Source organism: Aquila chrysaetos, chromosome 23, assembly GCF_900496995.4.
Source record: "Aquila chrysaetos chrysaetos chromosome 23, bAquChr1.4, whole genome shotgun sequence".
Lineage (NCBI taxonomy): Eukaryota > Metazoa > Chordata > Aves > Accipitriformes > Accipitridae > Aquila > Aquila chrysaetos.
The window spans coordinates 12,087,276-12,158,092 of NC_044026.1; the positions used below are offsets into that span (position 1 = coordinate 12,087,276).

The 70,817-nt window shown below is 44.0% G+C and overlaps 2 protein-coding genes across 14 annotated transcripts; both read left to right on the forward strand.

Annotated features, from left to right (window-relative positions):
- Nucleotides 1-4,732: 4,732 nt before the first annotated feature.
- Nucleotides 4,733-24,800, forward strand: AKAP17A (A-kinase anchoring protein 17A). Of its 13 annotated transcripts, none has more exons than XR_005931189.1 (7): nt 4,733-4,844; nt 5,165-6,380; nt 8,534-8,682; nt 9,828-10,068; nt 11,502-12,405; nt 14,831-16,773; nt 17,011-18,785. XR_005931189.1 is itself a non-coding variant. In XM_041119475.1 (6 exons), the coding sequence occupies exons 2-6, from the start codon at nt 5,619-5,621 to the stop codon at nt 24,774-24,776; spliced, it is 2,073 nt and encodes a 690-aa protein (XP_040975409.1). In that variant the 5' UTR covers nt 4,733-4,844; nt 5,165-5,618; the 3' UTR covers nt 24,777-24,800. The 13 variants fall into 13 exon arrangements, 6 of the variants coding, with proteins under 6 accessions (XP_040975409.1, XP_029854695.1, XP_029854697.1 ...); XR_005931188.1 differs by having other exon boundaries at nt 14,831-16,423; nt 16,657-18,785; XR_003921147.2 differs by having other exon boundaries at nt 14,831-16,403; nt 16,657-18,785.
- Nucleotides 24,801-24,954: 154 nt separating this feature from the next.
- On the forward strand, nt 24,955-33,564 carry ASMT (acetylserotonin O-methyltransferase). The gene is made up of 8 exons (XM_029998839.2): nt 24,955-25,126; nt 26,948-27,122; nt 28,334-28,463; nt 29,305-29,373; nt 29,907-30,025; nt 30,797-30,937; nt 32,214-32,336; nt 32,978-33,564. Exons 1-8 carry the CDS (start codon nt 24,965-24,967, stop codon nt 33,187-33,189), a joined length of 1,131 nt encoding a protein of 376 aa, XP_029854699.1. The 5' UTR covers nt 24,955-24,964; the 3' UTR covers nt 33,190-33,564.
- Nucleotides 33,565-70,817: the final 37,253 nt, after the last annotated feature.

Here is a 70,817-nt window from a genome sequence, read left to right on the forward strand (position 1 = left end):
ATTGCTGCTGAAACACGGAATTGATGCCATCATCACTTATACTTATGCCAGATCTACCAAAATATCTCTGGTCTTTCTGGATTAGGTGAAACATAAGTGGGGAGGGCAGGCTGAACCTACAGAGGGGATCTTGTCTGTTTAAAAGCTCTTCAGAAATTCATAGTTCTACAATTGTAATAATGCAGTTTCACTTATTTTAAAAAAAGTCTTTGGGGTGTCAACACTTGCGCTAGTACTGAATCTTGTGGAATTCTTCCCTTTGTCAAAAGAGAAATATATTACTGAGGAAGTTTACCAGTATTAACCTGTTGCTCTTCTCTGCTTCAGAAATAGATGAAGAGATAGGCCAACAGTTCTTGCATTTCACTTCATAAATTGCTAAGAGTAATTTTGGATTTAAAAAGCGTACATAAAAACATTAGATGCTTTTATGATTGGTATCAATCTGTAACATGTAATATTGTGGAGGGAATACTTAATTTTCAAGTGTTAATTTGAATCACATTCAAATACTTCCCCCTAAATGGTTAATGGAAAAAAAGTAGAAAAAACTCCTGATCTTTTAGATTCGGATTTATTTTAAGTGATAGCTATTGAAATCTGTCAGTATGTGAAAGCATCTCATGGATGCCTGTATAAAAACTGAAATAATCAGTAATGCATCTGACAGCATGGTACTACAACTATTTAAAACATACATCTTGCTAGCCAGCATAGTACGATGTGTCTTTGCAACTTAAATCTAATTTTTATTTTTTATAGGTCACAGCACACTATCGTTTGACCAGACAGTTCAGAAACCAGTACCACCAGACGTGCTAAATGCTCCTTGCTGAAAGCAAAAAGCAGAAATTTTGCGACATGTTTAGTGTAAAATAGATGGCAGTGGGCACAGGGCAACGAGATAAGTTAGTAGAAAGGGCCTGCTCTGCGCTGCGTGCTCCTAATCTGTGCTAACGAGACCAGTTCTCTGCCATAAGGATGAGTTAGGGAGATTGAAACTGTCTCTGTATATTGTCATATTGCATTGCTTTAAACAATACAACAATTAGGCCCGTGGAGAACCAGCCAAAGAAGTGATGATTAATTCCAGTTAATTGAAATTGCCCCACATTAGCACATCTATTACATCTAATGTTATGTATTCTTTCCAAGGTAGACAATTCGTCACACTCACACACTTCACTGACACACAGCATTCAGTCAGATTAAAAAAACACTTCAGGGATTAATTTTGCTTTGTGGGGAGAGGCTATTTAGAGTCTGAAAACAACATTGTAATGGCTCTTCAACAGTTATGCAATCTCTTCATCCAAGAGATTCTTCTGTGCTGCTGCCTCCACCTCCAAATACCATTCATAAACTGTTCAACTGCACAGTGAATCATTTTGTTTTCCCTCAGTGTGAGAGACAATAAAGAGATGTCCCCTGTTCAGTGACAAGAGAAAACAGAAATCACATTGAAAGTAACCACAAGGTGCCACATACACTAACTGTTTCTTAAAAGATATGTATTAGGAGTATTTCTGGATATTATAGAGTAGAAAGGATTTAGATGAGCATGGGAGATAAATCATTCTCCAACAGATACAGCTAAGTTTTAAACTAAAAAGAGGTTTTCTTCTTCTTTGATATGTTTTGGAGAGGAAGGAAAGGAAATGCAATTATACTGGGTTGTTTTATTTTATGTAAACACCCATGTGACATCTTGCATGCATTACCACAAATGACCATTAAGGTCAAGAAAATGGTGCATTTCAGGAAGACCAGAAGTACACAGATAAGACCATGCGTAGTTGGGAGAATTATATCCTCTTTCAAGAAAGGAAGAATGATCCGTATTCTGGCATGAATACAAAACCTATTATCTGCTGTTTATAGCCCATTTTAATTGTGTTTATGAATAGATCTATCATATATATGTAAATAACAAGCGCTCCCTCTAGTGAATTTTTGTGGGATTCAGTGTTGTAGCTACTGAAGGTACAGATGAGAAAGTATAGGCAGAAGTGGTATCTTCTACTAGACTATCTGTTGAAGTCAGAAAACAGGTACAAGCTTTTTGACATGCTAGATGTTTTTTAAGGTCAGTAGCGCAATGTATTTGTCAGAGTTGGGGAGAGACAATGTCTTACAGTAAAAACCAGATTTACATACACTGTGGCACTTGGATACTGTCCCTTACTGATGTTTACTATGACTGTTCATCCTTCCTCTTCCTGGTAGGTGTGATACCCTTGCTTTACTGACCTTGATGTCAGACTCTGAAACCCAAAGGGAGACATTTCATTTACTCATTTAGTTATCTCATGACAGTGAAAAAATAGTAATAAAAATGACACATCTGACCAACACAGAGGACTGCATTTGAGCAGAGGCACTGTTTACCCTTGCCACACTGCAGTACTGAAGCTTGATGACAGCTTTTAAAAGTTATGTACGTTATCACTACTTCTTGCCTGTATGTTTTACAATATTATTAAATGTAATGCTTGTAACAGTTCTTTTATCAGAAAAATAGTTTATGAAAGTTGTCACGATAGTGGCTGATGTCATGGCACGGGTAACCTCAATTCTGGCATTTTGTAACTTTTCAGAGCATTGATTTACTCTTTTAGTTCAAAAAACAGAATATTTATTTCTGGCGCAGTCTCAGGGGGTGGGGCTGTCATTATGCACAGGATTCAAAATTTTTGCCATACGCAGTGCCTCACTGCACTGCTACTGAAACTCTCTGGAACATAACTAGATCTGCTTTGTGTGCTCCCAAGTGCAAGTTTGCAGGAGAAGGTGTGGCATTCTATGCAGGGGCTCTCAGACTATCAAGCATGAACTATTTCAAACTGTTGTATGGTAGCAGTAGTTCCCAATTCTGCCTTTACACTAGTACTTAACTAAACCCTAAAAGAAACAGAGTAGGACCAGCAGTTACCAGCATCTGTGATGTGAAATAGCACCTCTGCACAACAGCTATGGTCTCGCTGCAGCTGCTGGATTGATGGTGACCTCCTGCACTGGGTGTTTTCATTGATGCTTCAAAGTCATCGTTTCCACAGGGTGGTTAGCATCAGCCTGCCGCTGAAGGTTACTGCAGTCCCAGTTTCTCAAGTGGTGGGAGTTTATCCAAGGTGGGACCTGGTGCCTGTTTTTAAATGCTGGAGCAGGGGCAGGAAGATGCTGTAGTGGGTGAGTCACTGGATAAGGGCAGGAGGTTGGCAGCAGCAGCAGGAACAGCTCGTGGGCTAGGGATGAGCAGCAGGAAATTGAGAGAGGTAGGTGAGGGCATGCAACTACAGTCCCAGTGCTGAAACTGGGGATCTCTGAGGATGTGGGAGCACATGTCTGGAGGATGGTGGTGCAGGGAACAGAGACAGGCCTTCTGTGCATATGTGGCAGCTTCTGCATCCTTCACTTGCAGTGAACCCATGAGGAATCTGCCGATGGTAAAGCTACAGTGAGAAGCTCTGATGTGTTATCTGCAAAACAGTATAAGATCATTTAAGACCTGTACTTGAAGATCTGCTGGCCTATTAAATAGTTTTCCTCATTTGTACAGTGACTAAAGCAGACATAAAAAGCGAACAAGCGAACAAAATGGACAACTGCCTCCTGTGCCCACCACTGCAACTTAAACATGTTTTTTTCACTGCTGTAAACTGAGGACCACTGCAGGACAAGAGCATATTCAAGAGATGTGCTTATGTATGCCTTAAATATTTATTGGTGAACAATTATGTAAAGACGCATCAATACTTTCCATATTTCCATTTCTTTTCCCCATGCAGATGGGGAGAAGAAAGGGAAATCTTTTCCCATTCAGATGCCAGTTGATTAAACAATTCCTGGATATTGAGAACACCAAGAATATCATCCAGTTAAAGACTCAGACCTCTGAATTCATGTGTCTGCATGCAGATAGTTACTTGTAAACTAGAAACGGGATTCAGCTTCCTGGCATAGGGACTTAAAGTCCATCGAGATGCTCTAGGGTATTGGAGGCGTCAGCTAAGGTGCAGTAGTTTCAACCCGGGATTTAAGAAGACTCACCGCTCCTAAAGCAGCAGCTGAAAGCCAGGCGGGACCCAGACCCCACAGCCCTAAGATGACACCAAGGGCTCAATTCAGTTGTCCAACTCACATGCGTACAGCCATGTGGGATGCTGCAGGGTCTCCAGCAGAACCTCCAGCTGACAGCCCAGTCAGGTTTCCTGTAGGTCATGTGGCATAATGTTTATGCAACTAAATTGTGTCTTGTTGATTCCTGCCATTCTCTCACAATTACAGAGTTTGGGGTTGTTTTCAAAAAAGGCAGACACCATTGGAAATGCGTGGTCAGCAGCAGGCTGGAGGCTATCTTCCGTGGTCGTTGGTGACCTCAGACACGCCAGCGCTGTTCTCCCCTCGGCAGGCTGGGCTTTGGCAGGGTTTCCGTGCCCCGGCCCGTTAGAAGGAAACGGTGAAAACTACCTTGCTGGGAAACACACCTGTTGGTACGTAGCGGGCGTACGCTCGCTAACCACACCGCACAGGGCACGTCTTTGCGGGAAGGCAGAAAACAAGGCCGCGCGTTCCACACAGCGCCCCCCGCCATTTTGCTGTTAACCCCTCCTCTACCCTCCCCGCCGCCAGGCGCCGCTGTCGCACTGCGGCCATAGAGACGCCTACCATAGAGTGCGCGCCCGCCCGCCTCCTTGCCGGCCGGGGAGCGTTGCGCCAGGCGGAAGCGGAAGCGGCCCCGGCGGCGCGCGGAGGGGCAGGGTCCGGTGCGGGCCGGGGGCGGCGGCGGCGGACGCGGGGCCGGCGGCCGTTTTGCCTGTGGGACCGATCCCCCCCGCCGGCTGCGGGTGAGGAGGGCGCCGGCAGGATCCTTCTGGGGCTGGGGGGGAGGCAGGCGGGGCGCCGCTGGGCTCTGGCGGCCGGGGAAGGCGGAGGTGAGGCGGCGGCGGAGGGTGCGGGTAACCCGGCCCGGTCGGGAGGCCTCTTCCCGGAGTCTCGCCCCGCCGCCCGGGCTCCTCCCGTCGAGGACGGCTGCCGGCTCCGGTGTGGCTCACGGCGCTCCCCCGCCTTGTGCTGCTGAGGCTATTGCGCGCTGCTCGGAGGGAGGGCGACGGGAGGAGGGAAGCTTCGGGCTGTTAAATCAAAGGGACGTTTTGTCTCGTTGCAGGCACCTTCCAAGTCTTTCTGCTGGAGAGCGTGGGATCCGCCTCGGCGCTAGCCTGCTGGGGTTTACTGGTTGTTAAGTAGACTTCAAAGCGGTGTGACATCGCTGCGCCAGTCCCTTCCTTCCTGAGAAAGGGTAGCTGCTTTCTGAGCCATCACATACCAGCTTCATGTATTCCTAAGATTGTCATCAGCTGCTTGGGTTTTTTTCTGAGGCCTTACTGAGGTTTAATTATTTATAGGCTGTAGTGGTTATAAAGTAATTTAAGATGTTTGTACTACTCGGTTTTAACTCTCTAATTGACTCTTGTATTAAGAGACATTGTTTTAACTTGGGAATGGTTAAATGGCCAAAGAATTCAATTATTTACGGATAAGGGCTATTTTATTTGACTACTGTTGGCCTGCAACTTAAACTTGCATCTTTTATTTTTTTTATCCTATGCTTTTTCTGTGTTATGGCTGCTGCAACAATAGTTCATGATACATCAGAAGCTGTAGAGCTCTGTGCTCCCTGTGGGTTATACCTTAAACCCATTACAAAAATGACCATCAGTGTGGCACTTCCTCAGCTGAAACAACCGGGAAAATCCATTTCGAACTGGGAGGTGATGGAAAGATTGAAAGGGATGGTGCAAACTCATCAGTTTTCCACTCTGCGGATTTCTAAAAGCACAATGGATTTCATCCGGTTTGAAGGAGAGGTTGAAAACAAAAGTTTGGTTAAATCTTTTCTGGCATGCCTTGATGGCAAAACAATAAAGCTCAGTGGCTTCTCTGACATTTTGAAAGTCCGTGCTGCAGAATATAAGATTGACTTTCCCACCAGACATGACTGGGACTCGTTTTTCCGTGATGCAAAAGATATGAATGAAACTTTGCCAGGTGAAAGGCCAGATACTATTCACTTAGAGGGCTTACCTTGTAAGTGGTTTGCAGCGAAGGAGTCTGGCTCGGAAAAGCCAAGCGAAGAAGTCCTTATAAAAGTGTTCAAGAAATTTGGAGAAATACGTAATGTGGACATACCCATGCTGGACCCTTACAGAGAAGAAATGACTGGCAGAAATTTTCACACTTTCAGTTTTGGAGGCCATTTAAATTTTGAAGCTTACGTTCAATATCGAGAGTACGCAGGTTTCATCAAGGCCATGAACGCCCTGCGAGGGATGAAGCTGATGTATAAAGGCGATGATGGCAAAGCAGTGGCTTGCAACATAAAGGTGAGAAACTGCGGGCTTTTTTATGGGAACCCATGTGAAAGACCAAGCACAACTAAATGTTATTTCCCTAGTGCTTAAAACCTACATCTGTATACTCTTGTGATGACAACAGGTGACATTAACAGCACTAATGTAGTTTTATGGAACAGCCGTAATAGAATTTTTAAAGGACAATGATGTAAGAAAAATGTGTTGTTAGACTATGTGAACAAAGTGAGTGGGGTTTTGCTTTTGTTTTTTTAACAAGACAGTTCTAGAAATGAGAACTGCTTGATGGAAGGACCAAGTATACGAACATGGCCTGCTAAATAGTTCAGAAAGTAATATGTATTTATAAATCTTGTCATTTCACTTAGAATTTTAATTCAGACGTATTTCACCAGAAGGCTGACTCTAAAGTGCATTGTTCTCTCTTGTGTTCACTACAAATAGAAATTTGAGGGGAGAATTTCACAGCCTCTGTATTTGGTCCCCGCATTGATAATGACGTCTACCAGACAAGTGTCAGAACTGTGAAGTTTGATAGCATGTGGCCTGTATGGCCTGGGTAATACGCAGTTAATCATTAGTGTACTTCACATACAGAAAGGCCCCACAAAAATTTAAACAATAATGTTAATCTGTAGCACAGTTTCCTCTGAATGCAGGATGCTTAATTCATAATATTTATATACTGAGTTTTCGAGATCTTTTTTTGTGTAACATCATTGTCTTAGAAAATACAGGTATGACAGGAGAAAAGTTGTCAATCTCTTGATATGTAGTATCCATGAGAGCATGGCCTGAAGAAAACTTGCTCTGGTGTGTTTGGAGGTGGTCTGTGCATTTTCATATCGGTTGAGTGAAATGTTTGGGGATGTATTTCAGTGTGCTCAATTCATCAAATCAGAAAGTGTAGTTCAGGAAAAAAGCTTGAGTATTCATTTGTGTAACATGGGAACATGCAAATGTTTTTTCAAGTTATAGTTTAGTCAGTATAAGTAAAATACTGTAATCTTTTATCCTGTTATCAAAGTTTGTCAGCTGGAGCATAGAAACTGTTTGTACCTTGACCCTCAAGGTTTTCAAGGGGATGTGAAATTCAAACTGTCACTTACATGTGGGGATCAGGGTTCCCAAATTTAGTTTGGCTGTGCAAGAGGTATCATGCCTTCCTGGCAGCTGCCTTGGGGATTGATAGGAAGAGAGAGGACTGTGTTTGTGACTGTGCTGTCAGGACAGATCTCTTTCATACAAGGTCACAACGCCTTGTCTGTTTCTACCTGTCTGTCCTTTTAGCCTGTTAGTGAAACATCATTTTACATACAGCCTGGGTGAATTAAACGGCAGAGTACGTGCACCTTGTTCTCTGCCCAACGGCTCATGAGGATGGGCCTGTGGGAATGTATTACAGACCCTTGCCTGCCTGCACACAGGTTGTATCTAGAGTGGGAGATTAGGACACCAGGGGTCTGATGTCTGCTGCTGTCTTGTTCCTGGTGTGCAGCTGGATATGGCCAAGGTGTGCTCATATGTCCTGGAAGCTGAGTGTTTTCCCAGGTCTCATTGCTCAGATGTGTGTAACTTCCTTTTCTCTTCTGTTCCCAGTCTCAAACTTGGAGCTTCAGCCCAGTATACCTCAATTTGGGAATCTTGGTGTTGGTGGGGAGGCACTTGCTTAAACCAGGTGCTGAATATTGTAGAACTGTTTCTTCTGCTGAACTTAACGATCATGGTTTTAGGCAGAAAGGGAGGCCTTTATTTAGGCCCATTTCTACCTAGTGCTGTACAGTCCCTAATAGCGTATGTGAGTTGAAGGAGTTCTGTATGTTCCTGTTCTGACAGGTTGAAGACACTGGACAGCCAGGGCTTAAACCATACTAGGGTTTACTTTTGGATGTCAGACACACACAAAAGTGTAAACTGGTGCCTGATTGTGCTAGTGTGCGGGCATTTAGTTCCTAGTTAACTGGTTATAGCACTCTGATGCTTGCTCTGGGCACATAGAGAGGTTCCCTTTGTTTTGAAAAAGGTTTTATAATTTTTATCGTACTTACACTGCGATTTGGATACCTTTGTGCTAGGTTAAAACTGTTGGGGATTATGTAGGTTGTAGGGGATTTTTTTTTTTATTTATGTCTACTTAAAACTGTTTTCATTTGTATCCTGTAAAGGTTTCTTTTGACTCGACAAAACACCTCAGTGATGCATCAATTAAGAAACGTCAGCTTGAAAGGCAAAAGCTTCAGGAGCTTGAAAAACAGAGAGAAGAACAAAAACGTAAAGAGAAAGAAGCTGAGGAAAAACAAAAAGAGGAAGAAAGGTATTTATCACTTCTTAGTTATATTTTTTAACAATCAGGCATAACAAAACAGTAGTTGCTCCTTCATATCAGCATCCATAGATAGAAAGTAACTGAACACAAGTTTCCTTTCAAAGTTCTACTCCTGTAGCTAAAGTGAAGCACTTAAAACTGAGTGAAAATATTGTGGTCCTTTTGACAAAATAAGGTTCAGGGATTATGAGATTTGGAGAAGAGTATTTTACTCCCTGACAGCCCGCCCCCCCCCCCCCCCCCCCCCCCTTTGTTTTTCCTTGAACTGTGATTTCAAGAGCTGGGAACTTACATGATGTGTAGTCATTCTGATGGAAAAATGTGTATTGTAAATGGAGAATAGAAAATAACGCACTAGTTGTACTACTAAGTAACTTTGGTATTATAAAGCTCATTTGTTCTTAACATCAGTATATTTCCAGGAAAGGCGTGGGATACAAGCATATCTTAACAGTGACATTTTAAGAAAATGTATAGGGGTGCAAATATCATAAGACAGCTCTTCAGAATATAAACACAAATGGAGCAAATTGTTTCCGAGGTTGTATGGTGTCCGTTTGCCTTGATGTGTATAAATTCTCATTGCTTAATGTTTAGATATTAAACAGTTTCTGAAACTGTAAGGTTATTTAGATTATCACTAATGCTTATGTTCTGTTCAAAATACTAAATCTGCAAAATACTTAATTTCCTAAAAATTGTGCCATTAGACACCTGATTTCCAGAAACCCTTAGCCTTTTACATAAGCTACCATTTTGTCCTAATGACTGAAATAAAAACCACCAGCCCCTGCACACATTAATTGGCCTGGTAATTTTCTTCTCACTACAATGTTTGACTGCCCAGCTGCCTGATGCATTGTTATTGTCTCTGGTCGAATTGTTTTTAAAAAAATAAATTTTTGTTTTATGTTTGGATTCCAACTTGATTTTAAATATGGACAGGCAGATGATTGTTTGCTATCACAAGTAACAGTTAAAATGTTCACTGTTTTCTTCTTCTGTTTTTTAGTAATCAACAAGACTTACTTAGAAAAAAAATTACTCAAAATACAAAACATATTTTGACATAGGGCAGGAGTCCAAAATTGTACCTGCCCTAGATAAGGTAAAAATATTAATCTCTGTTTTAGGAAGCAGAGAGAGCTTGAAGAATATGAGAGAGAGAGAAAAAGAGAAGAAAAGTTGCGCAAGAGAGAACAGAAGCAGAAAGATCGTGAAGTTCGACGAAACAAAAAGCAACTTGAAAAGCTTCAAGCTGAAGAACAGAAGAAACTGCAAGAGAAGATAAAGTTAGAAGAAAGGAAGCTCCTATTAGCTCAGAGAAATCTTCAGTCCATTAGACTAATTGCAGAACTGCTAAGCAGGGCAAAGGTAACCTCAATATTTATTTCAGAAGCTAATGAAGAGCCCAGAAGAACAAAGCCTTTTACTGACTTGAGAGGGGGTGGGGAGCACTGTTCATTAAACAACAGATTTAATACCTCTCCGGATTCTGTTCCTTAGACCAAAAATTCAAAAAAGTGCAATGAAACAGTATTTCTCCCTTGGTAAAATATCCACATGTAGGTATATGGAAGAGTGAACTTGAACCTGCAGTCCTGAATAGCATTTTTTACCTGTAAACTAATTGGCAGTCTTGCACTTAAGTCCAGTAAAAGAACATGTAAGCATGATAAAGTGAACTAAATACAGAGGATAAGGTGCAAGACTCCTAATTTCTAATTCCAGTTTTGATGCTGTTTCCCATTTGGCTTTCAGCAGTTCTGTTAACTATTCTTTGCAGTTTCGGAGAACAGGCTTTCATTATTTGATGTTTGAAAATGTGCAGAATGATTTTTGTTTAGGAAAGGTACTGTCAGCTAAGGTTTTGAATGTTAGAGCCTGTCTCTCTAACAGTATTGTTATTTTTCACTGGAACAGGATGTCATTTGCTTAAGACTTGGATAAAGTCATGTTAGGGTGTATTTTCTGTAGAAATGAAAAACTGTGTGGCAAAGCATAGTTGTGGGGTTTTGGTTTTTTTTTTTTTTCCTTGATGCCAGTGTACCTCAGGAGTGTTTTTGAACTCATACAGTGCTATGTGGTCAGTTACATGCTAGGAGAAGGGAGAAATACTTCTTGCAGGCTTTGTAACTTTGCAGCTGTGCAATAGAAGGGTTGTCTGATAAAACAGAGCAGTGTGTTTCTTTCACTCCCAGAATTTTGAGGTCTACACTAAGCTGTTTGTCTGGGTCAGAATAAAAAATAGAAGTTTGAACTTTCTTTTTCAGTATCATGAGTTTCTGCAGTGATTGACAAAATGAGAATCAGTTTCTACATAATATGTGTGTGTTTATTTGCCCTTTTTTTATGGACTCATTGTAAAGTCATCTGTGAACCACAAGGAGAAATTAATGTTTTCAATTTGACTGAAACCTTCAAGCGATGACCCTGATAAATGTATTTTAATACTTCAAATTTCACATGTTGTTCTAGCTTGTGTGTTAATGCTCATCATATTAAGGAGCCATAAAGACCAAGCTTTGGTTTTGCCTTGTGAAACAATTAGGAAAAATTAACACTCAGAAGACTTTGTGGACTAATACTAATGTTTCCCCTTACAACAGTTGTGTGTTAGTGGGGTTTTTTGTTCGGTTTTGATTTTTTTCTCTTTAAGAGGGAAACAACTGTTTTATTTTGGGATGGTTAACTTCTGTTTGTTAGAGTTTATTTTCTTGCTTTTGTGTTATGGTATAGCTTGGAAGCATGAGCAGGTCTATAAATGTTTTTTGTTTACTCTTACATTCCCTTTGACTATCTTTCAGACAGTAAAGCTTTTGGAGCAAGAACATAATGAAGAAAAGATTCGTCTTCAGCAGCTAGAGGAGAGACGAAGGCTCCAGGAGGCTGAACTCAAACGTGTGGAAGAGGAAAAAGAGAGAGCACTAGGGTTGCAGAGAAAAGAAAAGGAACTGAGGGAGAAACTACTGAACAATCTTCTGAGTAAGAAAATGGATGCAGTTAATCAAAACAAAGAAGAAACTGAAGCATCTCAGTCTGATGTGCCGAAAACCCCTAGTGGTGTTCCACACACTGTGTCATCCAGCTGCATCACTTCTACCTCGGGACAGGCTGTTACAGGCAAACTGGCTCCCGGCTCTCAAAGAGAAGTAGCATCCACTGAGAATGTAAACACTCAATGCAAGTACTTGAATGGTAACATTCATGACAAAGTTCATGTCAAAGAAGGTCAGAAACTTCATACGACAAACTCTGAGAGGTGTTCTGAGAAAAGAAATTCAGGGGTACTCTCATGTGTTCCCACCAATAACCAGCAGCAGAAGAGCCTCTCCAGCTACAACCAGAATACCTGTAGAAAGGACTCACACTGTGAGCAGGGCAAACGTAGCACAGAGCCAAGGAGAAGAAAGAGCCGTTCATGTAGCAGCATAAACACTGATGAGAGTAAGGGTAAACGGGAGAGGAGCAGACACAGAAGAGATGTGAGTTATCAGGATGAAAAGCGCAGGAAAGAAAGGAGATATTATAGACACTCTAGCAGAAGTTACAGTCCTCGACGAAGCCATAGTCCTCGTCGAAGAAGTGTAAGCCCCAGACGCTCACGTTACAGAAGAACTCGCAGTAGTGAACGTAAACGAGACAGAAGAGAAAGAAGTCATAGTCGCAGAAGTGTGAGCAGGAGACGAAGGCACCGGAGGAGATCACTGAGTAAGCAAAGGAGTACTTGGAGTGGGTAGTGGAGGCCTTGGCTCCTTGGAAAGGCTGCGGTTGGACAAAAGGGCCAGAAAGTTGTAAACGAGACCTCATCGGTGTGACTGCTATAGAAAACATGTTTGTTTCAACCAATGCTTAACTTGCATCTAGTCCCTGAAATCAAGAAAATAGCTGCCTGATTTTTTTGATGTTCCTTCGTGCTTGTCTCTTTCTAGGTTTCTACCACAATGTAGGTATAACCCACCTGTGCTTGTGCTCAAGTTCCTACAGTGCTAAAAGCCAACCTGTTTTCTTGATTTTCAGTTTTCTAAACCTTAATTTTAGTCAATTTAGTTTTTATCTCTGTATCACCAAATTTGGCTTGAGAAGTACATGGGTGCCAGTTATAGGAACTCCAGACATGACAAGCTATTACATACAGATTTGATTTAAAATGCTTTCTGGTGCATTCAATGAAATCACACTTAACAAAGTAGAGGTTTTGCTGATTGAGATGGATAGCAGGGCTTTCATATAGTTCTTAAAACTGACTATAAAGATATGCAGGATATCTTTTAAACTGCTATGATTCCTTCAAATGTCTGTATGGTGCCAAACTTTGTGGCCCAAATGATTCTGACTTGTAATGCCGTTTGCATAATACTACTTTCCATGTAAGAGAGGCACACTGACCTAGGAAGTAAGAAGCAGTGGTAAAATGATTGAGGAGTTGTTCTGTTATTTTGTTGACATATTTGGCTTTGTAATTACTTCAGGTGGCATAGAGCCACTTGAAGCGTTTTTTCAGGTACATACAGAGCTAGCCATTGTCTTTTGAAAAAGGGGCCTTCTTGCTAAATTATTTTTACTTGTGGTGTTGGAACGTAAGGCTGCAGTGTCTCTTGTTAAATCCATTTAAGAATACTTTTGCTTCTAAAATGCAGCTCAGGAATATTAAAAGCTATAACATTACAGTGAAAGAGTTTATTTTGCCTTTTTATGGTAAAATTAAAAAGAAAACTGTTTCCAGTGAACTGAAGTTGCTGTTTTCATATGTCAGTGTATTAAAATCTGCAGAAGTGTTGTATGAGAACCCATTTGTTGGAAAAAAAATCACTCAACACATTTGAATAATGAAGCTCAGCCACTCTTCTTGATGGTCCTGTGTCAACTGTTAACTCAGCAGGATGCACGCTCTTTATCTACAGCCTTCAGATGCCATTTTCCTCACACTGATGCATCAAATAAAAGGGCATCCCTTTCCTGAAGTGCCTGAGGAGCACATTGGTACTGCAGCTCAGCTGGATCCCTGGCTGGCTGAGTTTGTCTGTGTTGCTTTCAGTGAATCTATGTGGGGTTTGTTTCTTTCTAGACCATGCTGCTGAAATCTTTGTAGTAACTAGCTGTGGAAGGAAAAGGTAGACATTCTTTTGTATTCCTGGCAATTCATGTTTTCAGAGATCTCCAATTAATTATGTTACTTCTCAAGTTTCTGTGACTTCTCTTGTGAGTTTCACCACTGTCCTGGGGGCTGAGAGCTAGGCTCATTTACCTAATCACCTCAACACCACCACTCTCTTGAATTCGGAGCAGTTGCTTTCTGTGGAGAGTTCATTTTTCTACTATCTTTGTTAAAATGTTAAAAGCCTATCTACCTGAAGATGAGTTCATCTTTAGTAATGATTTAGCTAAAATCCAGTCTAATGTTGGTTGCAAGTATTTGATAAGGCTGGTGGGATGCCTGTTTCTAAATGCATGCAGTTCTGCTTAGCCTGCTCTTAAATAGTGACACACTGTCCATGGTAACATCACTTTTTAAAAAAAAGTGTATTCTGTCTGCAGTTCTGTGAGAAGTTTAACTAATGGCTGTCAGCACCAATGTCTTTGAGCTCAGGATTAGATTCTTACTAGTATCTCTGCAGTATATTTCTACTGTGGATTTCCACTGGGATTGATATGTTGAGTGGGGATCTTGATGATGTACTATGTAAGTAACTGGGGAGATGCTAGTTTATAATGCTACTTTCAGGAAGTCATCAAGCTATGAATGCAGTGTAATTGCCAAGAGTGGAAGCAGTTAAAGCAGTGGCAGTCACCAAAAAGTGTTGGAGTCATACTAGAAGAATCCAACAGATACTGTTAGTTGGTACGAAAAAAGACTGCTTGATAGGCTTGTTTTCTCCAGAGAAGGAGAAACCTGCCAAGAGCAGGTTTCATATCCCACCCTGAAATTCTTAAATTCCATAAGCTCCCCTGATGTTTAGGGCTATTTCGGAGGCCAGAGAAGATAATTGTCAGAAGGATGTTCAGCTGTAAGGCTTTGATAATCAGTGAGCTTAACACACCTATCCAGCACTGGCTTCATACAATGTCCTAAAAGTGCAGTAACATAAAGTAACTCGGTTGTTTATAGTGCTTGTGTTATTTCCCCTTTTCACAGCAGCTTCAGGAAGAAAAGCCTGAAAGTGCTTTTGATGCTACTTGCAAATGCTTACTTTCCAAAATGCAGAGGGAATGTGGAAGAAGTCCTCTTTCAGTCAGCCAGCTGAACCCAATCAAAGCTTCTTAAAACTCCAAGTACCTAAAGTTGCCCAGTAACTGCTCGGTGCAGAGTTCAATCTAGTCTAACACTTAGCAGTATTGTTGCTTCAGGTATGTGTTTTGCACCAAAGCTCTCCAAAATGTTTTCAGTGCTGAATCCTCTGAAGTGGGTATTTCGTCATGTGTCTTTGTACTAGGTCTGGCTGTGATGGAGTTGATTTTGTTCATAGCTGCCGATATGGTGCTGTGTTTTGGATTTGTGACAAATGGCGTTGATAACACACCAGTGCTTTACCTATTGCAGAGCAGTGCTTGTACAGTGTCAAGGCCTTCTCCATTTCCCATTTTGTGCACACCCTCCTGAATGGGTAAGCTGAGGTTGGGAGGGGACACAGTTGGGACAGCTGACCCCAGCTGATCAAAGGGATATCCTGTGCCATATAACATCATGCTCAACAATAAAAATGGGGGCTTTTGTCTTTCCAAGGTAGCCATTGCTCCAAGACTGGCTGGGCATCAGTTTGCTTGTGGTCTTCATTGGTGATGGGCTTTGAACTGCAAGGGAACCTGAAAAGAGTTGAAACTGCAATCTTTTAATCAGGTCACAAATATAAATTATGCCATGCCCAATACCATTTATTCAGGTTTTTATTATGGCTGAGGTATGTGCTTCTAGTACTGCAAAAACCTCGCTGGTGCAATAACTTAAAGAATATAACTTCTGATAGTAAACAATTGCTCTTTCTTCTGTATTGATTATAAAGTCAGTACATTTCTACCAAGTGTCTTTTAAGGGTCTTAGTGTTTCAAATGAAAGAATCTAGGATACCAGCAGGCTTTATAATGGCTTCTAGAAGCTGAAGTACCAAAGTTACTGGTATTTTTCCCTACTCCTACAAGAATGTTGTGATGCTGATTGCTTAAATCTTACCTGATTGCTTGGATTTGCAAGACTGGAGCAGGAGCTGTCTAAAAGTAGATAAAATTAGCTGGTCTTTTTTCTTCCATTTCAGTGTATGTCTGTTGAGTGACCTTGAATTCATATCAAAAGATAAGTATTTAATGTCTATCCTTTGCTGTTTTAGCTGCTTTAAAGCAATGTCTTTTTGAATGGACTTCAAACTTTGATCAACAAACTTTGGTCTAATTAATGAAGGAGTTCCAATAATCCACACTCCTGTTCTTGTTTAATTATTAAATTCACAGTGCTTAAATCACACTGTAGTCACAAGCTCTGATATAAATGTTAAGGAAACTGAAGAGTATAGGATTTAGCAACTAATACTTATCAAAGACATACCAAACTAATAAATACTTCTGAAACATTGGATTTATGTTGGTATGGCTGAATATTGGATAGAGTCTGACTTAGGTACTATGCTGTCTCTACTTTCAGACCCTTAGCTGCTACAAATCCAATCCAATGAGAATGTCTGCAAAGTTATCTGCCTATTTACTTCTGAAACTGATCAGTGAGGATTATGTACCAGTGGTAACCTGACTCTCTTTGCCTGGGCTTGTCATGAGTTGCATGTTACTTATGTCCCATTGTGTCAAAGTTACATATATTACTCCATTTGTCTGTCAATATTCAGGGTTTGGTTTTGTTTTGGTGGCTTCGTTCCCCTGGGTTGTAAGCAGGAATATAGATTTATTCACTGTTCTTATCAGAACGTCAAGGATCTGGGTGAGCAAGACTGTAAGTCTTTGTTTCTTCTCCAGTAGACTACCGTTTGAAAATTTGGAGCCTGGATGTCAGCTTTCATCTTGACTGAAACCCCAGGGGTATAGGGTAGAGATGGGGAAAGAAATCCTTGAAGATGATGGAAGATGTCAGTACAAGTAATTCCTCCAGAAGTGTTGAGCTTATCCAATGCATTTGACTTCATTTTTCTGTCCTGCTTTCAAACTCTGGAGCTCTTCCTATGCCATTGCAAAGCCAAGAACTCAGATAGTTCCCAACTTATTGCTCTGCGTCAGGCAGCCATACTTGTCAATTTTAAGCTTACTTTAAGATCAGCCTTTGTTGCTGGGGAAAGCTCAGGTTCACTTTTTACTGGTATGTTTTTTTTCCTTCAGTAGTGGAAAAATTTCCTCGGTGAGCAGGACTGGTGTGGTGTAACTATGGGGTGTAAATCCCATCAAGCCGTGGATCAGGCAGCTCCACAGTACAGCACTGTGTTCATACCTGCTGGAAAGCCTTGGCAGCAGTGAGAGACTTCTGAGCCCTATTCTGCTTACTGAGTTCCAAGAGATGCTCAGGTTTTCTTCTGATATTGTACCTCTGTTCTTGAGTCTTAAGTCACACGATGAGACAGGAAGAGAGTTTTCTCAATTGTGAGGATGCACTTCTCTTCTTGCACTCAGCTCCAGGAGAGATTTCACATCTGTCACCGCAGAACACAATGTCTCCCTTTTGTCCTCATATTGGTGCCAGGAGGATAGGATCGAGCCAGTGGGAGCCCACCTTCCTCTTGAGGATGTGTGGGGTTCAGAAGTGTATTAATCATCTAATGATACAAGGCAGCGTGTGACCTCTTCCCATTTGAGGATGAGGGCCCTGCTTATCGCAGACTGCTTGCAGCAAGGTCTGAGCTGAAGGGGGTGGGAAGATTGTGGGCCAAAGCCCCTGAGCCTCCCTGTGCTGTACAGGAGCTGGTGCGTGCTGTCCCTGCGTGTGCTGTTGCCTCACCAAGGCACGGGCAGCCAGGAGTAGTTTTCCTGCAGCCCTTGGTAAGCAAAGAAGAGCATGAGCCTCAAAAGGATGAGAAATCCAAGTTCTGTTGCTATGGACAGTGTTACCACATAGTCCCATTCTGATCATTAAAGAAGAATGTCTCCTCTTTCTATCTGAGGGCTGATGAGCCTCTGCACTTACCAGCCTTTTGGCCTGCAATTCCCTTTTTATCTCCTGGCCTCAGCCTGCATGAGGTGGCTCAGGAAGCAGCTTATTCAACAGTAACAACAGCGTCTCCACAAGGGCAAGGCCAAGCCCTTCTATATGATTGTTGTGCTTTCCATCTACTTACTGCCTGCTGTGGTAAAGTAATTTTGATAATGTATGAATCATATTGCCAGAAGTAATTGATATTAGTAAGAAGTGGTTACCAAAGCTGTGACTATATCCATGTTTTTTTCTAATTGACTCTGCCTTTGTAGAGTAATCTAGTCAATGACCTAGAATAAGGGCATATGCGTGATTAGGTATGCATTTAAAAAACATTTGATATGTTGTCTGGAAGCATCATCTTGAAAGCTGTTAGAGAAAATGGGAATTTTTGCAGTGGCTCCCAAAATTGTAAGCTCAGGACCGTACCAGGGATTGCAAGGCTATAAACAAACTAACGAGAGTTGATCACTGATCTATGCGACCTGGACATCGCACCAGTGTCAGCTTTAGGGCAGTTCTTAAACATGTATAGGATTGTGTTACAGACTATTGCGGCTGCTCATGTTTGATAGCACAGGTAGAGATGTTGTTAGGTTCTATGTAAGACAGCAATTAAACCAACTAGTTTGGCAGGTGCCTTAATTCATAAATGAGTGAGCAAAATTGACCACTGATATCTTGTATTGCTATACGAGTTAAGGGGGTTTTATTATAATGAAGAGGAAATACATGTATTGCCTGTGTTTTGAACTGGTATCCTACCTTTGAAGTTTGGTTATGATCTGGATACAACACCTATTTCATTAAGCTTATGTTGCATTCTGTTGTTCTGGCTCTTCCCCAGCCCAATAGATGTGTTATTTGCAGAATGTATCTTTACATTCTAATACATTCTATGTACTCTTTACATGTGAGCTGCCTCACAATAAATTTGCAAGGTTGTCTCTAGTGTTTGTATAAAGCAGCAATCTAGTTGCAGTTGATCCTTCAGAACTGGGTGTTGCAGAATAGATTCCTCTAGTGTCTTACACTCCTACATGTGTAAGTATTATTGTTGTTCAAAGTGTACCTCTTTCTTTTTTTAATACTTAATCTGATACTGGGCTCTTGAGGCTTGTTTGAAATGGTATGCACCACCATCCTTTCTTCTTTAATCACAGCACAGAAAATGAATTTGGTCTGGTTCCCCCTCACATGCTGCATCCCCTGAATACATCTCCTGCTGCCTCACAAAAAAAATTTATAGATTAGCTCAAACAAATGTTTTGCCATAGTCGTAGGATATAAAACTTTTGAAGGGCTAAGGCTGATTGGAATTGTTTTCTAATTGATACCTCATCTAAGTCACACGTGCACTGTGGCACCTGCGAGGGGAGCTCTACCTGCTCTGGATGGCATGCCCAGCAGTGCTGTCCTTGAAACTGGACTATTTGTAGGACAACATGAAGGGGTAATGGTGTGGTAGCACCACAGTCACTCCCGGATAGCAGGCTCAGCCTGCCAGCAAAGTGTCGGAACAAGAATTGATCACCCTCAGACCAGGTCTTCCCTGCAATTTTTGCATATGATCCTGGACATATGTCTGTAAGTGCTCTGGGGAATTGCCTAGTGGTGTCTGTTACTTTCTACCTTAACTGGAAAAGGGAAGGGCTGGCAGAGTCTTTCTTCTGCTTGCTGCGCCTGACAGGGCTTGCTGTCGTGGTTCACCTCCAGCTGGCAACTTAAGCCCCACGCAGCCGCTCGCTCACTCCCCCCCGATGGGATGGGGAGAGAATCGGAAGGGTAAAAGTGAGAAAACTCATGGGTTGAGATGAAGACAGTTTATCAGGGAAAGCAAAAGCCATGCACGCAAGCAAAGCAAACCAAGGAATTCATTCCCCACTTCCCACGGGCAGGCAGGTGTTCAGCCATCTCCAGGACAGCAGGGCTCCAGCACGTGTAACATTTACTTGGGAAGACAAACACCATCACTCCGAACGTCCCCCCCTTCCTTCTTCTTCCCCCTTCAGCTTTACCTGCTGATCATGACGTCCCATGGTCTGGGATATCCCTTGGGTCAGTTGGGGTCAGCTGTCCCGGCTGTGTCCCCCCCAACTCCTTGTGCCCCCCCAGCCTGCTCGCTGGTGGGGTGGGGTGAGAAGCAGAAAAGCCCTTGGCTCTGTGTGAGCACTGCTCAGCAGCAACGAAAACATCCCTTTGTTATCAACACAGTTTCCAGCACAAATCCAAATCGTGGCCCCATAGTAGCTACTATGAAGAAAAGGAACTCTCTCCCAGCCAAAACCAGCACACCTGCAAACAGCATAAGGCTGTAAAAAACATTCAAGGTGAGCCACCAGGTAAGAGGACTTCAGGGGTACTTGCCCATGCCAAGCCACGGGAACACTTCTTTCTGAAGCTTCCTGTTCGAAGAAGTGGAGGAGAGGATTATCAGATTAGCAAGTGTAAAATGGCCTGTGCAAGGCAGTTTTGTGTCTACTGATTGCCTTTGTGTTGCTTGCCAGAGCACAACTCACTTCTGACATGAGAGCCTGCCTCAGCTGCTCTCTGTCTTGGTTTTCTTTTTGCATCTCTCTCTTTAACATTTCAGCCTCTACCATTTTCAGCTAGTGAACCTGTCTGTCCTCAGGGAGATATGCTTCTTACCTGCTGGGACCTTCCTCTGACAGAGATCTTAATGATTATTTGGTTGAATTATTTGTTGAGAGATTATTTGCAGGCCAGGAAGGTAAACCAAGAACAACTCTGGATTGCTTGTGGTGGACTTTAAAAGACATTCTCAGAGTTTTTACTATAAGGAAAACTGAGGAGAAGGGAGGGTTTGCTTAGAGAATGAGCTGGGTATACAGTATTTCCTGCCCACTCCAAATGTCCGCCAGTAGTATATGTGATGTAAACAGGAAAAAAATTAGTTGGTGTCAAAAACTGACAGAAGCAATAGTCATGTTACTAGGGAAATGCATCTATTGTAACACATGAGAAGAATTGGAAGTTATAAAGAAGAAAATGAGCATTTTGTTGAAAATGGATGTTCTATTTCAAAGAAAAGGTATGATACAGATTATCTTGGCTTTTTGGGATTCTTCAAAAATAGGGCACAAAATGTTTTATCTTGGTGCACTTTCAGGCCATCTGATATAAGCTAGACATACTTAGAGGCTTAATAATGATAGTGAGGCAGAATTGTTTCTGTACTGGCATTACTGAAACTCGTTATTGTAGTCACGTCCCTGAGATTTATAGTTGTTGCTTATAAGGATGGTTGCGTGTGTGAAAGGTGTCATCTGCCATTTCTTACTGGCAGACACATTAATTCTACTAAATCTGCTTTGTTCATAGATAATTTCTTAGTTTCAAATGTTATGCAAAAATGACGTAATTATTTTTTGTGTAGTATTTTTCTGTAGCGAGTCATTTAGGCAAAGAAAAATTCATCACCAAAATAGAACCGTGGAGGTAAAGTAACAGCTTTAGCCTGTGCGTGGTCTGAGCGCTATGACAAAAACCTTGATGGGGTTTTCAGAGAAAGCAACCCATTGCAATTTCATCTTCATGAATGCATTTGTAACTTAAAAGGAGCTTAGACTTTAAGCCTCACTAAGAATTTACTTGGGAACAGCAACACAGTGTGTGTGGCTTTGCATCGATCTGGTGCGGGTTATCTGCAACCCTCCTCCCCTACATCTTGCTACTGGTAGTAATCCTATTAGACAATCACATCTGGTGTCCTCAATAGTCAGATTTAGTAGTGATTGAAAAAGTACTTCGAGTGGGTTTAATTAACTGTGTGGTCATTTTATTACCAGAGCCTCTTGTACCCTATATCTTTGTCTTAAGTGAAGTGAATTTATAGCCTGTTAGGACATGCTAGTCTACAGTTGTGCACATAACTGTCTGTTATTTAGTCAAAACTACAAGAATCAAGGGTTGAGCATTTTCGTACTCGTGAATCTTTAATGCAACTGTACTAAATGTTACTGTAATAGCTGATTACCAATCTGTGGCTGAGTTGTTTGAGGAAAGTGGTCTGTAAGCTTTTGAGCAGCAGCTAGCTCTTCCTAGGGTTGTTTTGTTTAGCTTGACGGAAGAGAAATGTATACTTCAGTGTGCCAAGCATTTGCTTCCAGTGGGGCTGATGGCCTGGATCTGAATAGCTGTTAGGATGCCAGGAATGCGAAATCTGTTTGGGCAAAATTGCACCAATTTGTTTCTCAGTAGCAGGTAGACAGAATTGGGCTTTAACAGAGAAATATTTTTGTGTTTCTAAACCTTTCTAATCTTTTGGCTAACAATATTTATCTTTGGCTAGTGATGTTTATCTATGTACAGTTTATTTCTCCATTTTATTCGGAGGAGAGGGAAAGCTATTGAGGGAAAAAAGTTGACCTGGTTATCCGCATGGATAGATTGAGAAGGTTTTGAGCTTTCTTTTCCCATAGAACTGTTTTTGGAATGGATCTGAGGAACTGAAAAAGCTGTGGCATGTTTACTAAGAATGGGTCTAGATTTGGGCAAGTGAATGAACTCTGCAGAATCGCACTTAGCACATGTGCAGATGGAAGTTCCTAAATAGAAACTGAGCTTGTGCGCTCTCCGTGAGGTGGGGATAGCAGGGGAAGATGTCCATTATAAATGTAGTGGTGTTCTTGAAACCTGTTGTCCAGGCTTTTCCTTCAGAGAAATGGTGTCTTGTTAAATGCAAGCTGCCCAGAGTCACAGTCACTCTGGCGGAGAGGTGTGTTACGACCTCCAGCTTCCACAGTACAAAATAAACAGAATATTAGTGTCTAACCTGTACTGAACAGTGAAGTCTGGTGCACTAGCAAGACAACAGCACTATATTTACAGGCTATGTTGGCCAGGATGAGGAGGTCTAAATATTTCAACAGTTTGGTGTTTGCTGTAACTTTTGTATGTTCAGACTTAGTAATCTGGTAACACAGGAGACCCTGTGGTGTTAGAACCTGGGAAACAGGTACTGTTTCTGAGTTGGTGTACAGAAGGGGAAAAAGGCTGATAACTGTGACATCTGCTTAGTAACTTTATCAACTAGCTCTTAAAGTAGGTTGTTATTTCACTTCTGGCTAGAAGAAATACAGCATCTTTTGGCTGAAGTGTTAGGATCTGAATGCAAGATACAGATTCACAGAAGGATTATACAGTGGGACTTAACAGTTGAGAAAGTTTCACTGCATCCACAAAATGGTCAGAAGGAACATGTGGAAAACTTGCACTGGCCTGTTTCTTCTAAAATGAGGCAGGTTCTAAAGAGGAGCACAGAACTAACCTTCAGCAGCAGCACATAAATACAACCCTACTTCCTAGGAAAGGAAGAGAACATTAAAACGTTGTGTTGGGACAAAGTTGTGAAGTGCAGTCTTTAAACATCTGCCAACCTAAGGTACACAAAAAGTTTAGCTGCATGTTGATCGCTGTATTGCTCGTGTTTTGCCCATTAACTTAATCGCTGAAGCATGGAGAAAGCTACCACTGAAAAAAATGCCATTTTGTAACATTTTCCCATTACTGTATTACCTAAGTCAGGTCTCATTTAATGTTGTTACCTGAAGGATCACTAAATGTGTGATATGAAAACTGTCAGTCTTTCCTTGATGGAAAGGGCCTTTTCTCACCTAAAAGTTGCAGCGTCTGCCCAAAAAGGCAAGATGGCAGGCGTTTACAGGCTGGAGCAATAGACAGTGGGGCAGAGAGGTTTCAGGAAAGTAATCCAGGTTTTTAATTTTCTGATGAAAGACCTATGAAGTATGTTCTGCATAAAGTTGAAATCCATGCCACATCTGCCACTTGGCAGTCATTTCATTGTTTCTTCCCAAGGATATTCTGCATGACCCTGCTTAGTTTTGCAGAGAAGGGGAGGAAGACTGTGGCAGCCAGCAGGAAAATGTGGAACATTTTGTCATTTCTCAGCACCCTGCTCTGCTAAAACATGGCAAAGCACACGTAGGACACCCCTGCTGTGGTGCTGCTATCAAACAGGCATCGCTTTCTAAGCGGGTATGTGGGGGGACCTGCAAAATACAGAAAAGGAACAAGAGTAGATTTTTTTCCTTGTAGACTTCACCTGAGTGATCATTGTCAGAGCAAACCAGTCACTGCGACAAAGCAGCACAACAAACAGACGCTTACAGCTTCTCTTCAGACTGGTTGCTTCTGCACTTAGGGATGGGGTGTATCCCACTGCCAGCCCCCGGCTCACCCGGACCTGTGCCCATCACAGCAAGTCTCATCTCCACTCTGGCTGCTCCCCGGTGTTTCTTTTATCCTTTCCGTGGGCAGGGCTCGCAAACCAGGCCAGGGAAGCACACCCAGGTTTTCCACAGCTGGGTGGAAATTATTCCAGGCATAGACTCTGGTGGAATGCTTTCTTCTCCTTCAGCTCCTTGTGTGGACTCTGCCCTCAGATGATTTCCTCAGCAGATCTTCCCTGCTATGTAGTAGTTATGCCAGTCATTTTCCTTGCATGGGTAAGGCCTGAAGCCCTGGGTGCATGACCTGGAGCCCGAGGCTGAACAAGTCTCTGTTTCAGCATGGTGAAGGTAAGTGCTGTGCATACACCTGAGTGAAGGGTGAGTGGAATTACAGCCATGGGAGATGCCAGGAGTATGTCCTGAACGCTTTAAGCTGAGCTGATACTCCTTCACCCTCAGACCCCTTGGAATGTCCACATCTCACTTGAAGAATTGTGTTGCCAAATTGCTGTCTTTCCTCTGGGGTCATGTCATTGGGCTGACTGACGTATCTAAGGATTTCTATTCTTGGGAAGTCTTCCAGCATCAAAAAGCCAGCCCAATGGAAAAGAGCTGCTTTTGAACAAGCCCCAAGTAAGACTCCGCTTTGGCTCATGAACTCTGGTGCATCACACTGATTTCAGGTTCTTGATGCTGTTCTGTACCGATTCCTGTTTTGCTTGTTGCAAGCTTTCAAGTACTTCTGAAGTACCAGCGTGTTAACAAACTGCTGAACTGACAATACAAGCTCTAATCCGCACTGCTGCTTTAGCCTTGTACTTGATGATGGAAGAGCCAAAGAAACAGCTGAGCCTGGTAGAAAACCACATTGAAGCCAAATAACTTAGCTAACACGTTTTGTAACCGGTGTGTTTCTCAGAAGCGATAAGATTAAATGGATCAGCCGGTGTGCTCTGTGCCTGGTGGAAAGAAGCTTATTTCAGTTAAGAGGACCAGAGAATCTGTGCCTCAGTCCAGAAAGAAAATGAGTTCCACAGAAGACCTTGACTATCCTCAAGTCATCTTGCAATACAGCAGTGGATTTTTACTCTCAAAGGTAAGAAATATAACTCGGTTTTGGATAGATGTCTGAGAGTATGCAGACAAAAATATTTAAGGATCTTACTTTAGGTCCTGAATGTAAGTCTTTGGAATGAAAAACATCTCATACAAAAGCATCCTGTCTGCTCATGTAGGCAGGAAGGAAATTTGAAAAGAAAAAAGATTTTAATGTGACCTGACCCCTCAGGATAGACTTAGTATTTATGGAGACCCCTCTGACCTTCGGGGGCTTGGATGAGCAGACCTTGTCTCTGCATGAGGCTTTATAAAAAACACTGGAGTTTTAACTGAGGTCTTGCTGTCTGGCTGCCTCAAATGTGGAAGGTTCCTTCGGTGGTGGGATTTCTTCCCACTTTTCATTTTTGGACTTTGAGAAACGGAGAGCTGACTTCAGTTGCCTTTTCCTCCCCCCATCATACCATGCAAAGAACAGGATTTTTCAAGTATTTTCTCAAAGAATTTCCTTCCCTTTCCCATGGCTTGTCTGTATGTATTGTATAGAAGGCTGAGCTTGAGAACTTCTGTGTATTGCCTCTTTTCAAATGAAAGAAAGAGCCTGGTATAATGACTGTTTCTCCAGATAGCATTTGATTAAGGCATAAAGGTAGAACTAGCAGTTCCACTTTCCTTATTGTTTATTGATGTTATTTGCCTTTCTATGTGTGTAACCACATGGGCATAAAATTATAATATCCAGTGCAGTGGAGATTTTTTCCTTTTACTATTTAGTTACCTTTCCTATTGTCCCTTGCTGCACCTCTGGCCAACATGCTAATGGAAGGAATGCTCTTTGGGTTGTGCAAATACTGCTGCATCCTAAGGCTCCTGAAAGGCAGAGCTGACAGTAAAGAGAGGAAAAATGGATAATGAAAAATCCTTTTGCTTGGTTAGAAAGAGGTTAGAAAGAGGAGTGCCCAATGCTTTCCAAATTAATACTGGCACTGTGTTTTTGAGAAATGATCTCAACTTAGGTTAAACCATGTTCTTACTGAGAGTAAAATGAGCTTCCCACGGACTTTATCAAATCATTGTAGATACAGGCAGTCAATTGAGTTGATGCCTTTGTTACTGTTTTAGGAGTGTTTGTGTGGCCAGAGGAATAGGCTAATACTTGTAAACTTGACTGTGTACAGCTAAAGAAGGATGCTTTTCTTATGTGTGGTTATGTGTGTCTGTCTGAAGGTTAAGGGTTGTTCCTGGAGATGTTACACACCTTCTTTATGAAAAGACAGGGCAATTCTGCTGGCCTGAATGAGGCAGTCCTTTTGGCTGAGAGGAACCTCCCTGCCTCAGGGAGACCACTGTAGTCATGGATGTCAGTCCCTGAAAATAGGGTGGGATATTCCCCTCTGCTGGAAGCCACAGGAGAGTCTTCAGGCTTCACTGGAGCATATGTTAGATCCTTAGTTAAAGAGCAAAAACAACAGAAAAACCCACCACCACAGAATCTTGCTTTTGTGCTCTCCAGGCAAAAAGCAAGAGAGACTGTGAGAATATGATCTGAAACTAAGGAAGAGGCAGGAACACTTGCACCCCAAACCTGGTCTCTAAATGTGAACCTTTGTGAGCCAAAAACATTGGCTGGCTTTGATAGAAAAGGAAAAGAAATGAAAAAAGGTGCACTACAAGGACTGTATGGTATTATTGGTGTTCAGAGAAACTTCACTTTAATCATTGGACTTGTTTATATGAAATATGATTTTACATGAAAAAAATATTATTATGTGTATATTTTCTCCAACATAGCGGCTTTAGAAATGCAGTAGGCTTTGGTGCTTTCGCCTGATCCCTCACTCCCACCTTTCCTTACCTCCAGGTTATGTTCACTGCCTGCGAGTTGGGGGTGTTTGATCTTCTGCTGGAGTCAGGAGAGCCTCTGTCTTCAGATGCCATTGCTGCGCGCTTGGGTACCAGCACCACAGGGATGGAAAGACTGCTGGATGCTTGTGTGGGACTGAAGCTCTTGGCAGTAGAGCTGACACAAGAAGGAGGTAATAAAAGCAGAAGAAAGGGAAGAAACTAAAAGACTTAAAGCTCTGATAGTTTTGAAAGTGAGGCAAGGTGTGTGGGGAGAGGTGATATCTAGTGTTAGGCCAGTTACCGTAGCTGGAAGGAGGAGAGAATCACTTGGGAACGCTGTTCCCTCTTCAGCTGAAAGAGAAGCAGCAAATGTCAGCATGATTCAATCTGTAAAGTAGAACCCAGGTGAAGGGCTCTATATTCCTAAAATTATTTGCGCAAGAGCCTCAGGCGACCTTGGAGAAGATATTCAGGGTCTCTGCAGAGCTGGTCTCAAGAAACCTCTGAGGTGTGGGCATGATTTTAAACCTTAAAACAAAATGTCAGGGTGGATGGGCAACAGCATGATTTAAAAACACATTTTGTTTGTCTTTGGGGTTTTACCACTGTGTGAAGTATTTTGTTAGGTTGCTGATCTGAACTGAGAGGTGACGTAAGTTTGCCCTTGCACCAGACACATTGAATCCACGTGGTCAGAAGGGATCTGTGGCCATCAGACAGCTGGTCAGGACTAGCCAGAGTCTTGCAAGTTGTGTCCCCTGCTCTGGCTTGTGTTGTCTTGCCCTATTTTAGGGCTTACAGTAGTTGCCCAATGAGTTTAGGGAGAGCAGGATATATCTTTTATATTCCTTTTGTATGCGAGTCCCTTGGGTGAGTGATGCCAATGCAGATGCATTGGAGGAAGCGGGGCAGATTTCTGTAAGTCCTGTAGGCATTCATCCGTCTGCAGTAGGTCCTGCACTAGTGAACTGAGAGACGGTAGGTGTGGTTGGCATGCTGATTTGAGGACTTGTCTCCCACTTGCTGACCTTGTTGCTTGGAAAAAAGACTTGTCTGCAAGGGCTTCTCATTTAAATAGAGCATACCAAAAGCTTCCTCTGATAGCAGAAGCCTATAGGTAAATGATGACACTCGTAAGGCATTCCTCTTGCTGTTCTTGAAAGAAATGTTTGGTGCTGGAGTAAGTGTAGATAGATAGTGTTTACTCACATTGAACCCAGGAACACACATTTCAGCAGCCCTCACCCACTGCTTATTGCAGTGGAAGGATTGATTGTAGAAGCAATGTGGTTGTGTCTTTCATCATACGGGCATCTTCTGGTGATAAATGCCATGCTGAACAATAGGCTTGGCAAGGTGGTATATCATACATGTTAGTAAATATATTTATTTCACCCTTTAGCCCTCTACAGAAACACAGAAATTTCCAACATCTACCTTACAAAATCAAGTCCCAAGTCGCAGTATCATATTATGATGTATTATTCCAATACAGTCTACTTGTGCTGGCACTACCTGGCTGATGCTGTGAGGTAAGAAGGAGTGTTGTGTGCTGTCTGTTGCAGACTGCTTTGCGGCATCTGTGTGGCTGCTCTGAGTGGTGTTTCTGGGGAAGGGCACAGTGAAGATGGTGGCTGGTTCTCAGAAAGAAAAACCAACAGATCATTTTGGCTGATAACATGGCCAATATGTGTTCTTGTTTTTTCTTGTTTTCTATTTGTGTGTGTTCTTGTTTTCCTTTTCCTTCTGATAGTAGAGATGATCTAGGAATCGGATTTCTGTGTGTTTGACCTTCAGGAAAGCACTTGGTCATTACAGTGGCTCTTACTTCAGGAGGCATCAATAAAGTAAATGATGAGTAACGATGCAAAGGATAGTTCTGTTGCAAAGGTGTATAGGAGTAGTTTAATATAGGGCGGGAGCCTCACTTGTTCCGGTCGTGCAACTGATGATCGACCATGGTGCGTTTGATGGTGATGATTGCACCAGTCTTGTACCTTTACCTGAGATGTGTTCCCATAAATCATAGAATCATAGAATGGTTTGGGTTGGAAAGGACCTTAAAGATCATGTAGTTCCAACCCCCCTGCCATGGGCAGGGACACCTTCCACTAGACCAGGTTGCTCAAAGCCCCATCCAACCTGGCCTTGAAAAGAATCAGTCTTCTCGTGAAAGGTTGAGAAATATATCAGCATATTTTGGGGTGGCAAATGAGGGTGCCTTTACAGCCATTACAAACAGGCTGGCATATATTCTGTACAAAGCTGAACACCTTCCACAGTGATGAACTAGCTGAAACTACAGCTCTGACATGTGTTTGGGGTAAAAGAAAAAGAAATCCACGCTCATGCTTTTTTTGGCTGCTGTTTTAGAGAAGGAAGAAACCAATATGAAAGAGCTTTTGGCGTTTTATCTAAAGACCCTTTTGGAGCAATGTACAGGTAATCATTAGTATATTTATAGAAAATTTATTCTTCTATTGTAGATAAAATTAATGTTTTTAATTATGGCTCAGGACAATTAAATATGATGATGTGAGAATCTCACTCATCAGAAACATCATGCAGCATTTTCCTTTCTCAACAATATCCATTACTGAGACACTGTCTGATATTTTGAATAGAAGTATATAATTTCCTATTCCGAAAAACATATCACAGGTCTCTAGCACAGAAGCAATAGTAGTTGAAGGAAAAAAAAAAAAATATCCCTTGGAAGCCTGAGAATTAGTAGCGTAACACACTATTGGACTTCACTAATCTTAATTCCCTATTTAAATGCATGAATGCATAGCTGTACCCTTCTGCTACAGTAAGATTTAAGGGAAGTTTATATGCAAAGAGACTGTATTCTGTGTCAATAAAAACAGAGATTAGTGTTTAAGCTAAAACTTGTAATACCAGTTATATGATAGGAATCACCAAGGATATTGTAAGTTACCTTTTCTACGCACTGTGTCTGTTTGCATTACTAGATCAGAAGACGAAATGCTGAAATTCATGGCTGGCCAGAACTCAGTATGGAGTATATGTGGCAGAGATGTTCTTGCTGCATTTGACCTTTCCCCCTTCAGGCAGATCTGTGACCTGGGAGGTGAGCGTCAGCAGATCTTCTTTAACGAGCCTCTGAACTGTCTTCTTTTACAAGCTCTGAAGAGAAAAATAACTGCTGTGTTATATGATGGGCAAAACAGTGGAAAGGAGGACATATCTCAGCAATAAAGGGAGGGTTTTACTGTCTTGGTTGGGTTAAAAAGAGAAAAGTGAGAGTGGTGAGAGCATTAGGAAGCTCAATGCTCTTCTCTTCAGAGTCTCATTTGTGTGAGTAGTGGCTTATCCCTTGTGTATGTGGCAGGTCTGGCATTTTTTCTTGCCTTGCTTGATACATTCTCCTGGTGCCAGACTCTTTCCCTACTCCCCTTCAGTCAGTGTCGCTGAGGTGTTGTCTGCAGCCTCTTACCCTGCAGCACCCTGCTGTCCCAGTGCTGCCAGGATTCACGGGAGCCGTCGGGCTCCCTCGCGGGCTCCATCTCTGCTTCCCCAGCCCCTGGTTTGGCGGCTCTGGTTTTCATTTCCATCCTTCCAGCATCCACAGCTGGCTCTGGCTGGGGGGTGCCTGAGAGCTGCAAGGGCTGGGGCTGACCCCATAGGCCTGGCTGCTGGGGGCCCTGGAGCTTTCTGCAGAGCAAACGGAGATGGTGGCCTCTCCTGTCCCTCTCCTTCCCTTTCAGCAACACGTGGGGAGCAAATGTACCTTGCTGGCTTCCGCGAGGCTGAATGCATCGTTGCCTGCATCGCTTCACGGGGGTGGTGCTGAACAGGTTGGCTTTGTGTCAGCGCTGAACTTCTTTTGCTTTCCCCAAAGGAGGTGGAGGAGCTTTGGCCCGCGAGTGTGTTTCTTTGTACCCAAATTCCACGGTCACAATTTATGACCTGCCAAAGGTCGTGCAACTGGCCAAAGAGCAATTTGTTCCCCCTGAGGAGCATCGGATCGCTTTCCGTGAAGGTAGGTGCGGACGGCGGTGTAGTGTTGTCACAGCTGTTGCTCCTGAGCCCCTTGTCTCTGCTCAGAGGTACCATACTGGAGGTTCAGGTCTCCAGCTGCCCCTTCCGTGGGCAGAGTGTCCCAGACTGCAGCCACCCCAGCCTGGGTCTGCAGTTCATTGCTACCACAGGGCTGTCCCAGTTGTGTATCTGCAACTACCTTCTATCAGAGACAGGACTTGGGTGTTCAGCAGCCCAGAAGCTTTTTACTCCTGAACAGAACTATTTGATTTCTTCAGAACAAGGGTTCTTTAACAAAAAAGGGTCCTGCAATTTTGAAAAACTGCCATGCCGTGTTATAAATCTTCTCAACACTCCCTTTTCTCCTGTGCAGACCTCCTGGCAGATGTGCGGGATGCCAGGCCTGCTCTGAGCAAGGGGTATTCCTCCTCGGGTCATGATTGATTGCCTTTCATATCCTAAGATACTTCAGGCTTTGAATGTGGGTGAGCTAGCCCATATTCCTCTTTCCCAGTCCATAGATCTTGCTTGGTCTTCGAACCATCTACGATGAAAATGCATGTAGGGAGATCTAGTTTTTAATGTTTACAAAAGCCTTCAAAGTGTTGAAATTACTTAATATTGCTTGAAGCTCCGAGAGAGGAAAGAAGCCTTGAGGAAGGAAGGGAGTACATAAAAGACAAAGATGGAGAAACACAGGAAATGTTACGTATGCCAGTGGTGCAAAGAAACGGGAGCGGAAATGACAAAGTAAGATGCAGAGAGAAAAAAACGAATGCAGTACAGCAAGTGCTGAACAAAAGGCATGGTGATGAAGCTAGTGCTAGGAGGTGAGAGATGTGTATTTTTTCCTTATGGATTTATGATGTAGCTCTGTGGTTACTGAAGGTCTTTGAAAATTTGCTTAGATAAGGGAGAATTCTTTCCTTTTTTCCATGACACAAACCACGACAAACTGTCTCCTGTTAACACTTTATGAATCTGAATTCTTGTCATTGGAGAAAACTTAGACTCAAATGCTTTCCTGTGCATCAAAGGCTGTTTCAGATGAACTGCTGCTTTTAAGCATTTCAGACCTTCTTGAGACTGACCAAGAACAAAATCCCCTACGCAGTGCCACAGAGGACTTTAACCTGGTAACTCTGTTGCTGTCTGATGTGGGTGATGGACATGGCAAGCCCGGAGTCTTTAGAACTGGACAGAACTGAAGATATTTGCTTAACCCAGCCCTCTGTGTTTTGGGGGTTTTGTGTAATACACGTATTCTTGCTTTACAGGAGACTTCTTTAATGATTCAATTCCAGAAGCTGAACTGTATATTTTATCCAAGATACTGCACGACTGGGATGATGACAAATGCAGGCAGCTGCTGGCAAAAGTCTACAAGGCTTGCAGACCTGGTAGGTGTGAGCTCTTGAAGAGCAGAGACCCTTGCCTATCAGTAACATGAAGCACACCAGTCTCTGCTCAATTTGGGTGGCAGTTTCAGTGCAGGGGTTTCTTGGTTTAGTCTTTTGCTTTCCTAAGCCAGCCATGTGCAGCTGAGCCAAATAGGGCCTGGTCTAAGTTCTCCTTAGCTGGCTTCCAGTTTTAGTCTCCTTCTCTACAGGGAGTCATCTTTCAAGGCATTTAGGTGTAAGGATTGGGGATTGTCGGTATTGTTTAGACAGACCAGTGTATACATCATAGTAAAAATCCCATTAAGCATCATATTGAACCCTTGGAGCTTTGAAAACACTGCCTACAGAGCTGGGTTCTCAGCAAAATCAGTAAGCTCCTGTGGATTTCAGCTGGGGGAAATGGGAAGTTTCCATCCCAGCCATAGCATCCCCTTCAGCCCTGGTACATCAGTACCTAGGTAGCCAAGCAGAGGCATGCTCCAATGCTTTTGCTCTTTCATTGTCTTCTGTGGTGCAGAAATATGACTTAACATAGGGGCTGCTGCTTCCTGAAACTAAAGGTTAGGATCTAATAACTCAGCTGAGAAATACCTTGTCTTCTCAGAGCTCAGCGTGTGTTTTATTTCTCTTTATTCAACCAGGTGGTGGAGTGCTGCTGGTTGAATCGCTTTTGAATGAAGATAAAAGTGGGCCTTTAGAAACCCAACTGTATTCGATGAATATGTTGGTCCAGACAGAAGGAAAAGAGCGAACAGCAGCAGAGTACAGCAAGCTCCTCGAGGCAGCTGGCTTCAGGGAGGTTCAAGTCAAGAGGACTGGAAAACTCTATGATGCTGTTTTAGGAAGTAAGTAGTAGTACCTCTTTTATGTACCTAACAAGATAGAATAAGTGGCGAAATATGATACTCTCTCCTAAGAGGGGAATCATCAACTTTAGCTTTTAGTTAAGGCAGCCAACATTTTTGTAAGCTGATATATTGTCAGGAGAATCACTAATGATAGATCTTGAGCGTGCATGGATTGTGAGTCTGGCAGCCTGACTAGGGCTTGCCTTTGGATCTGGAACGGAAAGAAAGAAATCAACACGTTCCACAAGAAATGACCCATGAAAGAAATGTGTAGTGTGTCTGCTTCAGATTTTTTCATTCTTTCCAATTTTAACGCTGTATCTGACAAAAGCAAAGCTGAATTTGTACTTGAATTCCTGCAAAATAAAACTGATCACTGTACTGAGCTCTGTTACCTGAATTTTTGTTCCTGGGGAATTGATATAGTAGAACAGACCAAATTACGTCTCCGTGTGGTTAGTCTTCTCAGAGTTCCAGGAGAAATCCTGTCTGAGCTTTGGAAAGTTTGGCATGAAAGACTATATTCATTTTTTATTTCATGTAGATTTTGATTTAAGTTAAGAATTTTGTAGTTTGATGGCTGGCTGAAGCGCAGGGGATGCTCTTTACAGGGCAGGCCCAGAGATGACAGCTGAGAGGGAGAATGATGCAGCCAAGTCATTCAGTTACACACTGGGGAAGTCCTTATTGCACGCCTCCTGCTATTTCTTTAAATCATTTGATCAAGCACAACCTGCCATAACCCACCCAGTTCATGGAAGCAGAATTACAGCTTACTGGAGTGAGAAACGTTTGGAGAAGGCACCGGAAGGTCACTCTGTAGTTGTGGCTTGAACACTAATTGCATTTGCACATTAAGCTGGATACTAGAGGAGCCTGAGATGGTCTTCTCAGTAGCCATCTACAGAAGCCTCCTGCTCCTTTGATTGTAGGAGGAGCAGAGGGAGAAAGTAGCCTCAGTAGGGAAAAGTTGGCCTTTTGTCACGTTTTGTGATATCAAAATCAAATCGCAAGGCCATAGCGGCCCTTCTCATTCTTAAAAGCAACAGGGCACAGTTCATGAGCCACTTATGCCCAAGTAGGATCTGGCCCCGTAGATATCGACAGGATATTGCAGGAGTTGGGGCAAGTAGTTTTGGAGAGTGCCCTCGTAAGCTGCAGTCACCGTGCAGTGTTCCCTACCTGCAAGTTACGTGGCATGAAGGTGACCCTGCCAGGAGCTGCAGCCTGTGAGTAATGTGTTCCGAATGCTCGCTCGCTTTCCAGACAAAGCGAGGTGTTACATCCTGCAGCAGCCAGGCACGAACGCAAATAATGAAATGAGGCTGACCAGGTCTTTGTTGATTCCCCCCACACCACAAAATATCCAGATGTTCAGAGAAATTATTTCACTGCTTTGTACCAAGCAGCCAATGAAGTATGCTGGGGGAAAAAAAATACAAAACTCCTATCTGGACTTTCTCTGATATGCTTTTTACCCCCAAAAAGTTGCATGCCCATGGACTGCTGGTTGTTCACATGGCTGCATTGTTTCCTGAGCCAGTAGACAGGCCAGTCACGGTCAGCGTGCTGCAGCTGCGTATATAAACTGACACATCATATAACCTTGATGAGTCAGAGAGTTCCTGTCTTGGCTGGTGTCAGTGGTAGTTCTGCCCTTGACTTTAATAAAAAAAAAAAAAAAAAAAAAATGAGCTGGCTGTTTTGGTTTGTCAAAACAAATTCCTTAAATATGGTTCTTCTGCACTGAGTTGATTCAGGACATGCCCTGCATGTCATTAACTTACCAGCGAGTGGCTTGGGCATGACTTGAATAGGCAAGATGCACACCCGGTTCTAACATGGCTGTTAGCTGTACCAGTGTTCAAAGATGCTGGGTCTTTAAACAACAGATTTGACCCATCATTACCTGCAATACAGATGGAAATGAATGAAGTGCAGAATGGTGATTGCAGAATTTGAAGATCATTGGTATTTAAATGACTTTTAAGGGTCACAGGGTCACATGTGGTGGCATGGGAGAACAGTTAAACACCAACACATGATCACAGTGTGCTTTCACTGCCTGTGTGAAGCAGAACCTCCAGCTGGCTATAGCTTTGGCTGCTCATTCCTTATCTGCTAGTTGGCATTTGAGCATCCAGCTTCTGGGGGGGTGCTAAAGCTACTCTCTTATGCTAGATAACCAAGGAAATACTGGAGTATGCATAAGGAAGATACTAAAATTCTCTATTCACCTTCAGAGACCAGACCTTTGAAACCACAAAAGAATTGAATGAGAGGACTTGTGCTGTTTCCATTAGACTGCATTTATTCATCTACTCAGTTCTGATTTTCCTATTCTTCCTCTTTACACCCCTGCCCTTTCCTCTGCAGGGTTCAACCTCCTCTTCTTTCAGATCCTCTCTTTTTTCCCATGTGCCTTTGACCTTTGTCCGTCCTTTAGTCCTTCCTTCCTGACCCAAACAGAGAAGGTTGCTCTGTGAGCACAGAACAAGTCAGTGCCAGAGTAAGACTGTAAGTCCGGAATGCTCTAAGACCTGCCTTGACAAAGCAGAGGCATAGCTGGTCTCATCAGAGCCTCTTCCTTTCCCCCCCCGCCCCTAAATGACATACTCTCTAAAGAAGACCTGAAACAAGTGCTTTGCTGGATGCAGGCAAATTTTTTTTGCTCTATGGTTTCCATGCTCCAACAGGCATTTCTGATGACACCTTGTTATATATGGGGTCTTTCAGCTGTGTTTTTTCTTGTCATTGGATATTTTAATGTTAAAAAAGATTGTATAGGAACAAAGCAATAAGGTGGACGTTTCCAAGTTACTTGTGTTTTGGGTAATGAAAGCAGTTCCCAAGTTCAGGCCCTTTCATGGTGCTGGTGTGGGAGGTTTTCTGTTTGGTGCAGATGGCCCTTGTCAACAGAATTCTTTCCGCCTCTCCTGGAATTTTTAAGCCGTATAGGCTGAGATAAATTTTCTATCTCCTGATATGATTTAGGAGTAAGGAATGAAACCTGGCAATAGCTGGGGTGAATCGGCCAAGAGCAGAAGAATGCACCAGGCAGGAAACATAGTCCATGAGCTGAGGCTGGCTGTGCCCAGCTGGGCTGGGGGGGTGCAGCTGCCCCCAAGGCCGCTCTGTCCGGTAGGACAGAAGCTTCCAGCAGGGCCTTGGCCTGGGAATTATATGAAAGAGCAGAGGACAGGAGGAGCCAGGGAATTTGCATTGTTAATGTGCTGACTGGAAGCTAAAGGCTGCTACCTTTCAAAGGGAGGCTTCTCCACCCTACAGGTCCCTTTGGGAAGTTTCCTTCCATGTACCTGTGTGCTGGTTTTGGCTGGGGTGGAGTTCATTTTCTTCTAGTAGCTACTATGGGGCTGTGATTTGGATTTGTGCTGGAAACTGTGTTGATAACAAAGGGATGTTTTCGTTGCTGCTGAGCAGTGCTCACACAGAGCCAAGGGCTTTTCTGCTTCTCCCCCCACCCCACCAGCGAGCAGGCTGGGGGGGGCACAAGGAGTTGGGGGGGGACACAGCCGGGACAGCTGACCCCAACTGACCCAAGGGATATCCCAGACCATAGGACGTCATGATCAGCAGATAAAGCTGAAGGGGGAAGAAGAAGGAAGGGGGGGACGTTCGGAGTGATGGCGTTTGTCTTCCCAAGTCACCGTTCTGCGTGCTGGAGCCCTGCTGTCCTGGAGATGGCTGAACACCTGCCTGCCCGTGGGAAGTGGGGAATGAATTCCTTGGTTTGCTTTGCTTGCGTGCATGGCTTTTGCTTTCCCTATTAAACTGTCTTTATCTCAACCCATGAGTGTTCTCACTTTTACACTTTCGATTCTCTCCCCCATCCCATCGGGGGGGAGTGAGCGAGCGGCTGCGTGGAGCTGAGCTGCCGGCTGGGGTTAAACCACGACAACCTGCAAAGGAGCAAAGCCCAGAATGGTCTATAATGTCTCCTGAGGTACATCAGTGAGAGGTGCACACAGCCTTGCTCTCAGTGCCAATGAGCACGTATGCATTCAGGGGTCCCTTGAATATGACCATGGCCTCTAGTTCTATCTGATGTCTGTGCCTCACCAGGTCACCGACTCTCACCTCTGGTTTTCCAGATCAAGCGGGTCTTCTACTCAGCCAACGACACCTCTGGCTAAGGCCCCATCGTCTGCTAGGTGCTTGGGCCAGCCATAGTCCTATGGAAACTGTGTATAGCAATATTAAATGTATCATTTTTTTTGTTGGTTTAATTTCTTTTTGTCTGTGACACCAGTCTTTTCTTTTTCAGTGGTAATTATGTCCAGCCTAATAATAATTCAGTTCTCAAGATTTCATTAGACTGGGTGAGGTGGGTTCCTGGCTTTGCATGGGAGAGGTGTTACTCTTGCCCAGAGTGATTCCTGGTGTCTCAGTGAGAAGAGGACTGCCTTTGCTGGTGAGGGCCACGGGCCTTATACTGATTTTGCCTCTTGTTGACTTCACAAGTCTCCAGCTCTGGCATATGGGGCTTGTTATCTGACTGTTTTGAGAAACTACCGTGGGAAGCAGAGCTTGATAGCAAGTGTCTCTTGCTGTTTGTCATTCCACACTTCGATATCCCTATCATAACAAAGGCCTCGAAAGCATGGGTGCAGGCTGAGGGCAGGTGCCCCAGCACAGTCGATAACTTGCTAACAGTCATTGGTCATTGAAGAAGCACAACCTTGAACACAGGGAAAAAAAACTGCCTCAAATATAACAAACAAAAGAAACACTAACTAGGCAAGAAAAAACAGCGGAGGAGCGGAGTAAGGAACCCCTGCCTAGAAAAACAACAGCCCGGTATGCAGCTGGATCAGGCAGAGGCTGGGAGCTGAGTGCTGCCTGGAAATACCTTGCCAAAGGAGACCTCAAACAGAGGGGAGAAGGGTGGGAATTGTCACCGTGGGAGCTGTGGTTGCAGAAGAGCTGCAGGATGGTGGGAGCCAGGCACATGCCCCCAGGCTCCGTTCTGGCTCCTTCTCTCCTGCCTGCTCCTGGAGTCCCCGCGAGGGACCTGGGACCTGCCCACCGGTTGTCCTGGACTGCGTGTGCTGCTTTAAGTGTGTGTGTGGTTTTCCCCACAAATTCTGCAGTTTCCTCCCCTCTAATGCTCTAGCCCCTCAAAAAAAGCCTTACTGTAAACTAACTTAATTTGGGGCAAGAGCAACATTTTGAACGAAGCTCCAGCAGCGTTATGGAGAATGTTCTACACTGGGGGCAGGGAGGTGAGGTGAGAGAGAGACGGTGGGGGGTCCCTTCTGGATCTCGGTAAGGAAGGCTCAAAACAAATGGCTTAGTAAAACAAGTTTTAATAAGACAGAATAAGAAGTGGAATATAGATAGCAAGTAAATCTTGCATCCCTTCATATGCCAGGCACCCGTGTTCATGCAGCACTGGATGGAGCCCTGCTGGATTTTCCCACAGCACATTGTACAGATCCTGTCCATGGAGGAACGCACCTCATTTTGGGTCATTTGAGTGATATAATTTTCTTACAAGGAAAAGGATATTCTCACAAGAACTTGTTGTTGCACTGTTAGATAAAGGCAAGGCCACGCAGGTGGTGTAATCGCTGGCAGCGAGTGGGAGCTGCCTGCAGGCTCCTCTGTTATAATTACTGGCCAAGTTTATCCTACAGCCAAGGATGTGAGCAGCACAGCGCAGGGCCTGGGTGTGCAGCACCGTGCAATGTTTCTTTCCAACATCTCAGGGTAGGTTTTGAGAATGACTTAAGGTTCATGTTGTTAGAAAGGTACATATTTAGTCTTTATCCTGTGCCGTATCTTGTAGCTTTAAAACAGGTAATGCTTTTCGAAATGGAATACAGTCTTCAATCAATAAACCTTTGGTGTGATAAACGAAGCAGTGCCAGTAGCACACGTTGCTGATTTCTTCTTTCAGCATTTATAGTACAAAAGGAAGACTGCAGTTCCAGGCTGTGATATGAATGCTAATGATGCCAAAGTGCGACAAAACTGTTCACCTCCTAATGCTTATTAAAAACATTTAAAAAAATTAATAATCCCATATGAAAACACTGAAATATTGGTAGGATTTAATTTTTAGTTGGAGACTAGATAATCTAATACTACTCTACAAACATTTCTTTCAGGCCTTTAGTTGCCAGAAATGGCATTCAACAGCCTTGGACACTAAAGGAGGCTAAAAAGGCAATAAAAGTGATGGCATTAATATATGTGGGAGTAAATGTTAAGGCACCAGTGTTAGAGCTGCTGAGGGCAAGGATGTCTAATGGGCAAGAAGGAGTACTTTGTGTGCAGGGGGGTGCAAAGAGGATGGAGCCAGGCTCTTTTCAGTGGTGCCCAGTGGCTGGACCAGAGGCAACGGGCGCAAACTGAAACACAGGAGGTTCCCTCTGAACATCAGCAAACACTTTCTTACTGTGAGGGTGACTGGCACAGGCTGCTCAGAGAGGTAGTAGAGTCTCCCACCTCGGAGATATTCAAAGGCTGTCTAGACATGGTCCTGGGCAGCCGGCTTTAGGTGGACCTGCTTGAGCAGCGGGACTGGACCAGATGACTCCCAGAGGTCCCTTCCAACCTCAAACATCCTGTGATTCTGTGTGTCCAAATATGAATGGATTTAAGGCATGGTGTGTCTGGCAGCTCGTTTTTAAGGAACAATAACTCAGTGTTCACCTTTAGCTATTCAGTTTCATGTAGTGTTTTGAACGGTGGTAGGAAAAATCAGATTTCAACTGTTTATTGGTGTTGGGCAAACCAGGCTCCCAACCCAGAAAGAGACCAAGATGATTCCTAGGGGAAGACATCTCTCCAAGTATGGGCTGAAGATAAATCAGAAAGAGGGAGAGTTCAGGCCAAAGTACTGGTTACTGGTCTTGCTTCGGCCCCACCACACCAGAGCAGTTGGCTAAAGGAGGCTGTGGAAGGATTGTGGCCGCCCCTTGAAAGCTGAGTTCAGCTACAGGCGGGTGCAGTGACCTAGTGTATATGGCAATCTCCAGCGTGGTCTGTGTTCAAAGCAGGTGGCAAAACACAGCCCACAGATGGTGGGCAACAGCGGCAACCCTAAGTACCGTGACCCCACAGATGGCTCCTATAGCAGCCAAGATGCCCGAGGTACTGGCTGCAACTGTAGAGAGAATGAGGTGCTTTATGATAATAGACTACGCAAGTTTATGGGCTGATCAAGTTCCCACCCTAATGGGAGGAGTACCTGAGGAAAGAGCAGCAGTGCACTTAAAGATGTTGTACCTACATTACTTGTAGTGTTCAGCCTTTTGCAGAGGCACAAACAGCAGAATTATGAGCTGTCTAAATTGCATTGCCAACAACTAATCAAATAGGCCCCATGTGGGCTCTGCTGGGATGACTCCTATGGAGGATGGCAAACAATTGGGATACAGTCAGGTTTTGTAATGATTTTACAATCCAAGACAGGAAAGCAGGCATCTAAAAAAAGCTGGCATGGAGAGCAGGCCAAATAGTCTTGCCCCGGAAAGCCCTCATTTGGGTTACTCATGCGTAGAAGAGCACCTTAGAAAAGAAATATAGAAGCTAAATGGAATAATTTTGTTTTAGCACAGACACCTGCCAATACCCAGATCCCTCAAAAAGCCTTTTCATCTAAGGTGGGCATTTACAGCTCGAGAGGTTGTAATTTAAGACTGACAAGACAGAGGACCAGGTCGTTTAGCTACGATGTTGGAATTATAAGTATACCAGTATCTTTTTTGTATAAGTGATTCCCAACCTTTGTATGGGTGGGAATATCCTGAATTGTTTCACATTAATGACTTGTGTGCTAAATGGAGTGTAAAAATTAGCAAATATACCACAGAAAACCCCAACTTCACTGGAATATAAAATGACCTACAGGGTGGTCAATCTTTACTCTGGGTACTGTAAAATAAAAATTTTGGAACTACTCTGATGTTGCCAATCTAAACTTCATGAAAGTGAGGTCTCCACAGCTAGCCATTCCCCGTGTAAATTTTCTTTATTTGCTGTATTATAAGAAGGATAGCAATTTTGATGTGAACCATGTGATATTTACAACCTTTTAATAGATTCAGTGAAGTTCAGGGAATAAAATTATCAATTAAAATTTTAGATGGAAGTCTAATTATGGGGGGCTAAACCCAGCTATTCAAAATCACCATGGAGAGTTGGAAAGTCTTCCGCTTTTAGAGGAAAGAAAGGGAGAGACAGTGGCTTAAGTTCTTTATGGAAATTCAGGGATAGTGAGGGGTATCACGAATAGCACAGACCTACAACCCATTTGAAATAAATTCTCACTCATGGTCAATGATCTGGTTAAAGCTTCCACACAGCGATATGAAATGGTACAAGTTTTAGTACAGACTGAAGTGGATTATTGCTGCTTGTCAAAGGCTGTGTCCCCATGAATGTCAAACGTTATACAAACATGAAGATTCTGTCTGGAATATTACCTCCGTCATGTAGTATGCTAATATGCAGACTTTATTATTTCCAGGAAAAAAAATGCAAATCAATTAAGTATGGAAATATTCCCTGTGCTAACCTGTACATTAGAAGATTGCATACCAGTAAGCATAGCTTTACAACATTGTGATTAGGAAGACTGTACCTTTTGCACAGTGTTCTGTAGCAATTATTTTAAAATAACATTTTGTAAAATAATGGTTCCAAGATAGGTAGGAAATATCAGCTGGTGGAAACCAGAGGTTCCTGAACTGTGGGCATATATTAATAAGCAAAACACTGGGTGAGTGTGTCACATGTAAGCACAAACCAGTTTGACAGAGAAGTTCATTTGTTATTATGGATCAAAATGGTTAGTTTCAGAAATATGTGACCATAGTGTTTCTGTTCTAGAAAAATGTCTGCAGCTATTCATGGCTCTAAAGAATTACTCTGATGCAAAAGGTACCTTGTCATTGTGGAAAAAAGTATGTATCTTGTATACTGTATCTTGTGACGTTTTAATGATAAGGCCACACCAAGTTGAAAACCACACTTTACCAGAAATGATTGGGTGTTCTGCCTACCCAGCCCGTACATTTTGTTCCTTTCAGGTAGCCTGGCATTTGAAAAGCCGGAGTCACCATTTGTCCTGACATGTCCTGGCATGGCAGCCCCAGGACTACAGGATAGAGATGGGGAAAGATATCCTTGAAAGTGCAGGAAATCCTCAAGTGCAAGTAATTCCTCCAGAAGTATTAAGCTTGTCCCATGAGTCCAAATTCATACCAGGTAACTTAGAAAGCAGCTTTTTTTCCTGAGATAGCAATGCCAGCCCCTCAAATATGAGGTCTGTGCATGTCTTTCATCTGCATACCATTGCAGTAAAGCAATTTTGATGATGTGCAAGTCATAATGCCCCAATTAATCAATATTGGTAGAAAGGGATTGCCAAGACTTTAACTCTGCATCTGTTCATCCATCTGTCTGCTAATGGACCATTATTATTGGAGTGTAAACTATTCAACAGCTGTAGAACAGAGGTGAATCCTTGTCTAGTTTTGCTAATGAAACATTAGTTACCAGGAAGTCACATTGTGAGTGCTGCTGAACCCCCCCCCCTCCAATTTTGTCAGAGGCCCCTGAAGTACAAGCACAGGATAATACCAGAGCGCCCAGGGGTATAAACTGAAATCACAGATGATCAGTTACAGATAAACGCAACTTCAACAGGTGAGTAGAAACGATTTTACAGCAGAATTTGAAAACGCGTAGACTTGTGTAACAGACTAGTGCAGCTGCCCATGATTGCTCTCATTGCAGAGATGTCTGTAGCAAGAAGATAAAGCAACAATGAACCCAAACGACTCACTACTTGCACTTGTTCAGAACTGGGTGTGCAGAACGAATCCCTTCGGATCCTTACATGTATTCTTGTATTCTTACACGTGTAAGTATTTTTTATTATTGTTAAAAGGAAGTGTACCTCTATTTTTTGTACTCCGTCTGGTACTGTGCTCTCAAGGCTTTTTTGAAATTGTATGCACCATGCACCATTCTGTCTTTAATCACAGCACAGAAAACCCATTTGATGTGGTATCCCCTCACACGCCTTATCCTCTCTATACATCTCCTGCTGCCTCACAATCAATTTGTATATAAGCTCAACCAAATGCTTTGCCATAGGTGTAGGTTAAAACCTTTGCAGGACTAAGGCTGCCTGGTTGGAACTCTATTTTATCGTTAGCTAAGCTAGTCACATATGCCCTGTGGCAGCTGCAAAGTGAACTGTACCTGCTCTGGATGGGATGCTCAGGAATGCTGTCCTTGAAACCAGGCTATTTGTAGTTCAACATGAAGGGATAATGGTGTGGTAGCACCACAGTTACCCTCGCCAGCAATCTCCACCTGCCAGCCAAGTGCCTAATCAAAGATTTCTCACCCTTAGACCAGATCTTCCCTGCAATACTGTGGATGACCATTGTCACGTAAAAGCTAGTGGCCCAAGGAATAGCCTGGTAAAAGAAAGTGCTAGTGATGTCCATTGCTTTCTACTTTAACTGGTAAAAGATGGACATTTAGTGAAAAGTTTTTGAGCTTCTTTTTTGCATAGAACTGTCTTTGAAATAGATGTGAGGAACTGAAAAAGCTGTAGTGTGATCGGTGAGAGTGGGTCTAGATTTGGGCAAGTGAATGAACTCTGCAGAATCGCACTTAGCCCATGTGCAGATGGAAGTTCCTAAACAGAAACTGAGCTTGTGCGCTCTCCGTGAGGTGGGGATAGCAGGGGAAGATGTCCATTATGAATGTAGCTGTGTTCTGGAAACCTGTTGTCCAGGCTTTTCCTTCAGAGAAATGGTGTCTTGTTAAATGCAAGCTGCACAGATTCCAGGCTATGTTGTCCAGAATGAGGAGCTCTAAGTGTTTCTACAGGCTGGTGTTTGCTCTAACTTTTGTATGTTCAGACCTATTACTCTGGCAACACAGGAGACCCTGTGGTGTTAGAACGTAGGAAACAGGTACTGGGTTTGAGTTGTATGCATTAGGACATTTTGAATGTTAAGGATATATAGATACCCAAAATGTAAAGAAACCTGAGTTTTGAGGTAGCTGGCTAAGGGCTATTCAGCCTAACAGACAAATGCAAGAGACAGAAGCAGTAAGAAACCACACCTAGGTAGACAAATGCTAGCAAACAGGCATTGAGGAGAACAGTGCCGAACATCAGAACTCCCTGGCCATTCAGTGGGGGACCACTGGAGGATGCCCTTAAAGCCATGAAGAGGTTCAACCAGATCATTGTAGCTGAGAAGAAGGGCAGAAACAAGATTATCAGGGGGGCTTACGAGAGAGAACAAATATCACAGGAAATTAAAGTGGGCTTGTGGGAATTAGTGGGGGAATCTTACTGTGGGGCTTGTGGGAAACTTACTGTATTTAGAGAAAGGGCCACAGGCAGGAAAAGGTAGGAATCAAAGCGGGTAGGGGAAGAACAAGCCTGGGGAAGTGGAGAAGAGGTGAGATAAAATGTATTGGTCATGTTTTGCAAGCTGCTGATCAGCATGCCTGTCTGATCAATGTGTCTGATCAATACAGATTGTCTTTTCTTCTTATTAAACTCTATCCTCTGCTACCTTCTGTTTCTTTTTGGGAAGTCTTCCAGCATCAAAAAGCCAGCCCAATGTAAAAGAGCTGCTTTTGAACAAGCCCCAAGTAAGACTCCGCTTTGGCTCATGAACTCTGGTGCATCACACTGATTTCAGGTTCTTGATGCTGTTCTGTACCAATTTCTGTTTTGCTTGTTGCAAGCTTTCAAGTACTTCTGAAGTACCAGTGTGTTAACAAACTGCTGAACTGACAATACAAGCTCTAATCCGCACTGCTGCTTTAGCCTTGTACTTGATGATGGAAGAGCCAAAGAAACAGCTGAACCTGGTAGAAAACCACATTGAAGCCAAATAACTTAGCTAACACATTTTGTAACCGGTGTGTTTCTCAGAAGCGATAAGATTAAATGGATCAGCCGGTGTGCTCTGTGCCTGGTGGAAAGAAGCTTATTTCAGTTAAGAGGACCAGAGAATCTGTGCCTCAGTCCAGAAAGAAAATGAGTTCCACAGAAGACCTTGACTATCCTCAAGTCATCTTGCAATACAGCAGTGGATTTTTAGTCTCAAAGGTAAGAAATATAACTCGGTTTTGGATAGATGTCTACGACTGGAATGCTCAAGGGCCTTGCTTAATGTATCTGAGAAGAAAACAGTTCATCATAAAGCATCCTAATACTATACTGACTTTAAACTTGGAATAGGCATGATAGAAGTCTAAAAGGAAAAAAAACCTAAGGCAAACCTGGCCCTCAGGATGGACCTAACATTTATGGAGACCCCTCTGACCTTTGGGGGCTTGGATGAGTAGACCTCGTCTCTTCATGAAGTTTTAAAAACACAGGGATTTATAGCTGAGGTCTTGCTGTCTGGCTGCCTCAAATGTGGAAGGTTCCTTCGGTGGTGGGATTTCTTCCCACTTTTCATTTTTGGACTTTGAGAAACAGAGAGCTGACTTAAATTGCCTTTTTCTCCTCCCATCATACCATGCAAAGAACAAGATTTTTCAAATAGCTTCTTCCCTCCCAAAATCTACCATGCAGCAGTCTGAGTTTGATAACATTTGTATATTATGTCCCTTCACATGGAAGGGACTGTGAATACAGAGTGCATTGTAATGACCCTCTTCCAGACAGCATATCATTAAGGCAGACAGGCAGTAGTTTCAATTTCCTTAATGTTTGCTGATGCTGTTTTCCTGTGTGTATGTGCGTTTGCATAAAATTCCTCTATTCAATTTCAGTTTTAATTTTCCTCATTTACAATCTACAGTGCTTTCAAAATTCCCATTCATGTCATGTTTTTGAGAAGTAATCTCAAGCATGTTCTTACTGAAGCTGAAAGAGTCTTCCCTCTTGTGGATGTTACCAAATCATTTGCCAATGATACTAAATTAGGTTGCTGATGATACTAAATTAGGAGGAACCATTGATTCCCTCAAGGGTGGAGAGGCCTTACAGAGAGCACCATGCAATCACCAACTGTATGAAATTTAAAAAGGACAAATGCCAGATTCTGCACCTGGGACGGTATAATCCTGGATATACTTATAGACTGGGGTACAAGAAGCTTGAGTGCAGCCCTGCAGAAAGGGTTCTGGGGGTTTTGGTTGATGGTAAGCTCAATATGAGTCAACAATTTGCCCTGGTGGCCAAAATAGCTAACTCTTATCATGGGGTGTATTAAGCACAGTATAGCTAACCTGTTGAAAGAAGTGATTGTCCCACTATACTCAGCATTGGTGCAGCCTCACGTCAAGTATTGTGTGCAGTTTCGGGCTTTGCAATGTAAGAAGGATATAAAAATTAATGTGTCCAAATTAAACTAATGCTGAAATGCTGAAAAGAAATGCTGAAATTCATGGCTGGCCAGAACTCAGTATGGAGTATATGTGGCAGAGATGTTCTTGCTGCATTTGACCTTTCCCCCTTCAGGCAGATCTGTGACCTGGGAGGTGAGCGTCAGCAGATCTTCTTTAACGAGCCTCTGAACTGTCTTCTTTTACAAGCTCTGAAGAGAAAAATAACTGCTGTGTTATATGATGGGCAAAACAGTGGAAAGGAGGACATATCTCAGCAATAAAGGGAGGGTTTTACTGTCTTGGTTGGGTTAAAAAGAGAAAAGTGAGAGTGGTGAGAGCATTAGGAAGCTCAATGCTCTTCTCTTCAGAGTCTCATTTGTGTGAGTAGTGGCTTATCCCTTGTGTATGTGGCAGGTCTGGCATTTTTTCTTGCCTTGCTTGACACATTCTCCTGGTGCCAGACTCTTTCCCTACTCCCCTTCAGTCAGTGTCGCTGAGGTGTTGTCTGCAGCCTCTTACCCTGCAGCACCCTGCTGTCCCAGTGCTGCCAGGATTCACGGGAGCCGTCGGGCTCCCTCGCGGGCTCCATCTCTGCTTCCCCAGCCCCTGGTTTGGTGGCTCTGGTTTTCATTTCCCATCTTTCTAACTGTGGAAAGAGGAAGCCAAGGAAGGCTAGTCTGCAGTGGCCCCTTGCGCACTACAAATGCCAAAGTCATGATTCCCAGTGTTTTGCTCCTGGTGGCCACTAAGAGTGTCACCATTAGGCTGAAGGTGATGTGGGTCACTTACCTCTCATTAGCCTTTGTCTCTTTGCTCTCGTGAGCTCTGTGTCTGCGTGTATGGCTGTGAGGGCTCCCTGTGCATATCTGCTGAGGTTCAGCCTTCTCCAAGTGAAGAGACCTTGGTGGCTTCATGCTGCATCTTTTTGAGCTTATTTTTTTTTAAGATAATAAAATCTAACAGAGTGGTTATCTAATATCTACCGATGTTTGTACTTTCTGTATGAGACAATTACATGAGCTCTTTAAAAGGCATTTTTCTTGGAAGAATTAACACTTAAATGTTTTGTGGTATTTTGTTTTAAAATAGTCTCAGAAGGAAACATCAGATATGTACCATAACATTGTCCTGTTAGACAAGTGTATACATCATAGTAAAAATCCCATTAAGCATCATATTGAACCCTTGGAGCTTTGAAAATACTGCCTACAGAGCTGGGTTCTCAGCAAAATCAGTAAGCTCCTGTGGATTTCAGCTGGGGGAAATGGGAAGTTTCCATCCCAGCCATAGCATCCCCTTCAGCCCTGGTACATCAGTACCTAGGTAGCCAAGCAGAGGCATGCTCCAATGCTTTTGCTCTTTCATTGTCTTCTGTGGTGCAGAAATATGACTTAACATAGGGGCTGCTGCTTCCTGAAACTAAAGGTTAGGATCTAATAACTCAGCTGAGAAATACCTTGTCTTCTCAGAGCTCAGCGTGTGTTTTATTTCTCTTTATTCAACCAGGTGGTGGAGTGCTGCTGGTTGAATCGCTTTTGAATGAAGATAAAAGTGGGCCTTTAGAAACCTAACTGTATTCGATGAATATGTTGGTCCAGACAGAAGGAAAAGAGCGAACAGCAGCAGAGTACAGCAAGCTCCTCGAGGCAGCTGGCTTCAGGGAGGTTCAAGTCAAGAGGACTGGAAAACTCTATGATGCTGTTTTAGGAAAGAAATAATTCTCTCTTTTTTCTTCTGCCCTCTTGTGTACATAAGTGGGGAAATGAGATAAGCTATCAACTTAGCTTTTAGTTAAGGCAGCCAACATTTTTTGTAAGCTGATGCATTGTCAGGAGAATCACTGATTGTTGAGCACATATGGATTGTATGTCTGAGTATGGGAAAATAAATTAACACCTGCTCCACAAGAAATTACCCATGAAAGAAAAGTGCCAAGGACAGCTTATACTTACTGATCTGCTCACAGTTTCTGCTTCAGGTTTTTTTCCCCATTCTTTCCAAGTTTAACACGGTACCTGACAAAGACAAATTTTAATTAGTACTCTCCTTGCTTCCTGCAAAATAAAACTGTTCACTACAGTGAGCTCCATTTTTCTCATGTTCCCTGGGGACTGATGTAGCACAGACTAAATTCTAACTCCTCATGACTGGTCATTTCTGAACCTGTAATTCTGTCCTAAAGGGTAGAAATGATGGGGTAGGCATTGATAGTTGAGGTGGGAAATTAAAAAAAAAAACTAGCAAATGAAATATTTCTCCTTCCTTTGCTACAGTCTTGACACACATTGGTGCAGGGTATAGAGCAGTATTCACAAAAGGCCTGGACACTTACAGCCTCTAATTGTTATTAGAGGAATAAACATACTCCTTCCATATCTGCCTTAGGATTTAAGTACTGGATTTCTGGATGTGAATAGCCTACTAATGTAAGATTTCAGGGGGAAACTTGCCCCTGAAGACAGTTTTTCTCTAACCAGGAATTGGACAGAGGCGCAAGATGGCCTTTGCTGTGGATCATCTCATCTGTGGAAAATGTTCTTCATGGAAAGAGTCTCATCGATGGGAAAATGGACTTGGAGGAACACAAGCCCAGATTGGCTTTTGTTGTGATAATTTTGGGAGATGGCAACTTAGGTGGTAAGTGATCAATTCAAGGGTAGGGCAGTGTCCAGGGACAGGTCCATGGAGAAGCCAAGACACCAGGAAGGTCCAGGGGAAGCTGGTATGAAAAATGATGCTGCATTTCCTTTAGAATACAGATTAACTTGTGAAAAAGAGACCTTCACAGCCTAGCCTGATGACCATTGGGAGGACAGTGATGCTTCTGCACTGGTAACACTTTTGAGAGCCCAGGGAATAGCAGCTGTGAGGCAGAGGGAAGTAGTGGAGGATCTAATTATCCATCAGGGATCTCTCTGCCACTTGCCATCTGCTATTTCTTTAAATCATTTGACGAAGTACAGCTTGCGGTAGGCCAGATGCCTGGTGCAGGAAGGATTTGGAGGAGGTGGTGGGAAGTGAGTATCTGTGCATGTGGCTTGAATGCTAGTTAAGGCTGCAGCAACTGCTGTAGTTTCTTAGCAGAGTATAAGAATTGTACAACTAGCATAAGAAGTAGGGATTTTTTCCTTATCGAGGCCTGGTCTCCAAGTCCCAGAAGAAGAAACTACTTTAATTTTGACATGCCACACTTCTCAGTGCGCAACACTGCAATGTTAACATTCATCAGGCTTTCCTTTAGCTAAAGAATTGTGTGTTTTGACATATTGTCTCAGTTAAAGCTGTAGCTGCATTTGAATAAAGTTATTGTCTGCCAGTGCCTAGCTTTAACATTTTAGTGCAGCTGTGAACCCTTGTGACTGCACAGGGAAAGCTGGAAGGATTAGGCCTCCAGGAGACAAATAGACCCGTCTCTTCTGAACTGCTGCAAAGTGCAGAGACAGTTGAACGGCACTATCCAGATATAGACTATGTAGACTATTCTCCAAGCTATCTCTCAGAAGTGTTGGCCACCTTTCAGCTCAGGGTCTTTGGATGGAATAAGACTCAATACACAGCATGCAGATGCTCTTATTTCAGCCATCACTTAAGTCTGGTTGAATAGGGCATTATCTGATACTGTATTTGGAATGTTACGCCTATATGCAGCTGCAAATAAGGTATAGAGACCAGAAACTGGTCTTGCAACTTTTCTACAGTGCACATTTTGGGATGGTCAAGAAGAAATCTGAGTCCTCCAGAAGGTAGTATGATAACAGCAGTCGGTTACTTTTGTGTGACTGTAGAGACAGGTATTAGAATGTCTGCCTCTGTCTAACGGCATATATTCATCTGTATCTATCTGTAAGAGATATTGCCTCATGAGTTTTAAATTGACACATTTTCCTGATTGTGAAGGAAAGTCCTTCCTTCATTTTTTTTCCAGGATCTAGCTGAGAAATATCACGCTTGGTAGTTCTGGACACAATGTAATGTGCACATTTAAAACAGGGCATGAAGTAAAGTATGCTTGGTGGTGGTGGGTTGACCCTGGCCAGCAATCAAGCAACCACCCGCTGCACGCTCACTCCCTGCCCCCAGCAGGGTGGGAGAGAGAATTGAATGAGCAAAGGCAAGAACGAGCTTGTGGATAATGATAAAGACAGTTTAACAAGTGAAAGACAGAGGTGGGAAAAAAAACCAAAACAAGTGGTGCAAAGGCAATCACTCACCACCTCCCACCAGCAGACTGATGCCCAGCAATTCTCTGAGCAGCAGCTGCCTTGGAAAGACTACCCCCAGTTTTTACTACTGAGCACGAAGTTTCATGGTGTGGGATATCCCTCTGGTCAGTTTGGGTCAGCAGTACTTGCCGTGTCCTCTCCCAGCCTCTTGCTGACTCCCAGCCTACTCTGTGCGAGGGCAGAGTGAGAGACAGAGAAGGCCTTGATGCTGTGCAAGCACTGCTCAGCAATAGCTGAAACATCCCCGTGTTATCAACACTGTTTTGGTCACAAATCTAAAACACAGCACTGTATGTGCCGCTGTGAAGAAAGTTAACTCCATCCCAGCCAGACCAAGTACAATGGTAAAGAGGAGATGTAAGTTAGATGCATGTTTTAACTACAAAATCGTCTGTCTTGAATAATGGGTGTCTGACATACTAGACACATGACTAGTGCAGAAAGGAAAAAGAATACTGAATTTTTTTGAACCTTATGTAGAGAAGACAAGGTACACTCCTGTCCTTGCAGGAATCCCAAATATCTTATTATACATCCAATGTTTCTCTCATGCTTAAAGCATCATACTGTTCACTGCCTGAGTACTTAGTGAACCCATAACTACATATACAGTTTCCCTTGTTCCATAATTCTGCTGTTGTTTCTGCATGTTTAAAATGTAAAAGAAGAGTGCTAAATAGGATACAAACATACTGTCATCAAATCAATTGGTGGTTGAAGTAATGAGACAGTGTTAGTCATGTGAAGCAAAGGAAGAGTTAAGATTAGTTTATATTTGAGATATATATATATATATTCTATATGTTACAAATGCGTGTAAACATGAAAAAACTTTTCAATACAAATTATTACAGAAAAAGGTTTCTGTTGCTACTTCCTCTTCTTGTACATTTGTGTCTGGTTTATATCCTATTAATTGGAGTAGGTTTCTGCTCTGGTGCAGCCACCATCTCACATGCCACTAGATGTTGCTGTTGCTGCGCTCGTCTGCTGAGATGGCCTCAGCCGTGCTTCAGGAAAAAACAAAAACGTCTACATGGTCATTTGCGGTCACAGCTGAAGTGCCATGTAAATTACACAGTTTAGATATTGGCGGTCGAGATAAAAGTGGTTAAAGAGTCTCTGCATTCAGCTCTCAATAAATGCAAACCCGTTTCTGTCACGCGGCGCTCGCTCCGGAGCCACGTGCGGGAGAAGGAGCAAACCCTTCACCTTCGGGTGCGGCGAGGGCCATGACGGGAACCCGTCCGTCCGTCCGTCCACGACGCAGAGCGCAGGGCCCTTCTTCGCCAAAGGTTGTGCCGGTCCAGCAGAGCTTGGCTCTAAAAGCCCTTTTAGGGCACCAGGGGAAAACTGCCGTTGCGGTTACGTAGGCCTTACGTTTCATTTCTTCTTGTTGCTCAGAGAATAAAAACACCCTTGCAAACGCAGAGCCAGGGTACTTCACGGGGTTGATGCCCCTCTGCCAGTGCTGCCGGGGGGGGACCAGGCCCCGGCACGGGGACCCCAGGGTGCTCGCCCTCTTTCCCCAGTGCCCCACACCGGCCGCGGAGAGACCCCGACGACTCTCCCTGGCCGTGGGTGCTGGCCCGGTGTGGGTCACCGCCTGTGCTGGTGTGGGTCACCGCCTGTCCCGGTGTGGGTCACCGCCTGTGCTGGTGTGGGTCACCGCCTGTCCCGGTGCGGGTCACCGCATGTACCGGTGTGGGTCACCGCCTGTCCCGGTGCGGGTCACTGCATGTACCGGTGTGGGTCACCGCCTGTGCTGGTGTGGGTCACCGCCTGTCCCGGTGTGGGTCACTGCATGTACCGGTGTGGGTCACCGCCTGTCCCGGTGCGGGTCACCGCCTGTCCCGGTGTGGGTCACCGCCTGTCCTGTGTGGGTCACCGCCTGTGCTGGTGTGGGTCACCGCCTGTCCCGGTGTGGGTCACCGCATGTACCGGTGTGGGTCACCGCCTGTCCCGGTGTGGGTCACCGCCTGTCCTGTGTGGGTCACCGCCTGTCCCGGTGTGGGTCACCGCCTGTCCCGGTGTGGGTCACCGCATGTACCGGTGTGGGTCACCGCCTGTCCCGGTGCGGGTCACCGCCTGTCCCGGTGCGGGTCACCGCCTGTACCGGTGTGGGTCACCGCCTGTGCTGGTGTGGGTCACCGCCTGTCCCGGTGTGGGTCACCGCCTGTCCTGGTGTGGGTCACCGCCTGTGCCGGTGTGGGTCACCACGTGTACCGGTGTGGGTCACCGCCTGTCCCGGTGTGGGTCACCGCATGTACCGGTGTGGGTCACCGCCTGTCCCGGTGTGGGTCACCGCCTGTCCTGGTGTGGGTCACCGCCTGTCCCGGTGTGGGTCACCGCCTGTCCCGGTGTGGGTCACCGCCTGTGCTGGTGTGGGTCACCGCCTGTCCCGGTGTGGGTCACCGCCTGTCCCGGTGTGGGTCACCGCCTGTCCCGGTGTGGGTCACCGCCTGTCCCGGTGTGGGTCACCGCCTGTCCTGGTGTGGGTCACCGCCTGTCCCGGTGTGGGTCACCGCCTGTCCCGGTGTGGGTCACCGCCTGTCCCGGTGTGGGTCACTGCCTGTCCCGGTGTGGGTCACCGCCTGTCCTGGTGTGGGTCACCGCCTGTCCCGGTGTGGGTCACCGCCTGTCCCGGTGTGGGTCACCGCCTGTCCCGGTGCGGGTCACCGCATGTACCGGTGTGGGTCACCGCCTGTCCTGGTGTGGGTCACCGCCTGTCCCGGTGTGGGTCACCGCCTGTCCCGGTGCGGGTCACCGCCTGTCCCGGTGTGGGTCACCGCCTGTCCCGGTGTGGGTCACCGCCTGTACCGGTGTGGGTCACCGCCTGTCCCGGTGCGGGTCACCGCATGTACCGGTGTGGGTCACCGCCTGTGCTGGTGCGGGTCACCGCCTGTCCCGGTGCGGGTCACCGCCTGTCCCGGTGTGGGTCACCGCCTGTCCTGGTGTGGGTCACCGCCTGTCCCGGTGTGGGTCACCGCCTGTCCCGGTGTGGGTCACCGCCTGTCCTGTGTGGGTCACCGCCTGTGCTGGTGTGGGTCACCGCCTGTCCCGGTGTGGGTCACCACATGTACCGGTGTGGGTTACCGCCTGTCCCGGTGCGGGTCACCGCCTGTCCCGGTGTGGGTCACCGCCTGTCCTGTGTGGGTCACCGCCTGTGCTGGTGTGGGTCACCGCCTGTCCCGGTGTGGGTCACCGCATGTACCGGTGTGGGTCACCGCCTGTCCCGGTGTGGGTCACCGCCTGTCCTGTGTGGGTCACCGCCTGTCCCGGTGCGGGTCACCGCCTGTCCCGGTGTGGGTCACCGCATGTACCGGTGTGGGTCACCGCCTGTCCCGGTGCGGGTCACCGCCTGTCCCGGTGCGGGTCACCGCCTGTCCCGGTGTGGGTCACCGCCTGTGCTGGTGTGGGTCACCGCCTGTCCCGGTGTGGGTCACCGCCTGTCCTGGTGTGGGTCACCGCCTGTGCTGGTGTGGGTCACCACGTGTACCGGTGTGGGTCACCACCTGTACCGGTGTGGGTCACCGCCTGTGCTGGTGTGGGTCACCGCCTGTCCCGGTGTGGGTCACCGCCTGTGCTGGTGTGGGTCACCGCCTGTCCCGGTGTGGGTCACCGCCTGTGCTGGTGTGGGTCACCGCCTGTCCCGGTGCGGGTCACCGCCTGTCCCGGTGTGGGTCACCGCCTGTCCCGGTGTGGGTCACCGCCTGTCCCGGTGTGGGTCACCGCCTGTGCTGGTGTGGGTCACCGCCTGTCCCGGTGTGGGTCACCGCCTGTCCCGGTGTGGGTCACCGCCTGTCCCGGTGTGGGTCACTGCCTGTCCCGGTGTGGGTCACCGCCTGTCCTGGTGTGGGTCACCGCCTGTCCCGGTGTGGGTCACCGCCTGTCCTGGTGTGGGTCACCGCCTGTCCCGGTGCGGGTCACCGCATGTACCGGTGTGGGTCACCGCCTGTCCTGGTGTGGGTCACCGCCTGTCCCGGTGTGGGTCACCGCCTGTCCCGGTGCGGGTCACCGCCTGTCCCGGTGTGGGTCACCGCCTGTCCCGGTGTGGGTCACCGCATGTACCGGTGTGGGTCACCGCCTGTCCCGGTGCGGGTCACCGCATGTACCGGTGTGGGTCACCGCCTGTGCTGGTGCGGGTCACCGCCTGTCCCGGTGCGGGTCACCGCCTGTCCCGGTGTGGGTCACCGCCTGTCCTGGTGTGGGTCACCGCCTGTCCCGGTGTGGGTCACCGCCTGTCCCGGTGCGGGTCACCGCATGTACCGGTGTGGGTCACCGCCTGTCCCGGTGCGGGTCACCGCCTGTACCGGTGTGGGTCACCGCCTGTCCTGGTGTGGGTCACCGCCTGTCCCGGTGTGGGTCACCGCCTGTCCCGGTGCGGGTCACCGCCTGTCCCGGTGCGGGTCACCGCATGTACCGGTGTGGGTCACCGCCTGTCCCGGTGTGGGTCACCGCCTGGCCCTGGCAGCGGTGACCCGTGGAGGCCCTGACGGTGCCACGCGGCAGCCATCAGCGTGAATTGCTCGCCCGTGGCCCTCGCCCCCGTCTCCACCACGCAGGACCCGCCTTTGCCGCCTCCCTGCAGGGCCTGGCGCCTCCAGCGCCATTCCCGAGATCCCCGGGCCTCTGGCGGCCTCCCTGAGGGGCTGCCTCGCCAGGCCCTGCCGCCCCGTCCCCTCCGTGGGGTCTGGCCTCCCTCACCGGCCGCCCTGTGACCGCAGCCACCGCTCCGGCAGTTTCTCGGGGTCTGCCCGGCCAGCGCCACCGCCAGCCAGGGCCCCGTCGTCCGCCATAAATGCACGGCAGCCGTTCCTGGACGGGTCACCGATGCCCGGGGCACTTCAGCAAAGGCATCGAATGCAATGGAGGCTGTGACCCCTGCCCACGGTTTGTGGCTGTAAGCAGCAAAGGCAGGTAGTGCGATCTGCTTGGGTTCATCACAAAGTCCAGGGTGAAGCCAAGAGTGGGACCGACTCCCACCAAGAGCGTGCCGGCACCCTGGTCGCTAGAGGGACTCCACCAGCACATGTCATTGTCATGGTCTAGCCATGATACTCGATCAGCTTTTCTGTGGTTCCAGTCCTACCAGAGTTGCCCTACTGTAGCATCAACTCATTATTGTAAAGAGTGGCCCATGTGATACAACTGGAATCTTTTAGAAGTATTTCTTCAACTTTCTGTACCCACATTTACCTGTGAAGAGCAGACAGTGCACACCATTTGCTCGTGTCTTTGGATTCATGTTCTGCACATATCCAAGCTTTGTCTGTTAAACTTTGTCACCCGCAGTAGTTGAGGTCACGTTCCTGCATTCAACAGCAGCATGTGAACAGATACAAACCAGAACTTGTTGACTTTTGTACAATTTCTGAGGTCTTTTGAAGGCAAAAAGCATCATTGGAGGTGGAGACTGTGTAGGAAATATATTTTTCCCTGACTCAAATTGTTCCCAATTGTGGTGGTTTGACCTAGGCCAGCAGCTAAGCACCACGCAGCTGCTTGCTCACTTGCCCCCACAGTGGGACGGTGAAGGGAATATGAAGAGAAAAAAATGAGAAAACTCATGAGTTGCAATAAAGACGGTTTAATAAGCTAAGGGAAGAGGAAGAAAAAACCAAACAAGTGATGCAAAAGCAGTCACTCACCACCTCCCACAACTAGATTGATTCCTGGCCAGTCTCCAAGCAATGACTAGCTTCCCCAAACCACCCACCCCTCAGTTTTTATTGCTGAGCATGACATTATCTGTCATGCAATATCCCTTCGGTCAGTCTGGGTCAGCTGTCCAGCCTACTCGCTGGGGGAGAAAAGTGGGAAATAGAGAAGGCCTTGAGGCTGTGCAAACGCTGCTCAGAAATAGCTAAAACACTAGTGTGTTGTCAACACTGTTTTAGTCACAAAACCAAAATACCGCACCATACGGGCTGCTATGGAGAAAATTAACCCCATCCCAGACAGATCCAGTACACCAATTTAAAAGAAAATTCCGCTGGGATTCAAGGTCATGATTTGGTATTGCCAACTAAAGTAAACTTCTGAAAGATCAGTGCTTTACATCTGAGAAGGAAATGCCTTCTTTACTTTCTTTCATTGCTGATCCATCATCGTGGGTGGTAGATAAGTGCAGTTCTGGGAAGTCATGGTTTTATTCTGAATATATGATGTCCTTGTTAAAGTTCAGGCTCCTGGAGTGATGTGAGTGTCTAAGAATACATTTCTTAATTTCAAAATACCTTTTAATCCCCATATTCAAGGGAAAAGTCCTGAAAACACAGTCTATGTACATGCTAATGAATAACAAACCAATGCTAAATAAAAGAGGAAAAAAAATCTTTTATTCTTCTAAAGCAAGATTTTTGGTGAATCTAATTAATGACTTTCAAAGTGTTGGTTTGGAAAAGCTTCCTCTGTGCCTACCTTCTCAGGATGAGATATTTATATTTATGTAAATGCACTTTTAAGCTAGTCCCATTGTCTTAAAACCTTGACTGAAGCACCTAATTCTCTGAGCACATGGATGCACAACAGGGAGCTTCTAGAACTGGTCCTACGCACCTGGAGCTTGAACCGTGGAGAGTGACCCCACACAAGAAGACTGCTGAAGGAGACACACAAGATCTACTGAAGACGGCAGTATAAGAACCAGGGAGGAGACCAACGTCAGATGTATGACAAGTGACTGTCATGGGGCAATTAAAATATGGAGCTGAGCCTGGACATGCTGCAGTTTGCTTTCTCAACTCTTTAATGGAAGTACATACATCCTGTCTGCGCGGACACGTCAGAGTGAAAATGAGATACGGACTGGGAGTGTGGGTTTGAAAGAGTCCAATCTACATGGTTCCTTTGGGGTTTGGGTTAGGGTTAAGGTTTGGGTTGAGAGGAAGAAAACCTAGAGCTCCAGGTGGAGTGGGGCTGGAAATGGGCTATCAACAGGAATGATCGGCTGCAAAGAGAACTTGCCTGCAAGAGGTTTTTGGTCTAGATAATGGCTTGATGACTTTGTTGAAGGCTCAGCCCAAACTTAAGTTCTTGTTTTCCAGCTGATGTGCAGACTGCAAGGTTGGAGTTGCTTCTGGATATGTTGATGAAGTCTTATATTTTTCCTTTCCTTCCACCAGGGCAGATGGTGGAAATGTCGTACTACTCTTTCGTAATCTCCAAGGTGCAGGCTTGATCTGAAAGATTGTTTTATGGTGTAAGCAGACATTTCAAATGTGACACCTTTCTCCTGAATGGCTTATCTTGTTTATGAACTTTTTGACAGAAGTTTCACATCATCTTTATTTATCTTTTGTGTCATTCTGCATTAAACGTATAAAATTTGCCTTTCATTTTGGGCCAGAAGCTGTTATTTACAGTGTTGTCAACCTTAGGTGCTCAAAGATTAGGAAGGCCTGCAAATCATGAGATTTATTTTAAAAGTGTATTGTCATTTTTAACTTGCTTTCACATTTATGAGACTCTGGGACATGTTTTTCATGTTTATGAGCATCTCTTCACAGACACACAGGCTAGAAGCCTCTCTGTCTCTCTCTTTTAATGAAAGAAGAGATTTTACTTGCTTGTGATTCCCTGGCTATCAGGGAAAACCTCCTACCAGGTTAAAAAAAAAAAAAAAAAGACAATTTAAGGGATAATGAAAGCAGAGAAGCAGTGGTATATTCAGCATTGTTTGAGGTGGACTCGTCTCATCTGAACCTCTGAAAGTGGTCCCTTGTGTTTCAGGCACTTCAGGGTACCATTTTTCCAAAATATTTTGCATGTCCTATTTTCCTACAGGGACTAGAAAGCAAAGTGAGGGTGACTGGCTGAGACAGAGGCATCAGATGATCTTATCTGTAGCGCCTTTAATTCAAGAACAGATGCCTTTCTGAAATGAATGCTCAGTTCAGTGAGTTGTTGAGCTCAGTAATAGGCTTCAAAGCATGCATCAGAAGTCTTTGCAAAGGCTTTGTGGGGCTAATCTCACTGGGTTCTCGTTATAATCAGAGGAGACCGAATGAATCAGGTACAGAAGGAGTCTGCACTTATAGCCATCTGCAGGAGCCTCCCTCTCCCTTGGTTGTAGGAGGAGCCCATGGAGAAAGTAGCCTCAGTAGGGAAAAGTTAGCCTTTTGTCACATTTTGTGATTGATAGGTGCAAAATCAAATCACAAGGTCCTTCTTATCCTTAAAAGCAACAGGGCACAGTTCATGAGCCACTTATGCCCAAGTAGGATCTGGCCCCGTAGATATCGACAGGATATTGCAGGAGTTGGGGCAAGTAGTTTTGGAGAGTGCCCTCGTAAGCTGCAGTCACCGTGCAGTGTTCCCTACCTGCAAGTTACGTGGCATGAAGGTGACCCTGCCAGGAGCTGCAGCCTGTGAGTAATGTGTTCCGAATGCTCGCTCGCTTTCCAGACAAAGCGAGGTGTTACATCCTGCAGCAGCCAGGCACGAACGCAAATAATGAAATGAGGCTGACCAAATAGCCAACAGGGATGTGTGGGCCTGACTCAGGTCTTTGTCGATTTCCCCACCACCACCTTAAAAATAAAACAGTTCAGAGAGGTGATTTTGCTTATTTGACTGCACCAGCAATATTAGTTTCATGCTAAAAAGTAGCCCGAAGGAAGTGGTGGTATCTGTGAATTAATTACTCTTTTAAGTGAATGAATTAAGTGGCTAAATGTGAATGCTCTACAGTTTTTACCAAGGAAATGTTAATTTACCCTTGAATGAGGAACACTGCAAAATCAGCCTATGTTATATGCTGGGAAAAAAAAAAATAATCTTGTACACGTGTGCCTGCAAGCTCTCCCAAACACTTCCTTCCCACAGTGGACACACAACATCAAACCTATTTCAGTATCATCTTCCACGCTTGCAAATTCTGTCCTCTTACACCCTTTCCAACTCTGCCACTGTTGTGACCCTTGCTGTGTAAAGCCCACTCTAAATTGTCAGATATTCAGGGCATGGAGGTGTCACTTCATGTGCTAGTAAAGCACCCTGCACGCCCATGGGTTGCTGTGACTCAAGAGAAAGTGTTTGGTCTCAGGACATGGCTAGCCGGTGTGGTCAGGGCACACGCGGTGTGTCCCAAATCCTGTGATTCCCTACCTAGGCACAATGGCCTGCCTTAGTATTGCAGCAGTTAACGCCTCAAATATGTTGGGCGGGTGTCAGTGAAAAGGGCACGGTCTAAGCCCTGAAGACCTTTGCACTGTAAATAGGAAGGCTTGCAAAAAAATGAAACAAGATGCCTTTGATTTCTAGGATGAACCTGGAGGTGGGCAAGAAAGTAAAGGCAGAAAAAAAGATAAAACCAGGGCATGCCCACGGACTGCCATTTGCTCATGTTGCTGCTTTGTTCGCTCTGTCAGCAGATAGGCTAGTCACAGTCAATATGCTACAGCTGCATATATAAACTGATATTTAAGTTTGATGAGTCAGAGGATTCCTGTTTCAGAGTCAGTTGTAATTCTGCCCTTGCCTTCAGTAAGTGCTAGAATGGGACATTCTGATTTGTCAGACCTAATTCCCTAAATGCAGTACTTCTGTGAGTTAACTCATCACAGTAGGAAAAGGCCACCGACATGGACTTAGCACTACAGTGTCTTTGCTTTGTAAGGGAAAACCTTTACGGGGTGAGCTCAGAGTCCTTTCTGTTCTTTTGGATGTTGAAGTCATTTTGCTGTTTAGGCACCAGCATCTTTCTTGGGAAGATAAGTATCAGCTTGGATGGGTGAGCTTAAATGAAAACTCTACCACCTCCCCTTCAAAAATATGCTTTTAATTTTTTTTTTTTCCTTATTTTTTTCCCCCATGAGTTCCAGTATTAAGGATCTCAAAGAGCCTGAAGCCAAGTTGTGCTTGCCAGGTCAGTGACAGGGTAATCCCTGACTGCTCTGAATTTAAGACAGAGGCATAGAGGCGTCACCAATCTCATCAGAGCCTCTTCCTGGTTTTCTTGAGAAATGACAAACACTGTGAAGAAGACCTCTTCCCCACATAAGGAACACACACGTGCTCAGCAGAACCAGGTTGCTTCTTTTCCTTACGAGAACATTGCTGTGTGAGGCGCAGCCACCCATGGCAAGGTTTCTGCTAACTCTGGTGATAAATCTCAAGGAAAAACCTGCCTTTGCAGGGATCTTTCTGTGTAACAAGTGCTTTGCTGTATGCAGGCAAATTAAAACCCTGTTTGCTCTATGGTTTCCATGCTCCAACAGAGATTTCTGATGACACCTTTTTATATTTGGGATCTTTCAGCTGCATTTTCACCTGTCAGTGGATGGTTTAATGCATATATTCCAGCAATAGATAAGCTGGCATCCTCCCAGCAACCTTTAACCGTCCTTTAAGCAAATTGCAATCAGCATAACTAGTTTTAGCAGAACTATGATTGAGAAATGTGATCTGGGAGGCTCTTAACACATGGCTGGATAATACAATCTACAAGGTCCTCACTAAAAGCATTTTTGCTAATAAGCAATTAACTTTGGACTTTAGTTTTCCACCTGGTGAATTTTCAGCTGTGTTGAACTTCCAGCTGTGACACTGAAGAGCAGTGCCAGCCTTTGAGCAAAAATAGTAGGCTGGGTGTGGAAAGATCCTCTGCGAGACAGATCTGAGTGAATGCCTTGTATCAGTGAGGGTGTCCCATTTCCACAGACAACGATGAAGGCTAGACACTCAGAGGAAAAAAACCCACGTGATTTTAGCAGAGGCTTTGCTGCCCCTCTAAGCCTACCCAGGTGAAGCTGACAAAACGTGTTGGTGTATTTGAGCGATGACTTGTGACCAGTCATTCTGTGTCATTTTGGTTTCCTTGGCATCTGACTGGGTTCTTCCTAGAGCAGTGGAACGGGAAAAGCAAATTGGCTTTTGTAGGTTTTTCCCCCTCCTGCTAATGTTGAAAAGTGGTAGGACAGCAATTTGTGAGTTTTGGGTGATGGCTATACAGTGAAGGCAGTACCCAAATTTGGACCTTGTGCTGAGGATGGAAGTTTGCTCCAATGGATGCAGATGGCTCTTACGAACAGAGTTCTTCTCTCCTCTCTCATCACCGATCCCATACCAAAGATCCCCTTGCACTTTCTCTGTGTTTTTTAAAACCTTGGGGTCTTTGCTCCTCCAGAGGAGGATCAACTCTTCTTATGTGTCTAGAAGGAACATCACGGTTGGTTTTTTGTGAATGTATAAGCAACATGTCATGCAACAGAACTGCTCAGGGCCGCAGGGGAGTGGAAGCAGTTACCCGCTGAGGCTTATGGTACATTGTAACTCTGAAAGCATGCTGCAGCTCATGAGTCACATTTACTTTACACCAGTGGGGAACGTGATGAGAAAATACATCTATACACTATAAAAATCCAAGTTCAGGTACCATAAAGAAAAGAAAATCTTTAAATTCTTACCCTTCATTTATTAATTTTTATAGGAACTTCCCCTAAATTCCCAGTAATGAAACATAACTGAAAATTGAGATTTTGCCACTTTTTCTGAGGCAAAAATTAATCCATCAAGCTTAAATCAGCCAAGGCAAACATAAAAAAAGCCATAGAACGAAGGCCTCCACTTTAAACCAGAAGCATTGGATGCAATTCCATTGCTTTATTTCTTCCTATTTCTTAGTTCTTGCTTAAACATTCAATTTGTGATGTCAAAATTATTTCCCATGCACTGTAGCCTCTAAAACTTCAGAAAATTATTTACTTTTTCTTCCCTTTATTTATTTTTTTCTTAGCCTGGTTCAATTAGTAGCAAAGCTCCCAAATGTACTTCTATTCAAGGTATAATCCTGTAACTGTAGAGCAAGTATGTAAGATGGTTTTTCATTCACCTTAAAGAAAAATGGAAATTTTAAACTTCCATCAAAATTTTCTAACTTCTTAATGAGAAAAATTGCTGTCCTACTAAAATTCAGAAGCAAAAAAATGGATAGAAAAGATTTCCCCCCCTTATTTACTTATTATCAGCATCTATAGCGTCAGAGGCTAGGCTAACATGGCATTCTGCAGAACTGGAGACAGCTTTTAATCATGTTAAAGCATCACTTCTAGTTTTCTTTGCAAACCCAGAATGTAACATGGCAGCACCTCCTGTGTTCATCACCTGAAAGCTACTTTTGTCGCCACAATGAAGTAGAAATATCAATCCAGAGAAGTCAGTAAGGAGAAGAATATGTGGCTCAATTCTTTATGCTTGTCCAAGTGCCCTACTTGGAGAACATAATAAAACAGTCAAAAGAACAACACTGCTGTGCATTAAAAGATTAATTGCAAGGAAAATTTGAATTATGAAAGTGAAAGATTACTCAATGTGAAACCATTTAAAAATGAATTTATCTTCATGAAAAAGCAACTGTTAATACTGACCTAACTATTTGTTTGACCTTGATTGTTAAGTCCCTAGTAAGAAAATCCTAGCAGTTTTCTTCAGAAAAATAGCAGTTAATGAAGTTGCCATTGGGTGTAGCTATTGTGTTACTGTCTCCCTAGATGATCGTATAACACAGAACTGGTTATTTTTGCAAGACAGCCAGTATAGAAAAATTATTTCTCCATAATAATTTCAGGTTTGGCAGTGTCTTAGAAGGATGACAGAAATCACACTAATTATTAGCATTCCCTACAGTGTGGAAAGAAAGAGTTTACCATAAATCCATTCTTGTAACTGATACATATTTTAATCATTGAACTGTTTAAAAAAATACATACAGTACATTTTGTGCTTGAGCTTGAAGTTGGCATACTTGAGGAGATGCGTCTTTCCCTAGTTTGAATAAATTTGGTTTTGAAATAACAATGATCTGGAGGAGTGGAAAAAATCCATTTAAAGCTAATGAAACCTCGAGAGTATGCAGAGATGTCTCATAAGCAGATTCTGTGTGCCTAGCAGAACTTGTTGTTCTACTCCCACGTGATTAGTTGTTCTCATGGGAATAAAGGCAGCGAAATAAATGGTTCTCCCGCACTCTCCCTCCTTCCCCAGCATATGGGACACTGAGATGTAAGCATTTGGCTGCTTTTTAAAATGTTAGTGGACAAGTAAGAGAAGTAAGAGGATCACAGGACAAGCCAAAAATAACACAGTGACCACTGAATCTTCTCAGATCTGTTGAAGAGTTCAGCACTCCTAAACTGGTGCCTATGTACAAATTTAAAAGGCTGAATTTATGCCGCTTAGCAAACTTTGACTGTATTATATATCTAACATTAAAAACATCACTTTCAAGATAGAAGTATGATGCGACAATAAAATCACTTGAAGAGTGGTAGAAATAAGGACTCTTCAGAGCTTCTGAGATTTAAAAGTTCAGATAGCAGCGTGAAGGACTTTCCTCCTGTATCAAGGGCTAGTCTGTTCCCTGTTCTGCTGCAGTGCAAGACATATATGACTTCCCAGGGAAAAGACGGAAGAGTCACATCCTCTCTGATTTTCTTGTGGGTTGTGGAAGTAGAGCTTGCAGGATGGAAAATGTTGTGGTGTAAGTGATGTCTGGGAGACCCTTTGTCACTGTTCCTTGTGCTGTGTCTTCACTTGAAGCCATAGCTGCCTCCAGGCAAGGATAAGGTCTCTATATAGTCATACTGAGCGGCTTCAAACACGCTTCTGGTTTTAGCACTAACAAACAGCTTCGTTTTTCAAACTAAACTTTTTAAGTGATCTAAAGTTGACTGCTGAGCATCTTGAAGCTTCAGCTGATACAGCAGTTTTTTTTCTGGAGTACTATAAAATACCTGTAAGAAAAATAATATTAACCATGTTGCTCTCATTTGGTGTTCACTAAAGAGACTGAGTTCCAACCCTGACTTGTACTAACACAGAGTACAACCAGATGTTTTCATGCCCCTTCATGCAGGTTTGTTGCTCTGCAGACCCTTCAGCAGTTGTAATTGTGGAGTGTCAGGGAATGGCCTGTGCCAGGATGCAGGAAAAGGTCAGACTCCAGACTAGGATGATAAGGAAGGAGCACAAGTGACAGATAAATATGGGACTCCTTCAACAGAGTCAGTGATAGTCACTAATCTTGGTCTTACCCAGAAACATTTTTACATCCATTTTAAATGGGCAGTTATGTGCTCAGCTATCAATCAGCTTATTTGTGATCCAAGTTACCTAAGACATGTTACTTCAATGGAAATATCCAATCACCCGCAGTGAATTCTTTAATTCTTTTCAAAAAATTTTTTTAGACAATCAACTAGAATATTCCTAAGACTCAGAAACCTACTAGTAAAGTAAAAGAATATTAAGAATTTTATATTTGACCCAGAGAATTATAGGAAATGTGGGTACAGATTCAAGAGTCCCAAAGAGTGAAATAAGTATGTTGTGCTTTTGAAAATATTAATTCTGTCCATGGATTTAATAAGGTATATTACAAGATCCCACACTGGACATGTGGTTATTCCGTGTCAGAATATTGATAATCAATACACAGAAAACATCTGGTGTTCGTAAAAAGCAAAGTGTAGCTAGGAAGTTATTGGTGAATTATACTTCGGCCAGTTAGGTTACTGGGAGGACAAAGAGCCTTTTTTCTGCCCTCATTTTGGATCTCACCGTTGGTCTGCTACCTATTTTAACCTTTGATCTTTCTACAGACAGGTGTTAATCAGGTAAGACCTCATCATGCTTCTTGTTTCCCAGCCACAGGAGAGCCGGGCAGGGCCCTGCAGTTCCTTCTCATTCAACAGCAGCATCAAGCTAGCATAGATGAAGGGAGCGGCTCTTATTTATGCTCTTGTGACATTTTCAGGAGTAGAGCCTCTTTGTGATTTTGCATTGTACCTCCAGACAAAGCCTGCTTCCAGGGCTCTGGCTGTGATGACTTTTTAGTTGCATTGCGTTAGAAGGACATTACAGAATTGTGGCACTAAAAGTTACATTGGAGGATAAAGATGAAAGAAAATGAAAGCAAAAAAAAAAAGTATGCAAAGGAGTGGTGTTTGTAAGAACAGAGAACAACATAAGAACCACATTAAAGATAAAGACAATGAAAATAAAAAAGACTTACTTGCAGTACTTAAAACAGTACTCCACTATGAGAAAGGAGGTGGGAGAATTATCGAAGAGAAGTTTTCCTGACTCCTATGTAGCCATTCAAAAATGGTTTCCAGGCAACCAGAACATGTAGATAGCCCCAGGAATAAGAGGTATTCTGAATGCTTGGAGACACAAAGAGGAAGAGAAAGATGAAACAGAGCTGGAGTCAGGCTGGGAAGATGCTGGAGTGGAGGGCTCCCCTCACGCAGCCCCAACACAGCAGCCGGTGAGACAGAGGGGCAGCTGCCTTGTGCTGAGGAGGTCCACCCAAAGAAGGAAAACGAAGGAAAGAAAGCATACAGGGGATGTAAGAACCTAGACGAAAAACATATGCTTTGTATCGCTCTTTCAGACCTCCCATTAAAAGAAATGGGCAAGAGTACATATCTTGCTGGATGTGAATTATCGTCATTTTGCAGAAGACTGACATTTACAGTTCCCCTGTACTTTGTTCTAGCTGTTTAAGAAATGTTCTTGTTTGCTTTTGTCCAGACCAGTAATTGTTCACTTCTTATTCTGGCAAATCTTTCATTAATGGCTGGATTTAATCACAAAGGAGAAAGATGAGTGTCTAAAAAATTACTAGTTGCCTAGATATGTGCCAAAAGGTGTATAATTGAGTGAATTTGATAGAAAACACTGAAAAGCTGGTAAAAATGGTTGTAATATTGCCAGCCAGGGTAAACTGGGTTTGTAGATTATTGTTCTGTGTGCTCTGAATTATTGATAAACAAACCACAAACCTTCTTATATCATCCTTGTGGAGAAAACTTGGATATGCTTTTCAAAATCTATATATAACCTAAGAAGTAACTCCTCTACTTCGCACACTTGAACAGGTTGCCCGGAGAGGTTGTGGAGTCCTCATCCCTGCAGATATTCAAAACCTGCCTAGACATGGTCCTGGGCAGCCTGCTCTAGGTGGCTCTGCTTGAGCAGGGGGGTTGGACTAGGTGAGCTCCAGAGGTCCCTTCCGACCTGAACTGTTCTGTGATTCTGCGAAATATAGGAAGGTCCATGTCAACAAGTTTTGAGGTGAGAACATTTACCTCTTGCCTCTTTGGTTTACCCTGGTTTTCCTAAGTATATGGCTCCCCTGACCTCTCTTTTAAAACTCACTAGGTGCAGCCTGGGAGACAACAGCACTCCATAAGTCGTGGGACCGAAGCCTCCCGAAAGCTGCTCCCAGCTGAATCCAGTGGCAATACAGCTAACCACCTACATGCAGGGGATCCAGATCTCTTCCTTGCTGTGCCCATCACACTCAGAACCTACCTTTGTTCTTGAGTTAAATCTGGTATTTGCCATGCATGTACTTGTCTAAGTACATTTTCAACTGGTTTTACTGTGGAAGGTTCTCAATGGCAAATTTCTCCAATCCACTCTTTATGTTATATAAATCCTCACAGTGAATAAATTAAGTAATGTATGTCTCAATAGTGATGCACTGAACATCACTTGCACCAATCTAAGGACTATCTATTTTCTCACATTTGTAGGAACAAAATATTTCTGTGGCCTTTTCCCCTAAATCACTTTTCTAACATAGGTAACTGCAGTCAGTAGTTACTAGGGGAAAGGATGGTCTGACATGCAGCACACAGGCCACATGATTGTTTATCCTCATTTCTTTGGGAAGTAAGGCTAAAATTATGGTGTTTTCAGCTGTTTTGATGGGAAATCGGGAAGCCTGGGACATTTTTGTTTGTGACCTTTTTTGGAGTGTAGTTTAGATCTGGGTAATCACCATGAACGCTCTACATTTCAGTTCTTATGGAGAGGGGTGGGAGCCAGAGGAAAATGTTTTCCAATCTCAGAGGAGCCATGTCTTTGTAAGATGTGTGCTAATTACTTAGGTCAATGCAACAAAGGCTGAGACCAAGACATTAAATCTGAGTGGAGAAAAACCATCCCAGATAAGATGGAAACTCCTCCACAGCATTCACTGTCTTGCTCTTTGCATGATACCTTGTCAAATGTCTCAGGATGTGTTCCCAACATGGAGAAAATTTAATAATTCTTTTAGTTGACAATTTTTCAGCAAGATGTTACTAGTTAAGAGCCCTAGATTAAAAAAAACAAAAAACCAAAACAAAACAAAAAACCCCCCAAAAAAACAAACAAAAACCGAACTAGAAAGAAAAACCTGAAGGTTTTAATGGAGTTATAGTAGCTATACTGAAGTTGGCTGCCTTTGGATTAGTGAAACTATCCACAGCTGAAAAAGACTGTAGACCTTGTCGAATGTGGCTGCAGTCAGAAAGGCCTGAGTGTATTCAGTAGGGAGGACCATAGATCAAATTCTCCATCTTCCAGGTTTCTTCCTGAAGCCATGTATTGCTTGCATCTTTCTTGAGAGGAGCAACATAAGGCACATGCACTACCACTTTGGTGTCCAGAAGCCGCCTTCTACCTGAAGGAATGTCAGCATGATCAGCTTTGAGACTTACTTATGGCTCCTGGCACAGCAGCAGAATTTAACCTTAAGTAAGTCACTGTTACAGTGAGATACAGTCTGCAGCAATTTACCTTTATTTACTCACAAGATTTCCTGTCAGTGACCAAGAACCACTTCAACAGCTAATGGAGAACATAAATCACACCCTTCTTTGATGTACCTGTGATGTGAATCTAGACAATGATTTAATTACCAAAAAACACTCTGAGCCTCTGATTAATTTCTAACTTTTTTTTGAAAGTCTGAAGATTTTTTAGTAGATACTCTTGAGTAAATGGGTGATGATCAGCTGTGATTTACATAGGCTGTTAACCTGTTAATGTAGTATTTGATTTCCATCTCAATTTCCTATTAGTTCCTTAGCTGTGAGTAAGAAACTTCACACAGCCACTTCATCTTATACAGCTCCATTTCTGCCTGTTCAAAAGGCTTTTCTCCATTCTGGGAGTGATGTACCATAGGCATTTCACTAAAATGCTGCAGGAACACAGAAGTGGCTGAGCTGTATACAGGGTATCCTGTTTCTGGTATTTCAGTGGCAGGCTCTAAATTGAAGAGAATAATTCAGGAGAATAGCTAGAAACAATTCTGAATGCTTTAAACTGAGTTAGAAAAAGATTTGGCATTGCAAAAATAAAATTAATATAGACCTGATTCTCCAATCTGTCATCCCAATTTTTTGTTGGTGTAATCTCATAGACTTGCGTGGAGATAAACCAATACACAGCTAAGACAAGGGAGATGAGAGCTGGGCTCCTGTGAGTTTTGGGAAGCATGCTGCAGCACAGTGCCTGATCTGCAGTGTTGAATTCAAAATACAACAGAGAAAGCACTCATGTTAAACGGCCTAATCCCACACCCTCATCAGCTTTTCCACTAAGGGTAATATTTTCATCAAGCAGTTTGGGGAAGGAACATTTCAACCGAGGACAAATTGCAGAAGTCCTGTTTCTGTTGGAAGCAAATGTAGTTAGTTGATAGTTGTAGTTAGTGAGCTGATAAGGTCTAAGCAAGATTGAAAAGATGGTGGATTTATTTTTTTATTATTGTGCAAAAAGGAATTTTGAGTAGGAAAATCAGCTGACTGGGAAGAATAACTGGGAACCTGGGAAGTAAAATACACAGGAGCAAAAAGCAGTCATATTGGGGGAAAAAACCAGCACTAAAAAAAACCTAATACAAAGTGTTTTTTTTTCCTTAAAAACAGAAGTCTTGGATGGGGAACAATGGAAAACTAGGAAATGGCCCGGTGGATGCAGATCCAGGGAAGGCCACAGATCTTTGCAATGATGCCAAACGCACAGACTACAGAGGGGCTCTGCATAGATACTACAGTCTGCTCTGACAAATCCGATTGCAGGAGAAAGACTGCATATAGATATTCACAGAATACTGAATCAACACAATGGCGATACGCATTATAAAGTTATCCCAACAGGATCTGGGAGGACTGTGGGCCTCGTGCTTAATGCCAGGCCACTGTAGGGACACTGGGTAGGGGGAGCTCTCTGTTCCTTTTAAATATATTTTGAAAAAAGTGCGTTGTTTCCTAAGTCATTTGGGAAGAAGGGTTTGTGGGCAGAAATAATTCAGCATTAGAAGGAAGATCCCAGTGAGAAACTATTTTTGTATGGGCAGATGGATTTGAAACTGCAGTTGGCTCAGTGCTGTTCCTAGTCTATAATAAGAAACTGTTGTTCTGTGTGATATCCTGGCCATATGCTAAAGCCAGAGGATAGTCTATTATAAAAGAGTGAAGAATAGTTTATTTTTCTGAATTTGTTCATACACTCTGTGGCTTGTGCTTCTTCATCAGGCAAGCAAAGCTCAGAGGGTGGAAACAGATATTCCCCTTGACTCCTGTCTTTATGGTAAGAATGGAACATTCTCCATCTTTCCTAAAAAATATGGTTTTCAAAACAGACAAGAACAAACTGAACTTTCAGGCTCAGAGGTTTTAAATAACTCCATCTCTCAGACCTGTACTCGATTTTATGCCTTGCTAGTGGGAGGGGGCACAAAGCACTTTAGTTGTATGGGAAATGTGCAGGCAACTTGGGAGAAAAATAAAAACACAGTGTTTTGTCTGTGTGCCATTATATCAGACCTTTTTGCATGTACTATTCTAGACAGCTGTCACTCTCTTGTCCACTTCTCTTCTTCCCAAGAAACACTGTCTTGATTTACAGACTTTTTTTTCCTTTGGAATGTAGAACCAATTCAGACATGAATAAGGTCAGTGAATGAGAGTCTTGATGCCTTGAGGAAAACAGCAGGACAAAAGCGAAAGCTGGATTTGTAAGTGTCAAGGGATGAGACCAGAATCACGCACAATTATGTCAACCTGCAGGATAAGGAGCTGCTACAACTTAGCAAGTAGAAAAAGTAGATGGTAAAACCACTCTAGACTCATTCCTTCTTTGGAAGAGACTTTACACAGAGCGTGGAAAACAATTAGTATGTAAGAGTGGGTATACAGATTCACTGAAAGAAAAATGAAAGATAACTGCAGAGGCACTCAAGTTACCCCAGAAACTCTTTACAGTCATTCTGGATT

What these genes read in the sequence shown, in the direction of transcription:
- AKAP17A (XM_029998833.2), top strand. Translation starts at nt 5,619, where the DNA reads ATGGCTGCTGCAACAATAGTTCATGATACATCAGAAGCTGTAGAGCTC. An exon ending in CAGTGGCTTGCAACATAAAG is followed by an intron (nt 6,381 to 8,533) that starts GTGAGAAACTGC and finishes TATCCTGTAAAG; the next exon opens with GTTTCTTTTGACTCGACAAA. An exon ending in AAACAAAAAGAGGAAGAAAG is followed by an intron (nt 8,683 to 9,827) that starts GTATTTATCACT and finishes TCTCTGTTTTAG; the next exon opens with GAAGCAGAGAGAGCTTGAAG.
- ASMT (XM_029998839.2), top strand. Translation starts at nt 24,965, where the DNA reads ATGGATCAGCCGGTGTGCTCTGTGCCTGGTGGAAAGAAGCTTATTTCA. An exon ending in TCGGATCGCTTTCCGTGAAG is followed by an intron (nt 30,938 to 32,213) that starts GTAGGTGCGGAC and finishes CTTGCTTTACAG; the next exon opens with GAGACTTCTTTAATGATTCA. An exon ending in CTACAAGGCTTGCAGACCTG is followed by an intron (nt 32,337 to 32,977) that starts GTAGGTGTGAGC and finishes TTATTCAACCAG; the next exon opens with GTGGTGGAGTGCTGCTGGTT.